This window comes from Triticum aestivum, chromosome 2B, assembly GCF_018294505.1.
Source record: "Triticum aestivum cultivar Chinese Spring chromosome 2B, IWGSC CS RefSeq v2.1, whole genome shotgun sequence".
Classification (NCBI taxonomy): domain Eukaryota; kingdom Viridiplantae; phylum Streptophyta; class Magnoliopsida; order Poales; family Poaceae; genus Triticum; species Triticum aestivum.
Window position 1 is genome coordinate 123,840,119 of NC_057798.1, and position 72,089 is coordinate 123,912,207.

General features: G+C 45.9%; 1 protein-coding gene and 1 pseudogene across 1 annotated transcript; one reads left to right on the forward strand and one right to left on the reverse strand.

Annotated features, from left to right (window-relative positions):
• Window positions 1-10,579: 10,579 nt before the first annotated feature.
• LOC123039099 (uncharacterized) lies at window positions 10,580-12,572 on the forward strand (annotated as a pseudogene).
• Window positions 12,573-20,706: 8,134 nt separating this feature from the next.
• Window positions 20,707-23,127, reverse strand: LOC123039100 (N6-mAMP deaminase). The gene is made up of 9 exons (XM_044462392.1): window positions 22,939-23,127; window positions 22,251-22,321; window positions 21,971-22,062; window positions 21,831-21,890; window positions 21,519-21,734; window positions 21,365-21,441; window positions 21,213-21,282; window positions 21,030-21,143; window positions 20,707-20,940 (listed from the first exon to the last, which is right to left on the reverse strand). Exons 1-9 carry the CDS (start codon window positions 23,049-23,051, stop codon window positions 20,707-20,709), a joined length of 1,047 nt encoding a protein of 348 aa, XP_044318327.1. The 5' UTR covers window positions 23,052-23,127.
• Window positions 23,128-72,089: the final 48,962 nt, after the last annotated feature.

Consider the following 72,089-nt stretch of genomic DNA (forward strand, 5'->3'; position numbering starts at 1 on the left):
TTAAGTAGTTGGTCACGGGATCATGCATTACGGAACGAGTAAAGTGACTTGCCGGTAACGAGATTGAACGAGGTATTTGGATACCGATGATCGAATCTCGGGCAAGTAACGTACTGATTGAAAAAGGGAATTGTACGCGGGATTGCTTGAATCCTCGACATCTTGGTTCATCCGATGAGATCATCGTGGAACATGTGGGAGCCAACATGGGTATCCAGATCCCGCTGTTGGTTATTAGCCGGAGAGCTGTCTCGGTCATGTCTGCATGATTCCCGAACCCGTAGGGTCTACACACTTAAGGTTCGATGACACTAGGGTTATAGGGAAGATTTGTATGTGATTACCGAATGTTTTTCGGAGTCCCGGATGAGATCCTGGACGTCACGAGGAGTTCCGGAATGGTCCGGAGGTGAAGATTTATATATGGGAAGTCATCATATGGTCATCGAAAGTGTTCGGGGGTTTACCGTATTGTACCGGGACCACCGGAGGGGTTCCGGGGGTCCACCGAGAGGGTCCACCTGCCACGGAGGGCCTTATGGGTTGTATGTGGAAGGGAACCAGCCCCTAAGTGGGCTGGGCGCCATTCCCCCTATGGCCCATGCGCCTAGGGTTGGGGGGGACCCTAAAGGGGGCGCCCTCCTTGGCTTTGGAGGGCAAGCCCCCCCTTGGCCGCCGCCCCCTCTAGATCTCATCTAGAGGGGTCAGCCCCCTTCCCCCTTCACCCTATAAATAGAGGGGAGGAGGGAGGGCAACCGCACCACATCCAATGCGCAGCCCTTCCCCTCTCCAACACCTCTCCTCCTCCGTTTGAGCTTGGTGAAGCCCTGCCGGAGAACTGCTGCTCCACCACCACCACGCCGTCGTGCTACTGCTGGAGTTGTCTTTCTCAATCTCTCCCTGTTCCTTGCTGGATCAAGGCGTGGGCGACGTCACCGGGCTGCACATGTGTTGAACGCGAAGGTGCCGTTGTTCGGCGCTTAGATCGGAATCCACCACGATCTTAATCGCTACGAGTACGACTCCTTCATCCGTGTTCTTGCAACGCTTCCGTTTCACGATCTTCAAGGGTATGAAGATGCACTCCCCTCTCGTTGCTAGTTTCTACATAGATTGATCTTGGTGATGTGTAGAATTATTTTAATTTCTGCAATGATCCCCAACAGACTCGCCCCACGCGTCGGTTTGCAAACCGATCCCCGGCTTCCACGTCTACCCGCAGGACGCCCGCCCCTCCGGGGAGTGCTCGCCCGAAGTGAGCGTGATCGCGCCTTCCACGCCCGCGCCCATCGACCTTAACTCCACCCCGGTGGCCGGTGGCTCGTCATCCGGCAGCGCGAGGAAACACGCGTGGCAGACGCCGGCCGGCGTGCTCCCGGATGCCCGCAACCTGTTCGACGAAATGTCGTCCGCCGCCGACGAGGACTACATGAAGAACCTCATCTTCGAGGGCGGTGTGCCGGCCGCTGGCTACGATCCCGACGAGACACAAAGCCAGAATGGCCGCGGGGCATTCGCGCCGGTCGCTGGCTATGACCCCGACCAGGCGGCCTTCATGCGTGATCAGGTCGGCATCGACCTGGATGGCTCCCCCCTCGACCACAAGTTCCCGGACGACTATGGGCTAGAGGAAGAGGACGAGTGCGACATCGACGTGGAGCCCTTGTTCGAGGACGAGCTCGCCAACCAAGCCGCCGGTCCTAAGCCGAAGCGCAAGAGCAAGCGGACGAAGGCGTACACGGAGGCCGAGGACAAGCTTCTTCGCTAGTGTTGGCGAGACATTGGACAAGACCACAAGACGGGCGCCGAGCAAAAGCATTCAACCTTTTGGATTCATGTCCATCGAGAGTTTCATGAGCGCAAGAAGTTTCCACCGTACCAATTTGTGAGCACGCGCGGGTGGGTCTCCATTTCCAAGCGGTGGAGGGTGATCCAACAAGAGTGCAACAAGTTTTGCGCCACTCTTGAGAGCGTTAAGGCCCGCCCCGTGAGCGGCATCGGCATGCAAGACATGGTGGAGATCATGAAGGTGGATCTCAACACCGTGTCGCCAAGGAAGAGGCCGTGGTTCGAGAAGATGCAGGCTGACATGCTCAAGTTCGAGTGATTTATGGCGGTGAGCGCCATCTTTTTTGTATGCCGGCAGGTGTGCCGACATGACCACGGGAGCCGCGACGGCGCGGTCGAACTCAAGTCCCACCCTTTTTTGTGTGTTGGCATGTGTGCCGGACGGGCTGGCGAATGCGCCATCATGAACTATGGTGATATTTTCTGAAGCCGACATTGTATGCCGACGCTGGCATGATGCCGGCATGAGACATGGCCGCTGGCATGATCGCCCGTGTGCCTTTTTAAAAAAAGTTGAACGCGGACATGAAATGGGTCGGCGCGTTGGGCGCACTGCCGATCCAAATGCAAACTGGACGGACGCCGGGCAGGTGGCCGATCAAAACGGACAAAAGTCGGACAAATGCGCCATCCGTTTGGTCGGCCTGTTGGAGTTGCTCTTAGGCTGGTCACAATGGGCAAGAACATAAGCTAGTAACTTCACACTTCCCTAGACTATGCTACTACCATCATAGTGGGTAGGAACATCTATGTAGTGTCATGCAACGATGTATTTATTAGGTTATAGACTCATTGTTTCTTGAAGTGTGTGATGTTCCGGTAACTTAGCTAGTTATCACAAGCACCTCTCTCTTCACTAAATACGTGCCACATAAACAAAGTTGTATTGGAGTGTGTGATGTTAAGTTCCTCCCCACTGTGACCAGCCTTAACAGTAGTGACTTTTGGTACTGGTCCAAAACTTAAGGTGCAAAAATTCACGTACTGTTCGGTGCTGCCTGACAACGAGGCACGGGCGCTTAATATGAGCTACTTTATTCCGAGACGCTTAGGAATTGCGCACCGTTTTGGCCGTATTCTCTGTCCTACACAAGTAGCCTGCCTGACCCGTCTAATCTCCGGGCCAGAGTGCTAATGGCAGTGAGCCTAGCTCGGCACGGCCATGAGCCCGTGCATGACCCGTTCAATCAGAAGCCGCTCTCTTTATTTCGCAAAAAAAAAGAAGAAGTCGCTTTCCTTTTATCCACCATGTCGTGATATGCACCGAGATGGAATTGTTTCGATCTGCCCCCGCCCGCCCGGTGGAAATAAAGAAATAGCACTTTTACACCGGAAGTGAAGTTTTTGAGCTCCTAAGGTGAGCTCGGTGAACTGTAAAAAAAAACTGTGAATATTTTTATAAAAAGATTGACAAAAGTTTTTACTTGCTCACAAAATTTCACCTTGAAATCCCATTCTTGGAATTCATGGCAAAAACAAAAAAATAATGATACTCCAAAAGTGTTATTTTTGAAAGCATTTTGAAGTACTGATTTTGTTCTTTTGCCACGACTTCCACAAATGTTTTTTCAAGATGAGATTTTATGGTCATGTAAAACTTTTGTCAATGTTTGCATTGTTTTCAATTTTTTTCTTTCGATTTTACTAGTTCAAATGAGCTCGGGAGCGGAAGATGACTTTTATTTTGCGCCTCCATTCTTCCGCTCTTCTTTGGACTGCAAAGGCAGAAATGCAGCAGGGTTTCTGACAATGTACCAACTCCCTCACCTTTTTACGCTCATGCTAATCTTCTTTATAATGATATTAAAATTAATGAAAAGGGGATGCCTGGTCGAGAAAAGAAACGTCTGAGCGACAAGCTCTACAAGTACCGCGTGTTATCTTTCGCTGATGTGGGAGAATGAAACAAATCGTTTTATCAAGCAGAGCGACGAGAGGTTCGTAAACACACGGAGCGAGCCCGACCGCAGATTTATGATTCGGGACCAAATGAATGGCTTAGGCTAGTCATAGTGGACAGCAACTTAGACTAGTAACATGCTAGTCTAAGTTACTACCATTATAGTAAGTAGTAACATAAGTGTAGTATCATGCAAGCTTTCATTTATTATGTTGTAGACTCATTTTGTATTGGGGTGCGTTATGTTACGGTACTCCCTCCGTCCAAGTGTATTGGGCATTTTAGCGATTTTAGAATTTCCAAATGAGTAAGACGCGAAGGAATTAAATCAGCCTCGTATCACTCCCGTGCCTCGTTCGCTTCACCCTCATCCACAAGTTTTCAATCTTATGGGCAATAACTTTGGTTGCATGCGTTTCATGGTGCATGTTGATTGGTAAGGCGAAGGAATTGCAATCAATTAGCTCAGCTTATAAGATATTTAATGCTAATTATATCTAATAATATGACCAATCCAATCACATCTAGATCATGGTGCAGCTCCTTAGGCGCCCAATACACCTGGACGGAGGGAGTAACATATTATGTTACTATAAATACCTCTCTCCTCATTAACTTCATGCCACATAAGCATACATGTCTTGGGGTGCGTTATGTTACTATCTAAGTTATTTTCACTATGGCTAGGCTGCTCATAGTGGGAGTAACACGGGTAGTAACATAGATGCCACATAAGCAAAAATGTTGATGTGGCAAGTAGTTAATGAGGAGAGAGGCAAATAGAGTAACCTAATATGTTACCATCACATAGCGCTTTCCAATACAGAATGAGTCTACAAGACAATAAATGAACATGTACATGCCATAGTGGGGAGTAACTTAGAGTAGTAACATGCATACGTTACTACTCTATGTTACTACCCTTATAGTGGGAAGTGTCATATGTGTAGTAACATACACATGTTCATTTATTGTCTTGTAGACTCATTTTGCATTGGAAAACGCTATGTGATGGTAACATATTAGGTTACTCTATTTGCCTCTCTCCTCATTAACTACTTGCCACATCAACATTTTTGCTTATGTGGCATCTATGTTACTACCTATGTTACTCCCACTATGACTAGCCTGACCAGCCTAATTACTTTGGGGTCTGTGATGTATCAGTCCACCTTTATTTCATGCATATAGTCTCACAAAGAGAAGATTGAGAGGGAATTTGACTTACAAGAGAGTTAATTCTCCGTAACTCCCAGCACACCAAACAAATCTTTACAAGGTCATATTTGGTAAAAAAGAATAAAAAGTAGATTATTTTTGGCTGAACTTTTAAAAGGTAAATTTTATTGCCGAAATGACATTTTTACTGGGGACGGGGGCAGATAAGTAAAAAACAATATTCGCTTCCAAAGTGATGCCACACATCCGCGGGCCAAAGCACTACAAAAACCCAGGCCGGCCACCACCCTTCTTCACTTCTGCTTGCCGACGAGGCCAAGCAGAAGCACCATCTTGACTAGCCCCATTGCCCCAATGGCAGCAGCAATTCCCAGCGCCACCCGGATCAGCCCGGACGACTGCTACTGCACTGAGCCCGGTTGTGGCTTCCAGGCCCCGCCACGGGCGCTCCTCGACCACCTCGTCGCCGTGCACTCCCTGCGCGCGGCCAGAATCACCTACGGCGACCAGTACCAGCTCGTCGTGCCGGCGTCGGAGCGCCGGGTCCTCCTGATCGCGGAGAAGGACGAGCGCGTGTTCCTCCTGGCCGTGGGCGACGCCGACGGCCTGGTAGAGAACTTCTGGGCGGCCGGTGCGGAGCAAGGCTGGGGCCCGTTCGTCAGCGGCGGCGACGAGAGCCGCGCGTTCAAGGCAGTCTCCGTGCTGTGCCTCAGGGCGTCCGCGGCCGCGGAGGCGGGGCCGCAGTACGTGACCGAGCTCTCCACCGCAGGTGAGACGATGTCGACGGAGTCAGCCGTGTGGAGCTCGTCGGGGCCGTGCGAGCCCCCCCTGAAGTCCATTATGCCGGCGACCCTGCACGGGGCGTCCAAGGACGTGCATCTCCGCGTACGCATCAGCGTCGCAAAAAAGTCTCGGTTCTGGAAAAAGTTTCGCCACTCTTGGAAGTTCGGGTTTTTCGGAAGACTTTGTTGTTGTGTCAAGGTACTCCCTCCGTTCTGAATTACTTGTCTTGGATTTGTCTAGATACAGAATATCTAGCACTAAAATGAGTCTAGATACATCCGTATCTAGACAAATTCAAGACAAGTAATTCGGAACGGAGGGAGTATATCGGACGCACGGGTAACTCGGTGACATATGTCCGTTGCAGGACTTGCATATGAACACATTTGGTTAACTAGCAAATATGCCCGTGCGTTGCAACGGGAGAAAGGCTATTAGATTATGCACGTGTGATAGATATAAAAAAATTATGAACCAAATGACAGGATGAGATAAGGAATTTTAGAATGTAATTTCATAAAGTATGTCTGGGTGATGTCATGACGAGATAAGGGACTTTTAAAAAGTCATTTTAAAAATAAAAAATGTGATGGTCTCATCACGACTTGATTTTCTAACGCGTCATAACGAAAAAAATATCGGTGATAAAACTGCATTGATGGACACTGCATGAGCTAGACCGATGAGTGAGTGCCTCACCTTGACCTAACGTAACGGTGTTTATAATAATTAGTAATGTGGTGTAAAAAAAATATAGCTGTGTATGAAGGCAAAATAGAAATTTAGTCATTTTATATAGCTTACAAAAGTTAACCCTTAGAAAGTTGTGTCAATTTTTGAGGGCTCAGCGCTGTACAAGACATGGAAAACTTTTTTTTATCCAAATCGAGGAACTGAATACAATCATGAAGCGACCCCTACAGATCTCCTGCGACGGTTCATTATGTTCATTATTTATGGATCTCTTTTAATTTTTGTGAACATATTCCAAACTTTAATGGACATTTTTTAAATTCCCTAATATGTTTTGAATACTGGATATTTTTAAAAAATCATGCACATTTTTTATTTCCTGAAAAGTTATTTGAAACCGTGATAGTTTTTTATAATACATGAACAATTTTTGAAATCATGATCATTTTATGATTTTCCGAATGTTTTTTTAATTCACACAGTTTATAATTTTTCAAGACTTTTTTTGAAATATTTTTTTCTGGAAATCACGAATAAATCTAAAGAAGAAAAAACTAAAACAGAAATAAGAACGTGAAAGGCAAAAAATGAAATAAAAACAGGGGCGTTGCAACCTGCAAATGGGCCGGCCCATTACTGTGTGCGGGATGAGTAGGCGCACTTGCGAGACGAAAAAGAAGAGATAAAAGGTGGGCAGGCTGGGGATCGAACCCTGGCGGCGCTGGCCACTGCGATCAGTGTATCTTTGTGTTATGTTAGTGGATCTCGGCTTATATAAACCAGAACCAACAGTGCGATGCGTGAACCGTTTTTTGCCACTTACAGGTGGCATTGGTGGGTAAATTTTGCCAACTTCAAGGGTATTTTTTGTGACGTATGGAAGAAACCTAATTCTCTTTATTATTAAGTAAAGATTAGCAGCCGACTACTAGTATGTTGCGTGCGTGGCATTATATATGCTTGGATGTATGGCTGTTAAATCAGTTAAATGCCTTATTAAGTAGTTAACTCGCCCTGGATGGGCTTATGGGAAATGCTGATTAGGGTTATGTAAGCTTCGTCTTGTGTGTTATTGCGTTGCGTTGTGAATGCATGGGCCATGAGTTTGATGTATCCTGCATAGTCCAGCCTCAGTGTTAATTAAGCTTACCATCTTTATGTAGCCGACTTAAGCTTACTCTTGGCTTCCAAGGATAAACCCTAGATAAGCTACAGGTGAATCTGAATACATAAGTCATGGATGACCTTAAAAAAAAGCCGGGAAAGCCTAAAGCGCACACATGAGCATATCTAGCTTAGAATTGATAGGGACATCTACTAATATCCTCTCTCTCAACATAAATAAAAACGTCCGCCAACGATAACATCAGCAATCTCCATCTCCAGTTCACCACAATGTAAAAGATCCAACGTTGGTCAGGCCCGACCATAATAGACATGTCAACCACGTGACTATTACTCAATTACCCAGAAAAGATCACACACCATTATATATATAAAGCAATGACCATACAAACCCGCATATAGAACTGGGCACACATATCACATGCACCCAAGGCAAAATACAATTGTGTGCGCTCCACCTGGTCTCCACGCCGGTCGCGCCCCCTTCGCCTCCGTCCGAGTCGGCCAGTGACATCTTCAATGTGGGCCTGCTCGTCATGCCGACTTTGTCGCCGCGCTCCCCCTCCATCATCTCCACCCTTCGCGCCTCGTCGTCGGTCCCGGACCCCCCGGCCCCCCTGGTTCAACCTCCCCAGTCCCCACGGGTGGCGGCGGGTGCGCCCCCGTCGGCGCGCCGGCTCCGTCCCTCCCACCCGCGGGCGTTGCGGCTGGCGACATCTTGGAGGTTGTCGCCCCGCTTCCCTCGCCGGTGGCCCCCGACGCTCTCCTCGCCCTGCCTACCTCCCCGACCGCGACGGTGGCCGTGGTCGTGACCACTCCGACCTCCGCTCACCCTCCGTCGACGGTGGCGTACGCCAGGCGGCCCCGCTCCACATCGACGCCGGTGACGGCGTCCCGCCACAGCGCCCGCCTCGACGCGACCCGTCCGGCGGACTCCCGGGCTCCGTCCATCGCTGAGCGCGCAGAGCTTCGGGCGGCGGTCCGGAACCTCGAGTCAGGTGTGGATCCTGTCCCCCCCAGTTCTTTCAGTTGTTCCTTTTCCGCGCTTGAGGCCGTCCCTCTTGGCCACCTCGCCAAGATGGCCACTGACTCGGCCATCGTTTTCAGAGGGGAAGTTGGCCCCCCCTTAGAACAGATCGCGGCCATTAGGGCTCGTGAGATCTTAGATGGCAAGCTGGCTGAGACTCGGGCGCGCTTGCTCCGGCCTACCGAGGATTCGACCGCGACCTCCGCAGGTCTGGGTCTTCCGGTGGCCGACGGAGTGATCCGTGGCCGCACCCGCTCTCGCACTGTTGCTCTCCGCGCGCAAAGCGCCTCCCGTGTCCTGGGGTCAAGCAGCCCCCTATGGGGGCTTAGACGCGGGCCCTTTTCTGGAACATCCGCGGCTTCGGCCATGATGGCCGCCGCCGCCAACTCATCGAATACATGCGAGACGAACACATCGACATCATTGCCATCCAGGAAACCATGCGCACTGAGTTCTCCCTCCAAGAGCTCGAGTGTCTTAGTTCTCACCTCTTCGCTTGGCATTGGCTCCCTTCTAGTGGGACCACAGGCCACTCTGGCGGCATCCTGTTAGGGGTAAAGGATGCCACCTTTGAGGTTGGTGGCATGGACCGGGGTGAATTCTTCGTTAGTATGGAGATCTTCGAGCGGGCTCTCAACTTCAAATGGCAGGTTGTGATTGTCTATGGTCCGGCGGACCACCGCCGCTCCCCGGCCTTCCTGGAAGAGCTTCATTTGAAGATCTCCAACTCCCTCCTCCCAGTTGTTGTGGGCGGAGACTTTAACCTCATCTAATCCCCGGATGAGAAGAATAATGACCGGATTAACCTCCTCCGAATGCAGCTATTCGGACGGGTGCCAGGTTCACTTGGACAAACCGTCGGGCTGACCCGACGCGATCCGTCTTGGATCCCGTCCTAGTTTCCCCAGAATGGGAATTATGTTGCCCCCTAGCCTCGCTTCGTGCGATTACCAGGATCGGGTCTGATCATGTCCTCCTCCTCCTCTCCACTGTCGACAAGCGCCCCCCCACCCCACCGCGTTTTCGGTTCGAGCTCTTCTGGCTCAACCAGGCCGGCTTCCGGGAGGCGGTCGCTGCTCGCGGGATCTCTGCCCGCTCTTCCCCTCATCGCGCCATGTTTGCAGTTGACTCGTGGCACTTATGTGCCAAGCTCGCCCACCAATTCATGAAGGGTTGGGGTGCCAACCTTGGCCGGGATCTCCGAGAGCGAAAAAGGCCCTCCTGCTGGCTATCCAAGCTCTGGATGCCTGTGCTGACACGTCCGGAATCTCCCCGGATGAGTGGATGTTGCGATATGACCTTGAAGACCGGCTCTCAACCATCTACACTGATGAAGAGGCCTACTGGCGTTTGCGTGGTACCCAACGGTGGGTACTTCAGGGTGATGCCAACACCGCCTATTTCCAGGCGGTGGCGAACGGCCGCCGGCGCCGAAACTCCATCCACTGCCTTTGGGATGGAGATTCGCCTCTCGTTCGCCCCTCGGCCATCCGTGCCCATGTAGATGGCTTCTATAAAGCCCTATTTACCCCACCCCTTAGGGTGGGGCTAGTCTCGCTCCCGACATTTGGTCGGGTGCTCAATTGGTCTCTGATGCGGCCAATGCTGCTTTAGTGGCCCCCTTCACCGGGGATGAGGTTCTCACGGCTATTAAAGGCATGAACCCCTCCTCGGGCCTGGGACCGGATGGCATGCCCGTAACGTTCTTTAAGACGTTCTGGCCGACCATCAAGCCGAAGGTCATGGCCCTGTTTGAGGAATTCTACTCGGGCACTATGGATCTTGGGCGTCTTAACTATGGCATCGTGACCCTCATCCCCAAGGTCCCGGGCGCCTCCGACATCCGCCAATTTCGGCCAATCACAGTGATTAATGTGATATTCCGGATCCTGGCCAAAGGGTACGCCAATAGGGTGACCCTTCTTGCGGACACGATTAGCCACCCGAACCAATCCGCCTTCATACAAGGCCGATTTATTCTGGATGGGGTTCTGGTTTTCCACGAAGTCCTCCATGAGGTCCGGATGAAACACCGTCGGGCGGTTTTCTTGAAGCTAGACTTCCACAAGGCCTACGACACGGTCCACTAGCCCTTCTTGCGAGAAGTGTTGCTTCGCAAGGGCTTCGATGACCGGTGGGTGACTAGGGTCATGCAACTTGTCTCCTGTGGCCGGACCGCTGTGAACATCAACGGAGACATCGGGCCCTACTTCCCTACCCCCTGTGGGGTTCGCCAGGGTGACCCTTTCTAGTCGTTCTTGTTCAACATGGTGGTTGATGCCCTTGCATCCATCCTTGATAAGGCCAAAGATGCTGGCCATATTCGCGGCATCGTCCCCCACCTAGTCGGAGGGGGAGGGGTCTCCCTCCTCCAATACGCGGACGATACCATAATTATGGTGGAGGGCTCCGTCCAAGACATTGCTAACCTGAAGTTCCTCCTCCTGTGCTTCCAACAGATGTCGGGCCTAACCATCAACTTCGATAAGAGCGAAGTGATGGTTCTCGGGTTCCCCCCGGTGGAAGCACATGCCATAGCGGACCGACTTAATTGTCGGTTGGGTTCTTTCCCCACGACATACCTGGGGATCCCCATTAGTGACTCGCGGCTCATCGTGGCGGACCTCCGCCCCACGGTGACCCGTATGCAACATCGCGTTGAACCCTGGAAAGGGCGTTGATTGTCGAAGGCTGCTCGCGTGATCCTTATCAACTCTTCGCTTGCTAGCCTTCTGTGGTTCCTCATGAGCTTCTATAGCCTCCATGAGACCCTCCATCAGGAGATCGCCAAGTAGCAATCCAGATTCTTCTGGGCTGGGGAGGGGGATAAGCAGAAGTACCCTATGGTTAGCTGGCCCGATATCTGCAAACCCAAGGACCAGGGAGGTCTTGGGATCCTGTCCTCCCGCCCCATGAACATAGCCCTCTTGACTCGCTGGCTCTGGCGCATTGCTAATGGCGATGGAGGTCTCTGGCTCACCATCATCCAGAACAAGTATCTTCGAGGATAGCCCCTTGCATTTTGTCAGTGCTCGGGCGGCTCCCAGTTTTGGCAGGCCATCACCCAGCTGCTTCCTGTGCTTCGTATTGGCACATCCATTGCGGTAGGTACCGGGTCCTCGATCCTGTTCTGGTTTGATCGATGGATTGGCGACTCCCCCTTGGCCGCGCGATTTCCGGAGCTCTTCGCAATTTCAGTTGACCCTCGTGTCTCTGTTGAGACGGCCCTTATTGACTTAGGGCGCCTCGCTTTCTGTTGTCCCTTTGGCCCCCCTGAAGTTGCTGCTTGGGATGCCCTAATGTAGGACATCACCCTCCTCCCTATGGACGGCATTTGCACCCCAGATGTCACCTCTTGGCGGCTTCAGCCCTCCGGCTGCTTCTCCACCAAATCCCTCTACGCGGTCATCGCCCCCTCGACGGCCCCCGAGCCCTTCAGTTTGATTTGGGATATCCTCTTGCCCCTGAAGATCAGGATCTTCCTGTGGCAATGGATTCGCGGCCGCCTCCCGTCCGGCGTGGAGGTCCTTAAGCATAATGGACCTGGGAACGGGATGTGCCCCTTGTGCGACACGGTGGAGGATGCTAACCACATCTTCTTCTCGTGCTCTACGGCTCAGTTCCTTTGGTCCTGCTTCCGCGAGACGGTTGGGGGCCAGTGGTGTAACACCAACTTCCCTGACTTGCTTGCGGAAATCCACGCCTCCCCCCTCGCTACCGCCATATCAGATGGCTCTCGGTTGGGGTCCTTGCCTGGACGCTCTGGACCGTTCGCAATAAGCTTGTCATTCAGAAGGTCCCTCTCCGACGTGCTACTGACGCCATTTTTAAAATGTGTGGATATTTGCAGCTCTGGCGGCCTCTTAGCCGCCTCCAGGATCGGGACGTCATGAACAACCTCATCGCCGACCTTCGTTCGATGGCCTTCCGCTTGGCGCCCCCGCTCCCCCCGCCACCCCTGGAGCCCGACTAGATGCTTTGCCGCACCCCGCGTGTGCGTGTTTTTTATATTTTTAAGGGCTTGTTGACCTGTGCCCTCAGCATTAACCTTTTTTGACTACTTGTTGTGCTAGACCTCTGTGTGTGTGTGTGTGTGTGTGTGTGTGTTGGTGAACCTTGTTGGATGTTTGGCTTGGACAGTTGCTTTATCTATAAAGCAGGGCGAAAGCCTTTTTCGGTAATACAATTGTGTAGAAGAACAACATCAAAGCCGAGGCTGACAATCAGGGACCCCAAGACGGCGCTTTCAAGAAGGGAAACGACAATGTAGTGTTGCCGCCACCCAATCCAAAGCATCAAGGTATTCACCTAGAGCCACCCGAAGGACAGAGAGAGGCCACGATGACGCCTTCAAGAAGAATACGACGTCCACGGGCGCCGGCGCCATTGGCCTGGCCACGAGCAGACAAGGGGATGGCCCCAACAATCAAACCCCGCCTCCGAAATGCGGTGCGACTGGTCGCAAGGAATCTACCTCACCACCAGCACCGAACGCCAAGAACCACAATCGCCGCCGACCAAAGAAGGGCAAAAGGCGGCACCTTTCGCCCCAAATCGCCCCATGGTAGGAAGGGGGCCTAGCCGGCCGGAGCACGAGCAGTGGGAGGTCGCAGGCAGCCGCCAGCCACACCGCAACCATCGTAGACCGGGGCCACTGCCACGACCGATCTAGTGCCTCCAGATTTCCGCGATGACAAGATCGAGAGGTACCCCTGCCTCTCTCCCCGGATCGCCCCTGCCTCCACCGGCCAACCACTGGCACACCCTGCATTGAGTTGTCGTCACCACCGACTAGGAGCAGCCGCCGGCCAACGCATCACGAACCTGCGCATAGGAGGGGAAGCCCACCCCCACTGATGCGCCGCCACCCCCACCAGTCGACGCCACGGCAGGGGACGGCCGCCCGCAGTGGAGTAGACGAGATGGGAGAGTACCGGCGGTGGTGGCTAGGGTGCCCTCCCCGTCGTACGCAGGGGCAACGAGGGAGGGGATAAGGCTTCTGGTGTATCAATTACTATCACTCAATTAATAAAAATGGTTGTGCATCACTATGATGCAAAGGCCGGGGTCTAACCTCCTTTCCGAAAAAACAAAACAAACCACACGCAGCAATATATTACCCCGCTTCGCGAATGCTATCAAATTACCATTCGGAGTAACAGGATATACAACTACCAGATATAACAATGGGTTCTATGAAATGTGTTCAGAGCATCTGTATACCAGATTAGCACTTCACCGATTGTTCGTCGTAATGCCGCTGTTGTGCATTCTGTATTGTGCAACCGTATAATCCAATGCACGCGATCGATCGATCGATCCTACGTGGGCTCCGTGTGATTCCGTTGACAAGAACCAAACCGAACGAATGTTCTGGTTCAGGGGAAAAGAAAGACTGAATCGCCGTCCCGTCCAGGTAACTGAACCACGGTGCGTCATTTGATCCGCCAGGGGCGCACACAGTACATGAGATTTCTTTATTCTATCCATCTCCTCCTCCTTATCTACTAAGGAAACACATACAAATACATCGGAGAGCAAGGCCGATGGGGACTACATCGCCGTCGCTGCTCGCTCAAACACCACCCTAACTTCACCTCGTCGCCCGCGAACACGAACTCCACCGCGCCCTGGGCTAGCCGAAAAAGCTCGGCCTTGTTAAGACCTGGCAAATTACACACCGAATTCAATGTTCAGAGTCGGTGTAAGCAAGTATATGTTGTTGGAATTACTGAGGAATAACCTCTGATCGATGGGTACTGTTTCTAGGAGAAATGCGCGCATACCGAAGGTAGATGCGACGAGGTAATACTCGTCTAAGAGGTGTTGAAATATGAGATGGGCCTAGAACCCATATAACAATTTCAGATTTGATCTCTAAGGGCCCATGTAGGTGGCATGACAAGGTGGTGGAAAGTTTAGTCCCACCATGCTAGTGCAAGGAAAGTTGGAGTGGTTTATAAGAGTGGCTCTTCTACATGCTATTGAAGCTTGAGAAGAGAAGAGGCCCTCGCGCGCTCCTCCTCCGCCGCCGTCCGCCGCCTCGCCTCGCGCTCACACCTATGCGTTTATTTTTGCCAGTTACTAACGGAGAGGTTCTGACAGCAGGGCCACGATCTGAGATGTCGGATCGTGGGCCGTCACAGACTCGGACGTGGGTCAAGCCCACGTCTCTCCACGCGGCTGCGTCTATATAAGTGTGTTGTGTCCCCTAACCCTAGCCGCCACGAACAGATCACATCTGCTCACGCGCATGCCCACCGTCGTTCCTTTGCTGCTGCTGCCGCCGGTGACTCCATCCCGTCCGCCGCGTACACGGTCGACGGAAGAGCAGGTCTCCGAAACCACGCCCTTCTGGTTCCTGTACAGGGTGAGGGGCGAATAGGTTTTTGGGCAGCGATTACGCGACTGCTCGCTTCCGATCGTCTACTTCCTCTACGTCCGCTTCGCCTTCATCATCACCATGTCCACCGATCCCGACCGTGCCGCCGCCGAGAAAGCTGAAGCCGACAAGAAGGCCGCCGAGGACGCCGCTGCTGCCACCAAAGCCGCGGCCTCTGCATGGCCTACTAGAGGGTATAACTCGTTTATCCCACTCCTGATTAATTTCATATTAGCAGTACTAGCAGTATGTGTAGATTTGTCTACTGTTTGCTTAGTACGTGCATGTTTAGATCAAAGTCAGTACGTCATCAACTTAGTCAATGCCATGCTAGTGATTTACTCGTGGATTAATTTAATCGAGAAATTGCCTATTTACTCAACAATCCAAAAACCTATTATGTGTAGGAATTTTTCGGCAAGTGCCTTTGCCGCAGCACTGAAACCGGATAAGTTTACCGGTACGTATTTTAAGCGTTGGCAGACAAAGACCACTTTATGCTCACGGCTATGAACGTGTTCTGGGTCACCGGTGTGTCCACGGGAACGATTGCTCCTGAACAGGAGAAGGCGTTCAGGGAGGCAACCACTGTGTTTCTTGGAGCAGTTCTTAGCGTGATCGGAGATAAACTGGTCGACGCATATTTACATGTGCATGTCGCCAAGGACTTGTGGGAGGCGCTCGAATCTAAGTTCGGCGCCGCCGATGCAGGGAGCGAGATGTATATTATAGAGCAGTTCCACGATTAAAAGATGGTTGAGAACCGTCCTGTACTAGAGCAGGCTCATGAGATAATATGCATTATTAAGGAGCTTGAGCTTCTGAAGTGCGAGTTACCGGGCAAGTTTGTCGCGGGCTGCATAATCGCTAAGCTCCCCAATTCCTGGAGGAATTTTGCCACCACTCTGAAACATCAGAGGCGTGAATTCTCTATGGAGGATGTCATTGACCATCTGAGTGTTGAGCAGAATTCGAGGGCAAAGGACTCGCACGGAAAAGGGGCCGAAGGGACTTCTGTTGCCAACATGATGAACCAGAGGAACTTCAACTCCCACAAGTTCAAGGGAAAGAACGGTGTCCAACAGAATACCGACTTCAAGAAGAGGGGTAAGAAGACCTTCAAGAAGAACACGAAGGACGAGGGCTGCTTTACTTGTGGTTCGACTGAACATTGGGCCAACAAGTGACCAAACAAGTTTAAGAAGTCAGGACAGGACTCCAAGTCTGTCAACATGATTGTGGGCAACAATGAGAATGGTGCATCTGGGCACGGTAATTTATTTACCGTTTTTTCAGTGTTTCAGCCTACCGATTGGTTGGTGGATACAGGTGCAGGTGTTCATGTGTGTGCTGACATTTCATTGTTCTCTTCTTACCAGGTCACAAGCCACGGGTCCGTATTGATGGGGAATAGCGCGAGTGCTTCTGTTCATGGTGTTGGCACGATCGATCTGAAGTTTACTTCGGGAAGGATCGTGCAGCTGAAGAACGTGCAGTATGTCCCCGCCATCAAGAAGAACCTCGTTAGTGGCTCCCTTCTATGTAGAGAAGGGTTTAAGTTGGTATTCGAGTATAATAAATTAGTTGTTACTAAGTATGGACTATTTGTTGGAAAAGATTATGAGAGCAGAGGGATGTTTCACCTTTCCCTCGCAGATTTCTGTAATAAAGTCGTGAACCATATTCATTCGAGTGTTAATGAATCTGAGGTTTGGCATTCATGTCTTTGTCACATAAGTTTCGGTGTTATGACGCGGCTAGCTAAGTTGGATTTAATCCCGAGTTTCACTTTAGCCAAAGGTTCTAAGTGCCTGTCATGTGTGCAAGCTAAGCAACCTCGCCAGCCTCACAAGGCTGCGAAGGAGAGACACTTGGCACCATTAGAACTCATACATTCTGATCTTTGTGAGATGAACGGTGTACGGACTAAAGGTGGAAAGAAATACTTCATGACATTGATAGATGATTCCACTAGGTATTGCTATGTATATCTGTTAAATACTAAAGATGAGGCTCTACACTACTTTAAAATCTATAAGGCAGAAGTTGAGAATCAACTTAAAAAGAAAATTAAACGATTCCGTTCAGATCGTGGTGGAAGTACTTCTCGAGTGAGTTTGATTCCTTCTGTGCGGAACACAGCATTATTCATGAGAGGACGCCTCCCTATTCACCCCAGTCAAACGGGGTTGCCGAGCGGAAAAACCGTACTCTAACGGATCTGGTTAACGCCATGTTAGATACGTCGGGTTTATCCAAGGCATGGTGGGGGGAGGCTATATTGACGGCATGTCATGTCCTGAATAAAGTTCCGATAAAGGATAATGAGATCACTCCCTATGAGAGATGGGCAAATAGAAGGACAACACTCTCGTACTTGCGTACTTGGGGCTGTTTGGCGAAAGTCAACGTGCCGATCCCCAAAAAGCGTAAGCTTGGACCCAAGACTGTGGACTGCGTTAATTTGGGCTACGCTAAGAACATCGTTGGCTCTAGATTTCTAGTAGTGAAATCTGAGTTACCTGACCAGAAGGTCGGTACAATCATAGAGTCTAAGGATGCTACATTCTTTGAGGATATTTTTTCTATGAGAGATATGCAAAGCACTTCTAGACAGGAATCTGAGGAGACTCCTGAGCCTGCCATTCCTATGGAATATTATGAACAAACACATGATGAAAATCCCGAGGAGGATGACGAGGAAACCCTTGGTAGGGGCAAGAGACAAAGGACTGCAAAGACCTTTGGTGATGATTTCTTCGTGTACCTCGTGGATGATACTCCCACTTCTATCTCAGAAGCGTATGCCTCTCCAGAAGCTGACTACTGGAAGGATGCGGTCCGTAGCGAGATGGATTCCATCATGGCTAACGGGACATGGGAGATCACTGAGCGTCCCTATGGTTGCAAACCATTGGGATGTAAGTGGTTGTTCAAGAAAAAGCTTAGGCCCGATGGTACGATTGAAAAGTACAAGGCCAGGCTTGTGGCCAAAGGCTATGACCAGAAAGAAGAGGAAGATTTCTTTGATACTTATTCACCTGTGGCTAGACTGACCACCATTCGAGTATTACTCTCGTTGGAGGCCTCACATGGTCTTCTCGTCCATCAAATGGATGTTAAGACGGCTTTTCTGAATGGAGAGCTAAATGAGGAAATCTACATGCAACAGCCAGATGGCTTTGTGATAGATGGTCAGGAAAGGAAGGTGTGTAAGTTACTGAAATCTTTATATGGCCTGAAGCAAGCACCTAAGCAATGGCATGATAAGTTCAATACAACTCTGACATCTGTTGGTTTCGTTGTTAATGAGGCTGACAAATGTGTATACTATCGCCATGGTGGGGGCTAAGGAGTTATACTGTGCTTGTATGTTGATGACATACTGATATTCGTAACAAACCTCAAAGTCATTGAGGAGGTCAAATCATTTCTGTCTCAGAACTTTGAGATGAAGGACCTTGGTGTGGCTGATGTTATCTTGAACGCTACTGAGAGATAATGAGGGTGGGATCACACTTCTGCAATTCCATTATGTTGAGAAGGTGTTGAGTCCTTTTGGATATTCGGACTGCACACCATCTCAAACACCATATGATCCTAGCGTGTTGATTCGAAAGTCCAAAGGCATGGCTAAAGATCAATTGAGATACTCTCAAATCATTGGTTCACTGATGTACCTAGCGAGCGCAACGAGGCCTGACATCGCGTTTGCTGTGAGCAAACTGAGCTGGTTTGTTTCCAAACCGGGTGATGTACATTGGCATGCTGTTGAAAGAGTTATGCGCTATCTGAAAGGTACTATGAACTATGGACTTCACTATACCGGAGACCCGTCGGTACTTGAAGGGTATAGTGATGCGAATTGGATCTCTGATGCTGATGAGATGAAGGCCACAACTGGGTATATGTTTACTCTTGGAGGTGGCGCTGTTTCCTGGAAGTCTTGCAAGCAAACGATCTTAACGAGATCGACAATGGAAGCAGAATTAACAGCATTAGACACTTCTGGTGTAGAAGCAGGATGGCTTCGAGATCTTTTGATGGACTTGCCACTGGTTGATAAACCGGTTCCGGCTATCCTTATGAACTGTGACAATCAGACTGTCATCACCAAGGTGAAGAGTTCAAAGGACAACATAAAGTCCAACAAACACATAAGAATGAGATTAAAAGCTGTCAGAAAATTAAGAAACTCCGGAGTGATAGCGCTGGACTATGTCCATACGGCTAAGAATCTGGCAGATCCCTTTACGAAAGGGCTATCACGTGTAGTGATAGATAGTGCATCGAGGGAGATGGGTATGAGACCCACATGAGTTGCCATGGTGGTAACCCAACCTATGTGATCGGAGATCCCGTGAAGTAGGACCTGGGAAACAAGCCAGTGGTGAACTGAGGAGAGTAACTTTACTAACCCACTCCGTTGGAGATGCAATACTCTCGGAAACCGTATGGAAGGATGACTATTGTCTTAATGTGTTCCAAGGCTTATATGTATAAGCAAGATGCTATCCTACAAAGCAATCTTTGGAGGAACACACCTATGTGAGCCCGACTGCTAGTCACAGTCTATGAGATTGGGGTGATCTCTAGTAAGCTCATGAATAGGCCAGGAGTGTGACTTATATGCTCCACCCGAGGGGTCAGCCTTCGGCAGCCCAGTACTAGTAAGACATGTGGTGAAACTTCTTTACGCCAAACTAACAATTCAAGGCATAGCCCATTGTTCAGTTGTGAAGGAGCGTAGCTACTTGCTCTAGGTGAAGCTCAACCTTAACAGGTCTTCACTGAAACGCTAGTATATCAAAATAGCGTTTGGAACAAAGGACAAAGTGGGCCCCTGAGATCTGGTGGGGGATTGTTAAAATGTGAGATGGGCCTAGAGCCCATATAACAATTTCAGATTTGATCTCTAAGGGCCCATGTAGGTGGCATGACAAGGTGGTGGGAAGTTTAGTCCCACCATGCTAGTGGAAGGAAAGTTGGAGTGGTTTATAAGGATGGCTCTTCTACATGCTATTGGAGCTTGAGAAGAGAAGAGGCCCTCGCGCGCTCCTCCTCCGCCGCCCGCCTCGACGCGACGCGACGCGACGCGACGCGACGCGACGCGACGCGACGCGACGCGACGCGGGAATGAGCCGAGCCGAGCTCACACCTATGCGCTTATTTTTGCCAGTCTCTCCACGAGGCTGCGTCTATATAAGTGTGTTGTGTCCCTTAACCCTAGCCGTCACGAACAGATCATATCTGCTCACGCACACGCCCACCGTCGTTCCTTTGCTGATGCTGCCGCCGGTGACTCCATCCGGTCCGCCGCGTACACGGTCGACGGGAGAGCAGGTCTCCGAAACCACGCCCTTCTGGTTCCTGTACGGGGTGAGGGGCGAATAGGTTTTTGGGCAGCGATTATGCGACTGCTCGCTTCCGATCGTCTACTTCCTCTACGTCCGCGTCGCCTTCATCATCACCATGTCCACCGACCCCGACCGTGCCGCCGCCGAGAAAGCTGAGGCCGACAAGAAGGCCGCCGAGGACGCCGTTGCTGCCACCAAAGCCACGGCCTCTGCATGGCCTACTGGAGGGTATAACTCGTTTATCCCGCTCCTGATTAATTTCATATTAGCAGTACTAGCAGTATGTGTAGATTTGTCTACTGTTTGCTTAGTACGTGCATGTTTAGATCAAAGTCAGTACGTCATCAACTTAGTCAATGCCATGCTAGTGATTTACTCGTGGATTAATTTAATCGAGAAATTGCCTATTTACTCAACAAGAGGCTCGTCGAAAAGAGGCCAAAATCGTCGGTGCATATCGACAGGGGGTGTTTCGCGTTGTAGAGGTCAGCTGCACAAATTCAGAAACTCGGAGCATTAAGATGCTTGCTGTTTTTTTTTTTGTCAAGGATTTTGGGTTCTGCGTTGTCAGGTACAGACCAAAGTGATGAAGCTCAAGAGAAGGGGTGCCTCCGGTCATAACATTGGAGGTTAAACATATCTCCACCTGCAGAATTTCGTCTTGGAAGTTAGGTAAGCATGGCTGAGATAGAATAGCTACAAATGATGAAAGGCGAGGAACAGAAATAAGGTCACCGGGATCACTGATGACTTGAGCTTCTTCCACTCTTCGTCGTCCAGGCAGCAGACATCACCCAGCCTTTGAGGGCAGAAGTCCAGCATTGCTTGGATCTCCTTCCTGTTTGGTACCTGTTGTTCACTAGTAATATTTACTAGGGCAGAAGTACCGTTTGCAAATCTTTACATACATTTTCATACCTCACCACAGTGAATTGTGGTGGGGATTCCCAGCTCTTTAGCATGTTCTAGAGCAGGCAGGTATGTCTCCCTTCACAAATTTTGAAAATATTAGCACATAAATAGTTAACATGTTTTCATTTAGTTCGAGCCAGATATAAAATATTTCTTACCATTCCCCTACAACTGGATTGCCAGAGAGATCAATGCCAATTACACCCTGGTCCTTCATTTCCATGGCTAAATTAACCTGATGAAAGGAAGTAAACTATTAAATATGTTCCAAGATTTGTTGAGAGTATAGGCTAAAGTGGAAGATCAACATACAGTATCCAATGCAGCAGAAGTTGTCTCATGACGGTCAATACTCAGAAGGAGCCTAACATATATCTTCTTTCTCTTTGCGTTGCCACCCAAATCACTCATTGGTGTACAACTTAATTTTTCATCGTTTAGAACAACATCAACGTCTTTGACAGACTTAAGACCTTTTACAACAGCATTCATGTAGGATCGCTTGGTTATCCCCTTGGCTTCATTATTCTAGGCGGTGAGAGCAAAAGAGACACAAAACTAGTCACATTGCGCACAGACTTGTAGAATTGTGAACTAATATGAAAAAGAATCCAAAAGTAGCACCTTAGGTGTCGTCCTTATTTCTAAATACACAACATTCTCAGCAGCAAAATCTCCCACACCCTGCTAGTTTTGTCTGAACAATTAACTGAAGAAATGTTGTGTAGAACAATGTGAAATAACGCAAATAACGATTAACATGCCTCCTTGGCGATTCTTGTTACTGTATCGTGGTCAGTTGTAAGTATATGAAACAAATCAAAGAGCCTAACACACTCTGGGAGAGATCTGTCACCTGTTGAAAATTTAAAACCAGAGTTAATAAGCAGACATGGAATTCAAGCCATACAAATAATACAATTGCAAACAGAGAAATATAAGTACACAATTTCAAAGATGTTCATATTTGGTTCATAGCATGTTTTGATATGAATTATGGGTAGGTAACAACATTAGAAAACGGCATGGAAATGGTCTACTTACTCTTCTTGATCACATCCTTAACATCTTCAAAGACAATGACTCCTTTGTCACCTAGTTCTTTTGCTAGTTCTCTATTCAAGAAATGGCAACAAAAGGATATCAATTTCTAAAAATATAAATATCAACTCCAATGGACAATCATGTTTTCCATCTTGATAAAATACTAGCATGCTAAGTTGGCATTGTTAGAAGACAAGAAAGTATAACACTGAGAAACGAATGGTACCGAAGAAAATCAGAGATGCTTCATATATGATACTAATAATGTATAAAGTGAAGAAAATGTTGCGCGTTTTGCTGCGTATTTGAGAAAAGAAGTACGTGTTGAAGACAATGCAGTTATTGCGCCCTGAAATCACCATGGTAGTAAAATTGGTAGGTGATTTAAGTAGCTAGGGAGCATCCATGAGACTATGACACTATCACAGAACAGTTTCGGTACGCACATGGCATCTACTTCCTCTGTCCCAAATTATAAGACGTTTTTGGTAGGCTAAATTTTCAAAAATCTTACGTGGTCAGTACAGTATCAGATGATGAATCGTTCAGCAAAACGATCTGGGAGAGCGGTAGCAGACGCTGTTGGCCCCCAGGATGCAGACGATCAAGCAGGCCTTAGCTACCGGATGGAAGGCACGAAGGACCGGGGGCCGGGGAGGAGGGGAGGGGGAGAGGGAGCGGTACTGACAGGAGGGTGGAGTTGCGGACGGAGCCGTTGAGGTGGGCGTGGAGCTCCACCTTGGGGAGGGCGACGCACCACTCCCTCATCTCCTTCCCCGCCTCCGAGGTCTGGGTCCCCATGGCCGCCGGCTTCGTCTTGCTCCGGCGTCTCCCCGGCGCTCGCCTTGTATGATTGGTTTTGTCTGGCTCTAGTCTTTGTGGGGACGGAACACGGAGGCAAAAGTGCGCAGCCGCCTGGCAAAATTGTAAAAACATCCGCCAATGATAACAGCAGCAATCTCCATACCACAATGTAAAAGATCCAACCTTGGTCGAGTGAATTGCAAAAGCCATCGACATTTTTTTTCCAAAGGTAAAGGGAGTTTATTGCAGAGTTATAGAGTTACAATCGAGAGGCCACACATCCTCGATACAAGGTGGAACCGAGCCAAGCCAAACAGTCGTGGCACGCTCGGTGCGGCTATACTTAGCCAACCGATCGGCAACTCTATTTTGAAGTCTACTAATCTTTTGAGGAAAAAACTCCCTAGTACCTAGAAGTGCTTTGATCTCCATGACGATCTATCCATAAGCCGAACAAAGAAGTGCATCATTTGTCAAGTTAGACAAAGCTTCAGAGGAGTCCGTTTGAACCACCACCGATAAGTTAGAATGTTGTGGTGCTAGGGCCAAACCCTGCATGATCGCATGTAATTCTGCTTCCAGTGGGTCGTTGCAGTAGAAGATGAAGCGGTAGGCTGCCATTAGGACCTCTCCTTTGTCGTCCCGAAGCACCATACCGACGGCCGCAGAGCCATCCTCCTGCAGGAACGAGCCATCAACTGACAGAGCCACCCTGCCAAGCTGCGGTGCCGGCCATGGAGTCGTAGAGGCCCTGCCACCTTGGTCTGGCAACGACACCGCTGCGGTTGACATTTTTCCTTTAATGATCTCCTCCGTAGTGTAACCCGCAGCAAGCTTTAAGGACTTGTAGTAACTGTCCAAAAATTGGACGGTGGCTGGGATAGGAGAAACCTCCTTTCCGTGGATCAAGTCATTACAGAGCTGCCAAATCCACCAAATAAACATAATCAACATATCTTGGACGTCGGTCGAGCACTTCGCCAGCAAAGAAGTCAGCCATTCTTTCCCATCATGGATAAGGAGATCATCCTCCAGAAGTGGCCAGCGGCGACACATATTAGTCCAGAGCGTTCGTGCGTGTGAACAAGTTATCAAGGCATGAAATGAGTCCTCCTCCTCCACCCCGCATATCTGACAGGTTGAGCGCATCGCCAAGTGTCTGTAGGCCTTGCAACTCTGTGTTGCCATAGTTCCCGTCACACATCTCCATGCATTGATCTTCATTTTTTGAGGAACCCCGGACTTCCAAATATAGTTCCACCCTGAACGGTTCCCCTCTGGGACAGTACTCCATGCACCATTAGCCTTGACAACATTATGATCATGTGTAGCCAACTTGTAGGCACTTCTCACCGTGAAACCACCACTTATTTCCGGATACCAGGCCAAGAAGTCATCTCTTTGGCGAGGCGAAGTTCTGATTTTCAGGATGTGATCAACATCCATCGGCCAAAAGAACTCCCTGAGACGAGCATGATTCCATGCACCATTGTCATCCAAAAAGTCAGAAACCCTGTTGAAGCGACAATTTCCCTTTGGAGTGATCGGACGGAAGGAGAAAGGCTGAGGCAGCCAAGGGTCTCGCCAAGTACGAATCTTCAAGCCATTACCGACTCGCCAAATGACGCCCTTCTTGACCAACTCAAGGCCATGCAGGATTCCTTTCCACACCTTAGACCCGGAGCCCGGGAACACCGTATCCAAAAGCTGACCAGAAGGATAATATTTTGCCTTCAACAGACGCACACATAGGCTATCCGGCCTCTCCAGGAGCCTCCAGGCCTGTTTAGCTAGCAGTGCCTGGTTAAATGCTCTCATATCCCTAAAACCCATGCCACTCATGTTTTTAGGCAATCGCAGTTTATCCCAACTCATCCAGGCCATCTTCTTCTTTCCGTTCTCTACCCCCCACCAATACTGGCGTATCATCCTTGTTAGATCATCACAGACCGAAGCCGGGAGTTTGAAAACACTCATAGCATATGCTGGAATGGCCTGTGCCACTGATTTAATAAGTATCTCCTTATTCCCCGATGACATGTACTGCTCACTCCAATCCACGAGGATTTTCCTCAAACGCTCCTGGAGAGTCTCAAATTTTCCTTTATACATCCTCCCCTCCGGAACCGGCAAACCCAAGTACTTGGGTTCAAACGCTTCCTGGGTGATATCCAGCGTGTTTTTTACCTCTTGAATCACGTTAGGTTGACATTGGTTTGAGAAAAGAATGGAACACTTCGACGGGTTTATGAGTTGTCCAGTCGCCGTCGCAAATGTGTTCAACACCCCTTTCACTAATAATGCCTGCTGATTAGTATCATGAAAAAATAGGAGTGAATCATTCGCAAATAAGAGGTGAGTAATCTCCGGAGCACCTCTACTTATCTTGACTCCACTCAGACCATCCTCCCTTGCAGCCTTTTCAACCAACGCAAAAAGAGCATCAGCTACAAATAAGAAGAGGAATGGAGACAGTGGATCACCTTGATGGAGTCCCCTCGACGGAGAGAAGGACTCCAGCAGTTTCCCATTAAATTTTACCGAGTATTTCACCGACGAAACACATGCCATAACACGAGCAATCCAGATGGGCGAGAAGCCCCATTTAGCCAAGGCCTTTTCCAAGAACAACCAATCCACCCTATCGTAGGCCTTAGAGAGATCAAGCTTGTAAGCACAAAGGCCCGATGCATTGTTCCTTACCGACTGAATATGGTGGATACATTCGAACGCAATTATAGAGTTATCAGAGATCAGCCTCCCCGGGATGAAGGCGCTCTGATTTTCGGAGATGAGGTCATTTAGAATGGGTCGCAGTCTATTGACCATGCATTTTGAGATGATCTTGTATATAACATTGCACAGGCTTATTGGCCTAAAGTCTTTCAGGTCCTTGGGATGAGGAACCTTAGGAATTAGCACAATAGCCGTGTCATTAACATCATCCGACATAACTCTAGACGCAAAGAACTCGCGAACCGCAGCAAAAATTTCAATTTTGAGTAATGCCCAATTCCGTTGAAAGAACCTAGCAGGTAGTCCATCACATCCTGGTGCTTTCAGAGGCCCAATCTGAAATAGAGCATTAGAGATCTTCTCATATGAGTAAGGCCTGCATAACGAAGCATTCATCTCCTCTGTAACTTTTGGAACAATACAGTCCAACACCACGTCCGGAGATAGGGTTGGATCTTTCATGAAGATCTCCTTGAAGTAGGAGTGAGCCATTCTCTCCATATCGGATGGGACACTGCACCACGTCCCATCTTGTTTCTGTAGGCATTGTATAAGGTTCCTACGGGCTCGCCAAACCGCTCTCTGATGCAAGTATTTGGTGTTGCGCTCACCTTCCTTCAGCCAGGTGATCCGTGATCGCTGGAGCCATAGCATCTCCTCCCTGATAATAGCTCGTCAAGCTGGTTCATTTTATCCCGGACTTCAGTACGGTCCGTTCCAGCCAGCTGCAGGTCTTCTAGTTGCGCATGGAGCCTCTCAATATCCTTCAACACATTGCTGAATTGCCTTTTACTCCATTCCTTCAAATCCTTCACAACCTCCCGCAAGGACCTGGCCACCGATCCCATACCGCCTATGGATTTGTGTTTGTTCCATGCTTGAGCAATCATGTTAGGCAGGCCAGTATCACGTTCCCACATGATTTCACAATGCAAGGGGGCAGGCCGACGCTGCTGGTCCTGCAAACCCTCCAAGTATATCAACAGAGGGCAATGATCCGAACATGAGGTGGCTAAATGAACCACCTTTGCAAACGGAAACGTATCCCGCCAAGCTTCATCAGCACAAGCATGGTCCAAACGGACCTGAACATTGCGGACTGAATCCTGTCCATTGTTATATGTGAATGGAATCCCCGAGAAACCTAGGTCTTCGAGCTCACACATCTCCAAACAATCTCTAAAGGCCACCATCCGCGCCTCCAAGCGTTCTGTCCTTGACAAATGTTCATGTTGCCATAGAGCCTCATTGAAGTCGCCACACACCATCCACGGCTCGCGCGAGTGAGCTCGAAGCCTGCAGAGGTGCTCCCACATGCGATAACGAGTTTCCACCCGAGGCTCTCCATAGACAAAGGTGCACCGCCAAGATGTGCCCGACCCACCATCCACCACACTGACATCAATAAAACGATTGCAGGAATCAATCACCGTAACCGAGAGGGACTCATCCCAGAAAAGTGCTAAGCCCCCACTCCTCCCGTCACTACTCACACCATGAAATCCTTTCAGACCGAGTCTCCAATGCAACTTCTCTATTTTCACAGTAGCTTGCCTAGTTTCGCACAGGAAGCCAAGCTTGGGGTTATTGGCTTTTGAGAGGGCCAAAACCTCACGAACTGTCCGGCGCCCCCCCCCCCCCCCCCCCGCGGCAGTTCCAAACTAGGGTATTCACTACGTCCGGTGGTCTTCCTCAAGGGAAGCTGCCGATCTCTGAGTGGTCGCATTATCCTTGGTAAGCTTGACACGTTTACTGCTAGAAGAGCTGCTCGTTGGCGAGGCATTCTCTCCTAGATCCTGACCGCTGCCATCCGTAATGGCCAGAAGCTCATCCTTACTTTTTGGTTTGTTCAAAGTCTCATCTCCAGCACTGTCCATGTTCAATCTCTTCCTTGCATCTCTATCAATTTCCATGACTGTACCCAGGTTCTTCACCGGGCTTGTGGCTGTGTCAAGAGTCTCGGGATCCATAGCCTTGAGGCCAGGGTCCAATGGAGCACTAGGGCTGCCGTTCTTCCTTTGCGGGCGGGATTTATCTACCTTGCTGGAGTTTTGCTCAGGCCTCGGCCGGCTGGGGCCGTCAGAGTACAACCAATCACCAAACTTGAGATTCTGCTTATCATGAACACCAGATCCGCACACCTTGTGCTCATGTCCTATCCGACCACAGAAACTGCAAAAACGTGCCAACTTCTCATACCGCACCAAATAAACTGTCTCTCCTGCGCTCGAACAACACTAACAAACTTTGTAAGAGGCTGCTTGATGTTGTGGTTTACCCTAACCCTAATGTAGTCCCCGCGGGTATTGCCGTTCAAACACATCTCCAATATTTTGCCAGCCCCTTTAAGGAGTCGCTCCACAATACCCTATTTGCAGTAGGGATCTGGGAGTTTATGAACCTGCAACCAGATGGGCATATGATCAAAAATCACATCATCCGCTTTGGTGAAACCATCGTATGAACACATCAGAACTGCCATGTTGCGGAAGAGCCAAGGGCCTTGCATCATCATCCGCTCCCAGTCGCCCAAGCAAGAAGCTTGGACAACGAATCTGTTGGGTCCGACCGGGCGAAATCTCACCCGTTGCGCCGGATTCCAGGCTGCCCTCATATCCTTGTAAAAGGTTGCCTGTGAGAAATTCTTATCGGTGTGAACCCTAGCTAGGGCTAGCCATCGAACGCTCTCCTTGATTTCGGGATCCTCCTCATCAATCTCAACATCATTGAACTCCTCATCGTTCAGATCTAGCTGATCGAAGAAATCTTCCAGGATGGGGGTTGCGGCCGCCGAGGCGCCTCCGCTGGTGGCAGAGTTGGCATCCAAAGGGGAGGCCATTATCACGCCCAATATGCGATACTATCCTAAAGAGACTCGAAGGTCCCACCAAGGATAGAACCGCATATTGAAACGCTTTTGCAAGGTGGATATCATTACATCAACATTACATAATAGATGGGGATACATACAAGAGGCATACAATGGCACACGAATACAACATCATCTTACATAAGGGCACCATCCGACTACGGATGAAACACAAACAGAAACTCAACGACATCCACCCTGCTAGCCCAGGCTGTGATGGAAATATGCCCTAGAGGCAATAATAAAGTTATTATTTATTTCCTTATATCATGATAAATGTTTATTATTCATGCTAGAATTGTATTAACCGGAAACATAATACATGTGTGAATACATAGACAAACATAGTGTCACTAGTATGCCTCTACTTGACTAGCTCATTTATCAAAGATGGTTATGTTTCCTAGCCATGGACAAAAGAGTTGTCATTTGATTAACGGGATCACATCATTAGGAGAATGATGTGATTGACTTGACCAATTCCGTTAGCTTAGCACTTGATCGTTTAGTATGTTGCTATTGCTTTCTTCATGACTTATACATGTTCATATGACTATGAGATTATGCAACTCCCGTTTATCGGAGGAACACTTTGTGTGCTACCAAATGTCACAACATAACTGGGTGATTATATAGGAGCTCTACAGGTGTCTCCAAAGGTACATGTTGGGTTGGCGTATTTCGAGATTAGGATTTGTCACTCCGATTGTCGGAGAGGTATCTCTGGGCCCTCTCGGTAATGCACATCACTTAAGCCTTGCAAGCATTGCAACTAATGAGTTAGTTGTGAGATGATGTATTACGTAACGAGTAAAGAGACTTGCCGGTAACGAGATTGAACTAGGAATTAAGATACCGACGATCGAATCTCGGGCAAGTAACATACCGATGACAAAGGGAACAACGTATGTTGTTATGCGGTTTGACCGATAAAGATCTTCGTAGACTATGTAGGAGCCAATATGAGCATCCAGGTTCCGCTATTGGTTATTGACCGGAAACGGTTCTCGGTCATGTCTACATTGTTCTCGAACCCATAGGGTCCGCACGCTTAAGGTTTCGATGACTGTTATATTATGAGTTTATGAGTTTTGATGTACCGAAGGAGTTCGGAGTCCCGGATGAGATCGGGGACATGACGAGGAGTCTCGAAATGGTCGAGACGTAAAGATCGATATATTGGACGACTATATTCGGACTTCGGAAAGGTTCTGAGTGATTCGGGTATTTTTTGGAGTACCGGAGAGTTACGGGAATTCGCCGGGAGAAGTATTGGGCCTTATTGGGCCATACGGGAAAGAGAGAGGGGCTGCCTGGGGCAGGCCGTGCGCCCCCCAAGGCCTAGTCCAAATTGGACTAGGGGGAGGGGCCGCACCCCCTCCTTTCTTCCCTTCTCTCTTCCCTTTCCTTCTCTCCTACTCCTACTACATGGAAGGGCTCCTAGTTCTACTAGGAAAAGGGGAATCCTACTCTCGGTGGGAGTAGGACTCCCCTAGGGCGCGCCATAGAGAGGGCCGGCCCTCCCCCTCCTCCACTCCTTTATATACGGGGGCAGGGGGCACCCCATAGACACACAAGTTGATCTTCGTGATCATTCCTTAGCCGTGTGCGGTGCCCCCCTCCACCATATTCCACCTCGGTCATATCGTTGCGGTGCTTAGGCGAAGCCCTGCGTCGGTAGAACATCATCATCGTCACCACGCCGTCGTGCTGACGGTACTCATCCCCGACACCCTGCTGGATCGGAGTATGAGGATCGTCATCGAGCTGAACGTGTGCTGAACTCGGAGGTACCGTACGTTCGGTGCTTGGATCGGTCGGATCGTGAAGACGTACGACTACATCAACTGCGTTGTCATAACGCTTCCGCTTTCGGTCTACGAGGGTACGTGGACACACTCTCCCCTCTCGTTGCTATGCATCACCATGATCTTGCGTGTGCGTAGGAATTTTTTTGAAATTACTACGTTCCCCAACAGTGGCATCCGAGCCTAGGTTTTATGCGTTGATGTTATATGCACGAGTAGAACACAAGTGAGTTGTGGGTGGTACAAGTCATACTGCTTACCAGCATGTCATACTTTGGTTCAGCGGTATTGTTGGATGAAGCGGCCCAGACCGACATTACGCGTACGCTTACGCGAGACTGGTTCTACCGACGTGCTTTGCACACAGGTGGCTGGCGGGTGTCTGTTTCTCCAACTTTAGTTGAACCGAGTGTGGCTACGCCCGGTCCTTGCGAATGTTAAAACAGCACCAACTTGACAAACTATCGTTGTGGTTTTGATGCGTAGGTAAGAACGGTCTTTGCTAAGCCCGTAGCAGCCACGTAAAACTTGCAACAACAAAGTAGAGGACGTCTAACTTATTTTTGCAGGGCATGTTGTGATGTGATATGGTCAAGACGTGATGCTATATTTTATTGTATGAGATGATCATATTTTGTAACCGAAGTTATCGGCAACTGGCAGGAGCCATATGGTTGTCGCTTTATTGTATGAAATGCAAAGCCCTGTAATTGCTTTACTTTATCACTAAGCGATAGCGATAGTCGTAGAAGCAATAGATGGCATAAACGACAACGATGCTACGATGGAGATCAAGGTGTCGCGCGGTGACGATGGTGATCATGGAGGTGCTTCGAAGATGGAGATCACAAGCACAAGATGATGATGGCCATATCATATCACTTATATTGATTGCATGTGATGTTTATCTTTTATGCATCTTATATTGCTTTGATTGACGGTAGCATTATAAGATGAACCCTCACTAAATTATCATAGTAAAAGTGTTCTCCCTAAGTATGCACCGTTGCGAAAGTTCTTCGTGCTGAGACACCACGTGATGATCGAGTGTGATAGGCTCTACGTTCAAATACAATGGGTGCAAAACAGTTGCACACGCGGAATACTCAAGTTAAACTTGACGAGCCTAGCATATAACAGATATGGCCTCGGAACACGGAGACCGAAAGGTAAAGCGTGAATCATATAGTAGATATGATCAACATATTGATGTTCACCATTGAAACTACTCCATCTCACGTGATGATCGGAGATGGTGTAGTTGATATGGATCACGTAATCACTTAGAGGATTAGAGGGATGTCTATCTAAGTGGGAGTTCTTAAGTAATATGATTAATTGAACTTAAATTTATCATGAACTTAGTCCTGGTAGTATTTTGCAAATTATGTTGTAGATTAGTAGCTTGCGTTGTTGCTTTCATATGTTTATTTTGATATGTTCCTAGAGAAAATTGTGTTGAAAGATGTTAGTAGCAATGATGCGGATTGGATCCGTGATCTGAGGTTTATCCTCATTGCTGCACAGAAGAATTATGTCCTTAATGCACCGCTAGGTGACAAACCTATTGCAGGAGCAGATGCAGACGTTATGAACGTTTGGCTAGCTCAAAATGATGACTACTTGATAGTTTAGTGCACCATGCTTAAACGGCTTAGAATCGGGACTTCAAAGACGTTTTGAACGTCATGGACCATATGAGATGTTCCAGGAGTTGAAGTTAATATTTCAAGCAAATACCCGAGTTGAGAGATATGAAGTCTCCAACAAGTTCTATAGCTAAAAGATGGAGGAGAATCGCTCAACTAGTGAGCAAGTGCTTAGATTGTCTGAGTACTACAATCGCTTGAATCAAGTGGGAGTTAATCTTCCAGATAAGATAGTGATTGGCAGAGTTCTCTAGTCATCATCACCAAGTTACTGGAACTTCGTGATGAACTATAATGCAAGAGATGACGAAAATGATTCCCGAGCTCTTCGTGATGCTGAAATCAACGAAGGTAGAAATCAAGAAAAGAGCATCAAGTGTTGATGATTGACAAGACCACTAGTTTCAAGAAAAGGGCAAAGGAAAAGAAAGGGAACTTCAAGTAGAATGGCAAGAAAGTTGTCACTCCCGTGAAGAAGCCCAAAGCTGGACCAAAGCCTGAAACTGAGTGATTATACTGCAAAGGAAATGGTCACTAGAAGCGGAAATGACCTGAATATTTGGTGGATAAGAAGGATGGCAAAGTGAACAAGGGTATATTTGATATACATGTTATTGATGTGTACTTTACTAGTGTTTATAGTAGCCCCTGAGTATTTGATACTTGTTTGGTTGCTAAATATTAGTAACTCGAAACAGGAGTTACAGAATAAACAGAGACTAGTTGAGGGTGAAGTGATGATGTGTGTTGGAAGTAGTTCCAAGATTGATATGATCATCATCACACTCTCCCTACACTTTCGAGATTAGTGTTGAACCTAAATAAATATTATTTGGCGTTTGCGTTGAGCATGAATATGATTTGATCATGTTTATTACAATACGATTATTCATTTAAAATCAGAGAATAATTTTTGTTCTGTTTACATGAATAAAACCTTCAAATGGTCATACACCCAATGAAAATAGTTTGTTGGATGTCGATCGTAGTGATACACATATTCATAATATTGATGCCAAAAGATGCAAAGTTAATAATGATAGTGAAACTTATTTGTGGCACTGCCGTTTGGGTCATATCGGTGTAAAGCACATGAAGAAACTCCATAAAGATGGATTTTCGGAATCACTTGGTTATGAATCATTTGATGCTTGCGAACCGTGCTTTTTGGGCAAGATGACTAAAACTCCGTTCTCCGGAACAATGGAACGAGCTAGTGACTTATTGTAAATAATACATACCGATGTATGCGGTCCAATGAGTGTTGATGCTCGTGGCGGGTATCGTATTTTCTGACCTTCACAAGATGAATTGAGTAGATATGAGTATATCTACTTAATGAAGCACAACTCTGAAACATTTGAAAAGTTCAAAGAATTTCAGAGTGAAGTGAAGAATCATCGTAACAAGAAAATAAAGTTTCTGCAATTTGATCGCCGAGACAAATATTTGAGTTCCGAGTTTGGTCTTCAATTAAAACAATGTGGAATAATTTCACAAACTCATGCCACCTGGAACACCACAGCTTAATGGTGTGTCCGAACGTCATAACAGTACTTTATTAGATATGGTGCGATCTATGATGTCTCTTATCGGTTTTACCACTATCGTTTTGGGGTTGTGAATTAGAGACAACTGCATTCACATTTAATAGGGCACCATCAAAATCCGTTTGAGACGACGCCTTATGAACTGTGGTTTAGCAAGAAACCAAAGTTGTCATTTCTTAAAATTTGGGACTGCGATGCTTATGTGAAAAGTTTCAACCTGATAAGCTCGAACCCAAATCGGAGAAGTGCGTCTTCATAGAATACCCAAAGGAAACTATTGGGTACACCTTCTATCACAGATCCGAAAGCAAGATATTCGTTGCTAAGAATGGATCCTTTCTAGAGAAGGAGTTTCTCTCGAAAGAAGTGAGTGGGAGAAAAGTAGAACTTGATAAGGTAATAGTACCTTCTCCTGAATTGGAAAATAGTTCATCACTGAAATCAGTTCCATTGATTCCTACACCAATTAGTGAGGAAGCTAATGATGATGATCATGAAACTTCAGATCAAGTTACTACAGAACCTCGTAGGTCTTCCAGAGTACGGTCCACACCAGAGTGGTACGGTGATCCTGTTCTGGAAGTCATGTTACTAGACCATGATGGACCTACGAACTATGAGGAAGCGATGATGAGCCCAGATTCCGCGAAATGGCTTGAGGCCATGAAATCTGAGATGAGATCCATGTATGAGAACAAAGTGTGGACTTTGGTGGATTTTCCCGATGATCAGCAAGCCATATTGTATAAATGGATCTTCAAGAGGAACACAGATGCTGATAGTAGTGTAACTATCTACAAAGCTCGACTTGTCGCAAAAAGGTTTTCGACAAGGTGTTGACTACAATGAGATTTTCTCAACTGTAGCGATGCTTAAGTCTGTCCGAATCATGTTAGCAATTGCCACATTTTATGAAATCTGGCAAAAGGATGTCAAAACTGCATTCCTTAATGGATTTATTAAAGAAGAGTTGTATATGATGCAACCAGAAGGTTTTGTCAATCCTAAAGGTGCTAACAAAGTGTGCAAGCTCCAGCGATCCATTTATGGACTGGTGCAAGCCCTCTCGGAGTTGGAATATACGCTTTGATGAGTTGATCAAAGCATATGGTTTTATACAGACTTTTTTAGAAGCCTGTATTTACAAGAAAGTGAGTGGGAGCTCTGTAGCATTTCTAATATTATATGTGGATGACATATTGTTGATTGGAAATGATATAGAAATTCTGGATAACATGAAAGGATTCTTGAATAAGAGTTTTTCAAAGAAAGACCTCGGTGAGGCTGCTTACAAATTGAGCATCAAGATCTATATAGATAAATCAAGACGCTTGATAAGATTTTTCAATGAGTACATACCTTGATAAATTTTTGAAATAGTTCAAGTTCTTGCCTGTGTTACAAGGTGTAAAGTTGAGTAAGACTCAAGACCCGACCATGGCAGAAAATAGAAAGAGAATGAAAAGTCATTCCCTATGCATCAGTCATAGGGTCTATAAAGTATGCTATGCTGTGAACCAGACATATTGTATACCTTGCTCTGAGTTTGGCAAAGGAATACAATTTTGATCTAATAGTAGATCACTGGACAGCAGTCAAGAATATCCTTAGTGAGGACTAAGGAGATGTTTCTCGATTATGGAGGTGATAAAAGAGTTCGTTGTAAAAGTTACATCGGTGCAAACTTTTACACTGATCCAGATTACTCTAAGTCTCAATCTGGATACATATTGAAAGTGGGAGCAATTAGCTAGAGTAGCTCCATGCAGAGCATTGTAGACATATAATATTTGCAAAATACATACGGCTTTGTATGTGATAGACCCGTTGACTAAATTTCTCTCACGAACAAAACATGATCATACCTTTGTACTCTTTGGGTGTTAATCACATAGCGATGTGAGCTAGATTATTAACTCTAGTAAACCCTTTGGGTGTTGGTCACATGACGATGTGAACTATGGGTGTTAATCACATACAGATGTGAATATTGGTGTTAAATCACATGGTGATGTGAACTAGATTATTGACTCTAGTGCAAGTGGGAGACTGAAGGAAATATGCCCTAAAGGCAATAATAAAGTTATTATTTATTTCCTTATATCATGATAAATGTTTATTATTCATGCTAGAATTGTATTAACCGGAAACATAATACATGTGTGAATACATAGACAAACATAGTGTCACTAGTATGCCTCTACTTGACTAGCTCGTTTATCAAAGATGGTTATGTTTCCTAGCCATGGACAAAAGAGTTGTCATTTGATTAACGGGATCACATCATTAGGAGAATAATGTGATTGACTTGACCCATTCCGTTAGCTTAGCACTTGATCGTTTAGTATGTTGCTATTGCTTTCTTCATGACTTATACATGTTCCTATGACTATGAGATTATGCAACTCCCGTTTACCGGAGGAACACTTTGTGTGCTACCAAACGTCACAACGTAACTGGGTGATTATAAAGGAGCTCTACAGGTGTCTCCAAAGGTACATGTTGGGTTGGCATATTTTGAGATTAGGATTTGTCACTCCGATTGTCGGAGAGGTATCTCTGGGCCCTCTCGGTAATGCACATCACTTAAGCCTTGCAAGCATTGCAACTAATGAGTTAGTTGTGAGATGATGTATTACGTAACGAGTAAAGAGACTTGCCGGTAACGAGATTGAACTAGGAATTAAGATACCGACGATCGAATCTCGGGCAAGTAACATACTGATGACAAAGGGAACAACGTATGTTGTTATGCGGTTTGACCGATAAAGATCTTCGTAGAATATGTAGGACCAATATGAGCATCCAGGTTCCGCTATTGGTTATTGACCATAAATGGTTCTCGGTCATGTCTACATTGTTCTCGAACCCGTAGGGTCCGCACGCTTAAGGTTTCGATGACAGTTATTGTAAGTGCATCTAGTGCCACCCCTAGTTGGTTTTGGAGTATTGACGACAAAGTTGGTTGAGGGACTAATGCGTTTGTGAGAATTGCAGGATAACGCAGGTAGTGTCCCTCATTGATTCGGTTTACCTACCAGAGATGACCCCTAAAAATGTATGAAGACATTGAAGACAATGGTGGTATAAGAAGATATTCATATTGAAGACTATGACATGAGAAGACATTGCGTGAAGACTATGGAGAAGACTGTGTGGTTTCGTTGTTTCCTTTTCTTCTTTGTTGAGTCATAGGAACCACCGTACTGTTAAGTGGGGTCCAAGTGAACTAAGTCAGAGTGACTGAAGTGATGCTCAACCCAAATCCTATGTCTTCGAGCGAAGACAATGAGAGAAAATCTTATCCAGAGCTGGATGATTCAGCTTTGCTTGTAGCCCAAGTAAAGTTGCCACATGTGTTTGAAATCTGACAGTTGTAACATGTGTCAGTTCCTTAGTGACCCAGGGTCATTTCGGACAAATCAGGTTGGGTTGCCTTATGGCTATAAATAGCCCACCCCCTACACCATAAATTGGTGGCTGCTCAGAGTTAGTACACAGCTTTTGTCGTTTTGAGAGCAACCCACCTCGAAGCCTTTGCGAGAGAAATCCTTGCGAGGACAAAGCCCAAACATCCAGAGCCAAAGAGTGTTAGGCATAACTGAAGTCTTTCTGTCTGTGTGACCTGAAGACTTATTACACTTGAGGACTGTGTATCCTCCAGCCGGTTAGGCGTCGCGTTCTGAGCATCCAAGAGTCATTGTGGATTGCCGGGTGAACGAAGTCTGTGAAGGTTTGGAAGTCTACCTTGAAGACTTACCAGAGTGATTGGGCGAGGACTAAGTGTCCTTAGCTCAAGGGGAATAAGGTGAAGACACGGTCTTCTGAGTTAAATCTCAGCCTCCCTAACCAGACGTACAGTTGTCATAGCAACTGGAACTGGTCCAACAAATCCTGTGTCTTCAACAGGCAACTGGTTCTATCTCTTCCCTCCTTTACTTTGAGTTTGTCTTCATGAAGTCATTGCTTATCTGTCTTATCTGATTGACTTCATTGCTTGACTACTATTGTTGATTGGCTTCATACTATCTTCCATCTTGATCCTACCAGCTAGCTGCTATTAGTCTTCGTATGTTAACGCTATTGCATACTTGACTACGACTTGCTTGTTGTAGTTTATCTTCCGCTGCATATCAATTAGGTCATTTCTATTGTTTGTCTTCGAAACTTCCACATTTTGAAGACTTAGATAAAAATCGCCTATTCACCCCCCTCTAGTCGATAACTAGCACTTTCAATTGGTATCAGAGCAAGGTACTCCCTTGTTCTGTCTGATTCGGTTTAACCACCTGGAGTTTAGCTATGTCGACTGCAGGGATAATCAAAGTCTCCGCTGCTTGCCCCGTGTTCGATGGAACAGAATATCCCTACTGGAAGAATAAGATGCGCATGCATCTTGAAGCCATTGATGTCGACCTCTAGTATGTCGTCAAGAATGTCGTTCCCAAAACTGGTGAATGTGTCACCCTACTGATGTCAAGAAGTTCATTCAACTGGACTCGACTGCAAAGAACATCATCTGTGGTCATCTGACAAAAGGACAGTATGGATGTGTGAGTGCTCTGGAAACATCAAAGCTAGTCTGGGACTGGCTATCCAAGGTCAATGAAGGCGTCTCAACACAAAGAGATCAAAGTATCAGTGTTCTTCGCAACCTCTTCAACCGCTTCAAGAGAAACGACAATGAAAATGTCCAGCTTACGTTTGATCGTCTGACTGACATCACAAATGAGCTTCAAGCTCTCGGCGCCACTGAGATCACCAAGCATGAAATTGTCAAGACACTGCTGAGATCACTTGACACCTCCTTTGACACCCTTGCCCTCATGATACAAGAACGTCCTGACTTCAAGACACTTGATCCGTCTGATATACTTGAGAGGCTCAATACACATGAGTTCCAGCTTTCTGAGAAAAGAGATATCTATGGCCCCAACTATGGCCGAACTCGTGCTTTGAAGGCAAAAGTTGTTTCCTCATCTGAAAAAGAAGAATCTGACTGCGGTTCTGATGATCCTGAAGACATTGGAAGGGAGCTTGCTATGCTTGTGAAGAAGTTCCAGAAATTCACCAAGAAGAAGGGCTTCAGAAAGTCTTCACGATCCAGTTCAAGAAATGATGAAGCTTCCACTCAAGACAACAAGAAGAGAACATGTCACAAGTGTAAGAAGCCTGGGCACTACATCTCTGAGTGTCCTCAGTGGGACAACGAGAAGAAGAAGAAGAAGAGCAAGGAATATGACTATGATGACAAGAAGAAGAAAAAATCATCAAAGTCTTCTTCCAAGTCCACATCAAAATCCTCATCTCATAAGAAGAGCTCATCCGGCAAGGCTCATGCTTTTGTTGGCAAGGAAAGGGATTCATAGGAGGAGTCTTCTTCTGAGGAGGCAGAGGTGGAATCTGAAGCTGAGTCCAACTCTGGCGTTGCAAGTCTGGCTCTGGCCACAGCCTACCTTGCAAAGTCCATCTTCAACACTGAAGACAATGACTCCCACACCAACGCTGATGATGACAAGGACGATCCTGCTCCCACCTACTGCTTCATGGCACGCGGTGCCAAGGTAAAATCGTGCGATGCTTACTTTCAAACATCAAGTGAAGATGACTCTGATTGTGAATCTAAACCCAGCTACAAAACACTTGCTAAAATTGCTACTGAATAACAAAGGGCTATGGAACATACTCAAAAACTGTTAGACAAAAGCGATGACCTGTTGGACGCGGAAATGACACGTTCACAGTCCTTAGTTGAAGACATAAAAAATCTTCATGCTAAGTATCAAGAACTTGAAAGTCTTCATGAGACGCTCTCAACCACTTATGAAAAGCTCTCCTATGATTATCTTCAAAGGAAGCAAGAGCTTGAGAATCTGAAAGCGACTCATGAAGATGTTTAAAAGGAGAATGAGTCATTTCGCGCTCAACAGATCAGTCCTGCTCAGGATGAATTTGAACCACCATGTCTAAAATGCATTGAGCGTGATAACGCTGCTTCTGTTGCTGAATGTCCCACTGCTGCTACTGTTGCTCTGTCTTCAACTTCTGATGTGGTAACTAACCCCTCATCTGAGGATACCACTACTATTGCTGATGAAAATGCTAGGTTGAAGACATTGCTTGAAACAAGGATGTATAAAAGTCTGAAAGGGCATCAGACACTTTGTGATGTCCTCAAAAAGCAGATTCTGAACCGAAACCCTAGAAAAGAGGGTGTTGGGTTCGAGAGGAAAATGAATGCCGATGGTTCCTACTGGAAGCCTGAGCAGTATCCCAAAACCACATGGGTTGCTGCAAAGGAACCTTCAGTGGACCCATCCACTTTATCTGGATTTACCTGTGCTGATCCTATTATCATTGATGAATCCTTTGATGCAAACTATAAACTGTTCAAAAATCAGAATGGTGAAGTGTTTGCCAGGTATATTGGTACTAACTGCAGGAATGGACCGCCAATGAAGAAGATCTGGGTTCTCAAAAGCTGTCTTGAGAATCTTCCAGTGAATGTCATCATGACACCACCAGGGAAGATGACAAACCCCAGACCAAAGGCATCATATGGTCCAACGGCTTCATACGAACACAGGACTCACTTGAGTCACCCTAACGCCAATGTGTTGTAGGGAAATCATACTCAGACTCATGAATATGGGCATGTGTCTTCAAACCGCTATGTTCATAGAACTAAGAACTTTTTGTTGGAAATATGCCCTAGAGGCAATAATAAATTAGTTATTATTATATTCCTTGTTCATGATAATCGTTTATTATCCATGCTATAATTGTATTGACAGGAAACTCAGATACATGTGTGGGTACGTAGACAACACCATGTCCCTAGTAAGCCTGTAGTTGACTAGCTCGTTGATCAATAGATGGTTACGGTTTCCTGACCATGGACATTGGATGTCGTTGATAACGGGATCACATCATTAGGAGAATGCTGTGATGGACAAGACCCAATCCTAAGCCTAGCACAGAGATCGTGTAGTTCGTATGCTAAAGCTTTTCTAATGTCAGGAATCTTTTCCTTAGACCATGAGATTGTGCAACTCCCGGATACCGTAGGAATGCTTTGGGTGTACCAAACGTCACAATGTAACTGGGTGGCTATAAAGGTGCACTAAAGGTATCTCCGAAAGTGTCTGTTGGGTTGGCACGAATCGAGACTGGGATTTGTCACTCTGTATGACGGAGAGGTATCTATGGGCCCACTCGGTAGGACATCATCATAATGTGCACAATGTGATCAAAGAGTTGATCGCGGGATGATGTGTTACGGAACGAGTAAAGAGACTTGCCGGTAACGAGATTGAACAAGGTATCGATATACCGACGATCGAATCTCGGGCAAGTACAATACCGTTAGACAAAGGGAATTGTATACGGGATCGATTGAGTCCTTGACATCGTGGTTCATCCTATGAGATCATCGTGGAACATGTGGGAGACAACATGGGTATCCAGATCCCGCTGTTGGTTATTGACCGTAGAACGTCTCGGTCATGTCTGCATGGTTCCCGAACCCGTAGGGTCTACACACTTAAGGTTCGATGATGCTAGGGTTATAAAGGAAGTTTGTATGTGGTTGCCGAATGTTGTTCGGAGTCCCGGATGAGATCCCGGACGTCACGAGGAGTTCCGGAATGGTCCGGAGGTAAAGATTTATATATGGGAAGTCCTATTTTGGCCACCAGAAAATGTTCGGGAATTTTCGGTATTGTACCGGGAAGGTTCTAGAAGGTTCCGGAGTGGGGCCCACCTGCATGGGGGGACTCACATGAACGTGGGTAGTGGGGGCAAGGCCCCACACCCCTGGTCAAGGCGCACCAAGATTCCCCCTTAGAAGGAATAAGATCATATCCCGAAGGGATAAGATCAAGATCCCTAAAAAGGGGGGATAACAATCGGTGGGGAAGGAAATGATGGGATTTCTTTCCTCCCACCTTTGCCAACGCCCCAATGGACTTGGAGGGCAAGGAACCAGCCCCCTCCACCCCTATATATAGTGGGGAGGCGCATGGGAGCTTTACAAAAGTTCTGGCGTAGCCCTCCCCCTCTCCGAAGTCCTCCTCCTCTCCCGCGGTGCTTGGCGAAGCCCTGCAGGATTGCCATGCTCCTCCACCACCACCACGCCGTCGTGCTGCTGCTGGATGGAGTCTTCCTCAACCTCTCCCTCTCTCCTTGCTGGATCAAGGCATGGGAGACGTCACCGGGCTGTACGTGTGTTGAACGCGGAGGTGCCGTCCGTTCGGCACTAGGATCTCCGGTGATTTGGATCACGACGAGTATGAATCCTTCAACCCCGTTCTCTTGAACGCTTCCGCTTAGCGATCTACAAGGGTATGTAGATGCACTCTCCTTCCCCTCGTTGCTAGTCTCTCCATAGATAGATCTTGGTGACACGTAGGAAAATTTTGAATTTTTGCTACGTTCCCCAATAGTGGCATCATGAGCTAGGTCTATGCGTAGTTTCTATGCACGAGTAGAACACAAGTTGTTGTGGGCGTTGATTTTGTTCAATATGCTTACCGTTACTAGTCCAATCTTGTTTCGACGGTATTGTGGGATGAAGCGGCCCGGACCGACCTTACACGTACACTTACGTGAGACAGGTTCCACCGACTGACATGCACTTGGTGCATAAGGTGGCTAGCGGGTGCCAGTCTCTCCCACTTTAGTCGGAACGGATTCGATGAAAAGGGTCCTTATGAAGGGTAAATAGCAATTGGCATATCACGTTGTGGTTTTGCGTATGTAAGAAATGTTCTTGCTAGAAACCCATAGCAGCCACGTAAAACATGCAAACAACAATTAGAGGACGTCTAACTTGTTTTTGCAGGGTATGCTATGTAATGTGATATGGCCATGAAGAATGTGATGAATGATATGTGATGTATGAGATTGATCATGTTCTTGTAATCGGAATCACGACTTGCATGTCGATGAGTATGACAACCGGCAGGAGCCATAGGAGTTGTCTTTATTTATTGTATGACCTGCGTGTCATTGAACAACGCCATGTAATTACTTTACTTTATTGCTAACCGGTAGCCATAGTAGTAGAAGTAATAAGTTGGCGAGACAACTTCATGGAAACACGATGATGGAGATCATGATGACGGAGATCATGGTGTCATGCCGGTGACGATGATGATCATGGAGCCCCGAAGATGGAGATCAAAAGGAGCAAAATGATATTGGCCATATCATGTCACTATTTGATTGCATGTGATGTTTATCATGTTTATGCATCTTATTTGCTTAGGACGACGGTAGTAAATAAGATGATCCCTCATTAAAATTTCAAGAAAGTGTCCCCCCTAACTGTGCACCGTTGCGAAAGTTTGTCGTTTCGAAGCACCACGTGATGATCGGGTGTGATAGATTCTTACGTTCACATACAACGGGTGTAAGCCAGATTTACACACGCGAAACACTTAGGTTAACTTGACGAGCCTAGCATGTACAGACATGGCCTCGGAACACAAGAGACCGAAAGGTCGAGCATGAGTCGTATAGTAGATACGATCAACATGAAGATGTTCACCGATGATGGCTAGTCCGTCTCACGTGATGATCGGACACGGCCTAGTTGACTCGGATCATGTAATCACTTAGATGACTAGAGGGATGTCTATCTGAGTGGGAGTTCATAAGATGAACTTAATTATCCTGAACATAGTCAAAAGATCTTTGCAAATTATGTCGTAAGCTTGCGCTTTACTTCCACTGTTTAGATATGTTCCTAGAGAAAATATAGTTGAAAGTTGATAGTAGCGATTATGCGATCAGTAGAAAGCTTATGTCCTTAATGCACCGCTCAGTGTGCAGAACCCCAAACGTCGTCTGTGGATGTTGCGAACATCGGACATACATGTTTTGATAACTACGTGATAGTTCAGTTAAATGGTTTAGAGTAGAGGCACCAAAGACGTTTTCGAAACGTCGCGGAACATATGAGATGTTTCGAGGGCTGAAATTGGGATTTCAGGCTTGTGCCCACGTCAAGAGGTATGTGACCTCCGACGATTTTCTTAGCCTGCAAACTAAGGGAGAAAGCTCAATCGATGAGCTTGTGCTCAGATTGTCTGAGTGCAACAATCACTTGAATCGAGTGGGAGTTGATCTTCCAGATGAGATAGTGATGTTTCTCCAAAGTCATTGCCACCAAGCTGCTAGAGCTTTGTGATGAACTATAACATATCAGGGATACATATGATGATCCTTGAGGTATTCGTGATGTTTGACACCGCGAAAGTAGAAATCAAGAAGGAGCATCAATTGTTGATGGTTGGTGAAACCACTAGTTTCAAGAAGGGCAAGGGAAAGAAGGGATACTTCATGAAACGGCAAATCAGCTGCTGCTCTAGTGAAGAAACCCAAGGTTGAACCCAAACCCGAGACTAAGTGCTTCTGTAATAAGGGGAACAGCCACTGGAGCAGCATTACCCTAGATACTTGGTAGATGAGAAGGCTGGCAAGGTCGATAGAAGTATATTGGATATACATTATGTTAAGGTGTACTTTACTAGTACTCCTAGTAGCACCAGGGTATTAAGATACCGGTTCGGTTGCCAAGTGTTAGTAACTCGAAATAAAAGAGCTACGGAATAAACGGAGACTAGCTAAAGGAGAGCTGACAATATGTGTTGGAAGTGTTTCCAATTTTGATGTGATCAAACATCGCACGCTCCCTCTACCATCAAGATTAGTATTAAACCTGAATAATTGTCATTTGGTGTTTGCGTTGAGCATAGACATGATTGGATTATGTCTATCGCAATACGATTATTCATTTAAGGAGAATAATGGTTACTCTGTTTATTTGAATAATACCTTCAATGGTATTGCACCTAATAGGAATGGTTTATTGAATCTCGATCGTAGTGATACACATTTTCATGCCAAAAGATATAAGATAGTAATGATAGTACCACTTACTTGTGGCACTGCCATGTAAGTCATATTGGTGTAAAACGCATGAAGAAGCTCCATGTTGATGGATCTTTGGACTCACTCGTTTTTGAAAAGTTTGAGACATGCGAACCATGTCTATTGGTGTATACGCATGAAGAAACTCCATGCAGATGGATCGTTTGGACTCACTTGATTTTGAATCACTTGAGATATGCAAATCATACCACATGGGCAAGATGACTGAAAAGCCTCGTTTTCAGTAAGATGGAACAAGATAGCAACTTGTTGGAAGTAATACATTTTGATGTGTGCAGTCCAATAAGTGCTAAGGCACGCAGTGGATATCATTATGTTCTTACTTCACAGATGATTTGAGTAGATACTAAGTATATTTACTTGATGAAACACATGTCTGAATTATTGAATGGTTCAAGTAATTTCAGAGTGAAGTTGAAGATCATCGTGACAAGAGGATAAAATGTCTATGATATGATCATAGAGACGAGTATCTGAGTAATGAGCTTTGGCACGCAATTAAGACATTGTGGAAATTGTTTCACAATTAATACCGCCTGGAACACCATAGTGTGATGGTGTGTCCGAACTTCATAGTTGCACCCTATTGGATATGGTGCGTACCATGATGTCTCTTATCGAATTACCACTATCGTTCATGGGTTAGGCATTAGAGACAACCGCATTCACTTTAAAATAGGGCACCACGTAATTCCGTTGAGACGACACTGTTTGAACTATGGTTTGGAGAAACCTAAGTTGTCGTTTCTTAAAAGTTTGGGGCTGCGATGCTTATGTGAAAAAGTTTCAGGTTGATAAGCTCGAACCCAAAGCGGATAAAATGCATCTTCATAGGACACCCAAAACAGTTTGGTATACCTCCTAACTCAGATCCGAAAGCAATAGGGATTGTTTCTTGAATTGGGTCCTTTCTCGAGGAAAGGTTTGTCTCAAAAATTGAGTGGGAGGATGGTGGAGACTTGATGAGGTTATTGAACCGTCACTTCAACAAGTATGTAGCAGGGCACATGAAGTTGTTCCTGTGGCGCCTACACCAATTGAAGTAGAAGCTTATGATAGTGATCATGAAGTTTTTGGATCAAGTCACTACCGTACCTCGTAGGGTGACAAGGATGCGTACCACTTTAGAGTGGTACGGTAATCCTGTCTTGAAGGTCATGTTGCTAGACAACAATGAACCTACGAGCTATGGAGAAGCAATGGTGGGCCCAAATTCCGACAAATGGTTAGAAGCCATGAAATCCGAGATAGGATCCATGTATCAGAACAAAGCATGGACTTTGGTGGACTTGCCCGATGATCGGCAAGCCATTGAGATAAATGGATCTTTAAGAAGAAGACGGACGTGGACGGTAATGTCACCATCTATGAAGCTCGACTTGTGGCGAAGAGTTTTTCACAAGTTCAAGGAGTTGACTACGATGAGATTTTCTCATCCGTAGCGATGCTTAAGTCCGCCGGAATCATGTTAGCATTAGCTGCATTTATGAAATCTGGCAGATGGATGTCAAGACGAGTTTCCTTACCAGTTTTCGTAAGGAAAGGTTGTATGTGATACAATCAGAAAAGTTTTGTCGATCCTAAGGATGCTAAAAGGTATGCTGGCTCCAGCGATCCTTCTAAGGACTGGAGTAAGCATCTCGGAGTTGGAATGTGCGCTTTGATGAGATGATCAAAGATTTTGGGTTTATACAAAGTTCATGAGAAACTTGTATTTCCAAAGAAGTGAGTGGGAGCACTATAGAATTTCTGATGAGTATATGTTGTTGACGCATTGTTGATCAGAAATGATGTAGAATTTCTAGAAAGCATATAGGGTTATTTGAAAGGTGTTTTTCAATAGAAAACCTGGATTAAGCTACTTGAACATTGAGCATCAAGATCTATGAGGGTAGATCAAAAAATGCTAAATGGTACTTTCAAATGAGCACATACCTTGACGTGATCTTAAAGGTGTTCAAGATGGATCAGTCAAAGAAGGAGTTCTTGCCTGAGATGCGAGGTACGAAGTTAAGACTTAAAGCTCGACCACGGCAGAATAGAGAGAAAGGACGAAGGTCGTCCCCTATGCTTTAGACATAGGCTCTACAGTATGCTATGCTGTGTACCGCACCTGATGTGTGCCTTGCAACATATCTGGCAAGAGGGTGCAAAGGTGATCAAGGAGTGGATCACCAGATAGCGGTCAAAATTATCCTTAGAGGAATAAGGATATTTTTCTCGATTATGGAGGTGATAAAGAATTCGACATAAAGGGTTACGTCGATGCAAGCTTTAACACCTATTCGAATGACTTTGAGTAGCAAACCGGATACGTATAGTGGAGCAACCATTTGGAATAGCTCCAAGTGGAGCGTGGAAGCATCATTTACAATATGACCTAGAGATTTGCGAAGTACATACGAATCTGATTGTTGCAGACCCGTTGACTAAAACCTCTCTCACAAGCAAAATATGATCAAACCCCAGAACTCATTGAGTCTTAATCACATGGTGATGTGAACTAGTTTAGTGACACTAGTAAACTCTTTGGATGTTGGTCACATGGCGATGTGACCTGTGAGTGTTAATCACATGACGATGTGAACTAGATTATTGACTCTAGTGCAAGTGGGAGACTGTTGGAAATATGCCCTAGAGGCAATAATAAATTAGTTATTATTATCTTTCCTTGTTCATGATAATCGTTTATTATCCATGCTATAATTGTATTGACAGGAAACTCAGATACATGTGTGGGTACATAGACAACACCATGTCCCTAGTAAGCCTGTAGTTGACTAGCTCGTTGATCAATAGATGGTTACGGTTTCCTGACCATGGACATTGGATGTCGTTGATAACGGGATCACATCATTAGGAGAATGATGTGATGGACAAGACCCAATCCTAAGCCTAGAACAGAGATCGTGTAGTTCGTATGCTAAAGCTTTTCTAATGTCAAGTATCTTTTCCTTAGACCATGAGATTGTGAAACTCCCGGATACTGTAGGAATGCTTTGGGTGTACCAAACGTCACAACGTAACTGGGTGGCTATAAATGTGCACTAAAGGTATCTCCAAAAGTGTCTGTTGGGTTGGCATGAATCAAGACTGGGATTTGTCACTCCGTGTGACGGAGAGGTATCTCTGGGCCCACTCGGTAGGACATCATCATAATGTGCACAATGTGATCACAGAGTTGATCGCGGGATGATGTGTTACGGAACGAGTAAAGAGACTTGCCGGTAACGAGATTGAACAAGGTATCGGTATACCGACGATCGAATCTCGGGCAAGTACAATACCGTTAGACAAAGGGAATTGTATACGTGATCGGTTGAGTCCTTGACATCGTGGTTCATCCGATGAGATCATCATGGAACATGTGGGACCTAACATGGGTATCCAGATCCCGCTGTTGGTTATTGACCGTAGAACGTCTCGGTCATGTCTGCATGGTTCCCGAACCCGTAGGGTCTACACACTTAAGGTTCGATGACGCTAGGGTTATAAAGGAAGTTTGTATGTGGTTGCCGAATGTTGTTCGGAGTCCCGGATGAGATCCCGGACGTCACGAGGAGTTCCGGAATGGTCCGTAGGTAAAGATTTATATATGGGAAGTCCTATTTTGGCCACCAGAAAATGTTCGGGAATTTTCGGTATTGTATCGGGAAGGTTCTAGAAGGTTCCGGAGTGGGGCCCACCTGCATGGGGGGACCCACATGAACGTGGGTAGTGGGGGCAAGGCCCCACACCCCTGGTCAAGGCGCACCAAGATTCCCCCTTAGAAGGAATAAGATCATATCCCGAAGGGATAAGATCAAGATCCCTAAAAAGGGGGGATAACAATCGGTGGGGAAGGAAATGATGGGATTTCTTTCCTCCCACCTTTGCCAATGCCCCAATGGACTTGGAGGGCAAGGAACCAGCCCCCTCCACCCCTATATATAGTGGGGAGGCGCATGGGAGCTTTACAAAAGTTCTGGCACAGCCCTCCCCCTCTCCCAAGTCCTCCTCCTCTCCCGCGGTGCTTGGCGAAGCCCTGCAGGATTGCCATGCTCCTCCACCACCACCACGCCGTCGTGCTGCTGCTGGATGGAGTCTTCCTCAACCTCTCCCTCTCTCCTTGCTGGATCAAGGCATGGGAGGCGTCGCCGGGCTGTACGTGTGTTGAACGCGGAGGTGCCGTCCGTTCGGCACTAGGATCTCCGGTGATTTGGATCACGACGAGTACGACTCCTTCAACCCCGTTCTCTTGAACGCTTCCGCTTAGCGATCTACAAGGGTATGTAGATGCACTATCATTCCCCTCGTTGCTAGTCTCTCCATAGATAGATCTTGGTGACATGTAGGAAAATTTTGAATTTTTGCTACGTTCCCCAACACTTTTCTGCTTATTCACATGAGTATCATTCATCTCCTGCAAGGCTATTTGCTAGGGCTTCAAAGCCGAAATTATCAGATGCTGCACTTAGACTCATTGCTTCTAAGCCACCCCTGAAAATGTGGGTGGTGAAGAAGAATTAACTCTCTTTTGCAGAATGTGGTCTCCAGCCAGCAATCAAAGGCATCCAATATTAGTGCTGGGGACCTAAAACACAAAGGGACGCATGATAAAATGACTTACTATGTATTCCACATATGAATCGCTTACCTGTCATACTGTGTGCTAACTTTCATCTATGCTGTGATAATCCAAGTGTGCATCAACTGCTTATGCTTCACAACATACATTGTGAAGCCTATCCTCCTAACTGCACTGTAGGGCATGTCACTAAAAGCTTCAGAATGGATTATTGACAGCGGATGCACTAATCATATGACTGGTGATCGAAGTCTTCTCATGGACTCAACCTTACGTCCATCCGACAAGAGTCAAATCACATTTGCTGACACTGCTAAAGGCAAGGTATTGGGTCTAGGTAGAGTTGCAATCTCAAAGGATCAACACATGGATAAAGTGATGCTTGTTGAATCCCTTGGATTCAACTTAATGTATGTCTCAATGCTTTGTGACTTAAACATGATTGTGATATTTGGAAAATACCGTTGCCTTGTACTAATGGAATCTGACAAGTCTCTAGTCTTTGAAGGGTATAGGAAAGGTGATCTATACATGGTAGATTTCTCAGCAGGTCCACAGCTTGCCGTATGTCTTCTTGCAAAAGCTTCAGAATGCTGGCTCTGGCATCGAAGGCTGGGGCATGCTGGCATGAGGAACTTGCACACTCTCGTCAAGAAGAAGCATGTCATAGGCATCGAAGGTGTCAAGTTCAAGAAAGATCATTTGTGTGGTGCTTGCGAAGCTGGGAAGATGACGAGGGCCAAGCACCCCTCGAAGACAATCATGACGACATCTCAACCTTTTGAGCTGTTGCACATGGACTTATTTGGCCCTACTCACTACTCCACCCTCACAACAACGGCGTGTCTCTATGGCTTCGTCATTGTTGATGACTACTCAAGATACACATGGGTGCACATAATTCTCTACAAGACTGAAGTACAAGATGTCTTCAGACGATTCGCCAATCGAGCAATGAACAACTATGGAGTCAAGATCAAGCATATCAGAAGTGATAACGGCACTGAATTCAAGAACACCGGCCTTGATCTTTATCTGGATACAATGGGAATCACTCATGAATTTTCTGCTCCTTACACACCTCAGCAAAATGGCATTGTTGAGAGCAAAAACAGAACCCTCATTGAGATGGCTCGAACAATGCTCGACGAGTACAAGACACCAAGAAAGTTCTGGCCTGAAGCTATTGATACAGCTTGTCACATCATCAACCGTGTCTACATCCATAAGCTTCTGGGCAAAACATCCTATGAGCTCCTTACTGGCAAGAAGCCAAATGTCAACTACTTCAGAGTCTTTGGTGCTAGGTGCTGGATCAAGGATCCCCATCACAAGTCAAATTTGAACCCAAAGCTCACGAAGGCTTCATGTTTATCTATGGAAAGGATTCGCACTCCTACAGAGTCTTCAACCTCTTCCACTACAAAATCGTTGAAACAGTGGATGTGCGATTTGATGAAACCAATGGTTCACAACGAGAGCTCCTGCCAAGCACTCTAGATGAAGCTCCTTCCAGTGAATCTATTAAGCTGATGGGAACTGGTGAAATCATGCCCTCTGAAGCACAGCCTGAAGAGGAACTTATCATTTCTGCACCAAACCAACCTGAAGACAATGCTCAGACCGAAGACAATCCTCCCAATGATGACAATGATCAACATGAGCAAGGTCTTCATCCAGTTCATCCTCGTGTTGCAAATGAAGTACAAATCGAGAAGATAATTGACAGCATCAATGCGCCTGGTCCACTTACTCGCTCAAGAGCAACACAGTTAGCAAACTTCTGTGGGCACTTTTCATTTGTGTCAATATCAGAACCCAAGAAAGTTGCTGAAGCTTTTATGGAACCTGAATGGATTCAAGCCATGCAAGAAGAACTTCAACAGTTCAAGCTGAATAATGTTTGGGAACTTGTCAAGCGACCTAACCCTTGCAAGCATAACATTATTGGAACAAAATGGATATATCGAAACAAGCAATATGAGCATTGTCAAGTCGTCAGAAACAAAGCACATCTTGTGGCTCAAGGATATACTCAAGTTGAAGGAATTGACTTCGATGAAACATTTGCTCCTGTTGCTAGGCTTGAAGCTATTCGCATACTGCTAGCCTATGCTAATCATCACAACATCTTGCTATATCAAATGGATGTGAAGAGTGCATTTCTCAATGGCAAGATTGAAGAAGAAGTATATGTCGCTCAACCACCTGGCTTTGAAGATCCAAAACATCCTAATATGGTGTACAAGCTAAACAAAGCACTGTATGGCCTCAAACAAGCTCCTCTCGCATGGTATGATACGATCAAAGACTTCCTGAAGAGCAAAGGCTTCAAACCAGGATCCCTCGGTCCCACACTCTTCACGAAGACATATGATGGCGAACTGTTTGTGTGCCAAATATATGTGGATGACATTATCTTCGGCTGCACCAACCAGAAGTACAGTGATGAGTTTGGATACATGATGCAAGAGCAATATCAGATGTCCATGATGGGAGAACTGAAGTTCTTCCTTGGTCTTCAAATTCGTCAGCAAAGCAATGGCATCTTCATATCTCAAGAAAAATACCTCAAAGATTGTTTGAAGAAGTTTGGAATGGAAGACTGCAAAGGTTATACGACGCCAATGCCAGCCAAACACCACCTTGGTCCCGACGACAATGGTAAAGAGTTCGATCAAAAGGTATACTGCTCCATGATTGGTTCTTTACTTTATCTATGTGCATCTAGGCTAGATATTATGCTTAGTGTTTGCACGTGTGCTCGATTCCAAGCGGCACCAAAGGAATCGCATCACTTAGCTGTGAAGCGAATTCTTCGATATTTGGCTTACACCCCAACACTCGGATTATTGTATCCCAAGGGCTCAAAGTTTGATTTGGTTGGATTCTCGGATGCTGATTATGCTGGTGACAAGGTGGATCGCAAGTCTACATCAGGCACATGTCATTTTCTTGGTCGATCACTTGTCTGTTGGTCTTCAAAGAAGTAGAATTGTGTATCACTCTCAACTGCTGAATTTGAATACATTGCTGCTGGATCCTGTTGTGCTCAGCTTCTATGGATGAAGCAAACTCTCAAGGACTATGGCATCAACCTGAAACAAGTACCTCTCTTCTGCGACAACGAGAGTGCCATCAAGATAGCCAACAATCCAGTCCAACACTCGAAGACAAAGCAAATTGAAATTCGTCATCACTTTCTCAGAGATCATGTCATGAAGAAAGATACCGATATCATTCACGTCAACACTGAAGAGCAACTTGCAGATATCTTCACAAAGCCCTTGGATGAGAAAAGGTTTTGCAGGTTACGGTGTGAGCTAAATATCTTGGAATCCTCTAATGTCCTGTGATCAGGCATACATCCTAACACTTATGCATGTTGATGACTTAGATGTGCAACACACAAAGTAATGTATATCTTCAATCAATGAAGATTACACTCTGAGTGTGAATACATTAACATGGAATTTGACTTCGGAGCGCCACAATAATTGTGCGCCGTGTCTGGGTCTAATACTTCCTATACGGTGGGTAACGCCACCACCAAATTTCTCTGTTTGAAGTGTTTCACTCATGGCGTTACCTTTGCAAAGACTTCGCATTTGGTTTGTCTTCAGTTTCAACTTATCTTCATGTTTTTCTGCGCTATGATGATTTGATTGCATATATATATATATATATATATATATATATATATATATATATATATACTAGTGTTCTGTCCTCTACAGCATTCACTTATAGCTATGTCTTCAAGCTGAATCTTTTGAACTAAGTGAATGTGATCGGACCCCAACCTCTCTATGCTTTCTATCTCAAACTCTATCTATCCAAATCATATGCATTCTATTGAAACTGTCGAATGTCTTCTCTGCATCCTAGTCAGCAGAAGACACAGAGACAAACATCAAGTCCTATTTAAATGATTCATCTTTATTGTCGATATCCAGAGAAGCCGGAACAACTCTCCGACATGACTGGCGGGCGTGGGAACGTGGGACAACTCTGAGTATGTTGCATGCTTGCCACGTGTCCCACGGATGTGAACAGACAGGGGCACCTGCGTAATTGTGTTGTGTTGCACACCTACTTATAAATACGTGTCCCCTGAGGTCAAGAAAACCTTCTTCCACCTCTCCACCTCGTCAAAACCCTAGCGCCACCGCTAGCTCTCGATGACGCCGGCGACGAAGCGCTTAGCTGCCGCGACTTCTCAGAAGCCGTCCTCACGCCGTCCTCACGCCGGCCGCGGACATCGTCCTCTCCGCCGTCGCCGTAGATGTCCTCTATCGCCAAGTTAGGGCATGGTGGGATGAACTTCTCGGTCTCCTATTCATCCAATCTAGCAGTTCTTTGTGCGGTAATTATAACTCTATTTTTACCACCTTCTTTGATCTTCATAGATTCATCCTATTTACCGAAAGTGGTTTCTACCTACTCAATGTTAGATCTATTCTGTCTGCATCTCATAATGCCTAGTCTATTCACTTAGATTTCCTATCTAGTTTGATTCCTCACTTGTACTTATTCACGGATTGGTACAAATCTGGAACCAACTCACCTCATATAAGTGAATGTCTTCGCATCATGAGGTCAATGGCTTCAAACTGATTTATCTTCAAAATCTTCTGAGAATGCATATGACCTCTTCCCCTTCCCTTGCATCTCTAATGTTGTCACAGGTACATGTCCGTGGGAGAATCCCTTGGTTCTCATAGTCTGCATTCGTTTGCAGAATACTTACAACATCATATCAATTCTCCTGAAGCCAGTTCCTGCTTGACCAGCAAGCGAAAGTCTCTGAAGCCTTTGAACATATTGAAGCCATTCAGTTTGAAGTTCATGGCTGCAGAAAAATTAGCAAGGAAGGGTGGCAGACAGCATCGTGGGAAAACTTCAAAGGATCTGCCTGATGATCTTGTAGAAATATATATAACAGATCCTGAAGAAGATTACAATCAGCGCAAGACTCGAATCCAATGGATTCGACGCTATTGGGCTGAACAGTGGTACAAGTACAAGTTTGTGACCCAGGAGTACACAAAGAAAAATGCTATCAAGAGTCCTTGGGGTGATATTCTCTATCGAGGCCTTCCCCCCAAGAACAAAGCTGAAGCCATTGCGCAAGAATTCTATCCTTGCATGGTCCGTGGACCACAGCCTGAAGAAGCCGACCCATCATCATTGCTCTAGTGTCGTGACGACAATCTCTTCAAGCGCAACTTCCAGTTTGCTAAGGCTTCGGCAAAGGAAAACAAGAAGTCATGGGGATTAGACTTCAATCCTGGTCCCTCTGCTCCCTGTGATGATGGCACACGTGAAGCTGAAGAAAACAGAATTGGCCCCTTTGCAAACCTTGATGGCCTCATCTCCTACATCTTGGTACAAGGTGCCAAAGTGGATCATTCTGACAATGAGGCTGATTCTGATGAAGCCCCAGCTCCTCCTCCAAGGCCGCAGAAGCCAAAGAAGATTAAGGCTTCATCATCAGTTGCACCTCCAAAAGCTTCTCGTGTGAAGCCACTGGCCACTGCACCTCCTGAAGCCAGTGTGCAGTCTGAAGATCAATCCCGCATATCCAAGAAGACGGAGAAGAAAAAGCAACTTGTCAGGCATACTGATCAAGCCTTGACTCCTGCCGCCATTCTGCGCGAAGAACCCATTGATCTGTCAAGTGATGAAGATCTTGCTGATGATGCCCTTGAGCAACTGATAAAGAGCAAGGAAGAAGCAGAAATCTTCAACAACTTGCCTCTCTGACGTGGCCATCATCCATAGCTTCATTGATGAGTGGTTCGACACCCCCAATCTAAGCTTTGAAGATTTGCAGCTTCCCATTGGCCTCAGCGTCTCTTTCAATGGCGCCATTGCTTTTGAGTCGGCTCTTGCTCAGCGCATCGTTGAGCTGAAGAACAAAATTGACTATGAGAAGGCTTAATTCAAGAAGCATGTGGCGAAGCTTAGTGTTCAAGATGTCAGAAACTTCAAGGTCATGTTGCATGAGCTTAAAGAAGCTTTTCTGAAGAAGCACCAAGAAGTTCAAGGCTCTCGTGAGCGCATGAAGAGTTTGGCTGATAAGTGTGTGCTTGCCTACAATGAGGCTGAGAAGTGCAAGTCACTTGGCCGTCCTGGCATAGACCCTAGGATGGCAGCAAAGAAAAAGAAGAAGCTTCCTGTTGACCAGCCTGCTCCTTCAAGCCAAGAAGCCCCATGCATTATCTTCCCAAGCAGCATGACTGGCTCGAAGCCAAAGGTCACCACAACCGCTTCAGAACAGAAGAAGACGAGGGCTGCCGAGGCTGAAGCCAGAAAGAGGAAAAATACTGAAGCCTCTGATGCCGCTCCCTCCAAGAAGAAGCGCAAGACCAAGAAGAGTCGGGCTGCTCCCATAGAGCCCCTTGTCGTTGAGCCCATAATAGTGGTTCGTCCTGCATCTGCACCCCAAGAACTTCGCATGACTGTTCATGAGCCTGCTTCCACAGAGGCTCCTGAAGCTGAAGATATACCAGCAGCTGAACCCACCGCTGCTGAAGACATTGGTCATGATGACAATGTTGAAGATGATGAAGTTTCTTCCTCAGATCGAATATAATGTGGTATCATCGCCTGTTCGTATGAACAGCGAAATCATCAGCATTGGTCGTCCTCTGGCGCCAATTGCTCAGGATGCAACGTGGGCTGATCACCCACAGCAACAAGACTCCCCAAGTACTCCCCAACAACAACAAACCACACCATCCGTACAAGTTGAAGAGGATGAGCACCTTCCCACTCCATCTCCAAAAGCGTCGCCTGTACTGCAAAGGCTTCGCAAAGGACCAAGGCCTCAAACCCCTCTTCCGAGTGTTCCAGAAGGAGATGTGCACCGTCAACCTGTTGCACGTCAAGTGTTCTCTGAAGCCACTCCAACTGTGAATGTCTCTGTGTCTGAAGCACAAGCTGCTGAAGACAATCCGGCTGCATCAGCCGATGAGGAACATCAAGAAGAACGTGTCCAAACTCCCCCCATGCCTGAAGAAACTGTTCATGAAGTGAACGTGTCTGTGCCTGACCCTCCAGCTCCTCAAGTGGAGGTTGAAAATCCTGAAGCTGCCACTACCAACGCAAGTGAAGCCGATGACGTTGTCATGGCTGAAGCTAATGTGGAGCTTGAACCAACCAGTGTGCCTGAAGCTAATGAGGCCACTGCACCTGAAGCTAATGAGGCAACTGCTCCTGAAGCACCCGTTGTGCAGCCTGAAGCCTTAGTTGCTGCCACTGCTCCTATTCCGCCACCAAGGCCCTATACAATCGAGCAAGCATACAACCATGGCGAGCTAATCACAGTAAGATGGCCCGTTCTGGTCCCTCCGCCTATTGTCTCTGGTCCTCAATTTGACTATCACATTGAGCATAGGCCTCAGGTCCAGAAGCCCAAGCCAAGACTGCCAAGGTTTCCTGGTACTGCCACATCTTTCGGGTCTTTCAATACAAATGGCTTCAAGAGCCACAACACATTCTTTGACAGCTCAAAGAACCCCTACACGAAGCCAAGAATATCATCAGATCGGTTCTGGAGTCATCAGCAGCGAAGCTATTACTCCTGTGTTCTGTATGATCAAGGGTGCATCTTCCCTCATATGCGCCTCGACACTGAAGCCATTGCTGGACTGCCATGCTTAGAAGAAGCACTTGATTGCTTTCGTGATGCTGGTCTGCTCAACTTTGTGACAGACAAAGAACACTGGAATGAAGAGCTATTGCTTCAATTCTATGCTACTCTACACATTCGCGGTTATAACAGAGATACGAAGACATGGGTTCTCGAGTGGATGACAGGAAATGTTCATCATGAAGCCAAAGCTCTTGACATCATTGAGCTTACAGGCCTATCCACTCCCCGAGAGCTCTATGAACCTGGTTGTCAAAACTACCGCAATGCACTGGAGAGCATCTTCCATAAGCCTGAACCCAATATGAGCCAGATGCTGAGCATGATGAAGTCTTTGCCATGTGACGTTGAATATCCAAAGGAGTTCTTTGTTGATAACCTTGAGTATCTGCCGCGCACCATATATCATATCATCAGGCGAACTCTATGGCCGATCAAAGGACATTCATCAGCTGCAAAACTTGAAGGAGCCATGAAGACATTGGTCTTTTACATCCTCAATGGCATCAGCTTCAATGCACATGATTTCTTCATCAGGCAACTTGCTGCTTCTGGATCTGATCTGTTTGGTTTGAAGTTTTATTCTCCATGGGTCATGCACCTCATCAAGCGACACTCATCTATCAACTATCAACCATCTTCTCGCAATCATGTGATCTTCCTACCAGAGGTTGATATGTCAGTTAAAGCCATATATTCTGACCCTGCCAAGAAGCCTCTTTGTCTTCAGAATGCCGAGCACCAAAGCTTCACTCAACCCATTGAGGGTGTTCAAGCTGCAACACGAATCTATCCATTGGCTGGAAATACTCGTCTGCCTCAACGAGCACCTACTAAAGCCACTGAAAGCACCATTGCCCAAAGGCCTCGGAAGCGTTCTCGCGTTCTCAATGACCGAGAACTTCTTGTGGCCCTACATCAGAAGCAAGATAAGCATCATTTTTGGCTGAAGCGTCAGATGCAAAGCCTCTTGGTGGATGTCAATCACATTCGTAACCTTGGCACCAAGAATGCCTTTGTTGCTCATGAAACTTGCCGGCGATCATGGAAGAGCTTGACCCTGCTTAGTGCTGAAGCAGATCTTCAAGACGATGGCTTCACTAAAAGATTCAAGTTTGACTCCACTCCTCCACGGAATGCTGTCCTACGAAGAACTCCATCTCTTGAAGACTCTGATTATTCTTCCTCCGCTGCAATTGTCAATGCCAATGTCATCGATGTTGAAGACGATGCAACTTCACCGCCCCCTACTTCTGCTCGCATCGACACTGCACCAAGTTCATCTACACTGCCAAACGACAACGACAACCCTGCTGCTTCAACTACTCCTCGTGAGGACGAGTAGATGCTCTATGTCTTCAAACCTTTTTGGTCATTACTGACAAAAGGGGGAGAAGCATATGAGTTGATAGTCTTCAAGCGGGTTCATATGGGCGGTTGCATTACATTTTGCCTCGTGCTTACAACTCTTGCTTTTTAAAACATTTGGTTCTTTGAGTTGTAACACCTAAACTTGATGGTCGTCTGCTACTTATTTGCTTTACTGTGATGCGATGATAAATTCCGCATGTGCGATGATAACTTCCGCACTTAGATCATCCTGCAGACGTCCATTTTTCATTATGCATGTCATCCTATTTGCTATATCATTTCATGCATGATGAATTATCTTCATAAGTTGAAGTGGATCTCCACAAGTACAACCTGCCATGTGCATTTGCATTTCAAAGCAAAATTACTTATATGCACATCTTCAGGGGGAGCCCTTGCTACTTATGAAGACAATTCCTATCCTTCACAATTTCACATACTTTATCCCCGTTCAAAACTTCAACCAGTTTGTCATCAATCACCAAAAAGGGGGAGATTGTAAGTGCATCTAGTGCCACCCCTAGTTGGTTTTGGAGTATTGACGACAAAGTTGGTTGAGGGACTAATGCGTTTGTGAGAATTGCAGGATAACGCAGGTAGTGCCCCTCATTGATTCGGTTTACCTACCGGAGATGACCCCTAAAAATGTATGAAGACATTGAAGACAATGGTGGTATGAGAAGATATTCATATTGAAGACTATGACAGGAGAAGACATTGCGTGAAGACTATGGAGCGCGAAGACTGTGTGGTTTCGTTGTTTCCTTTTCTTCTTTGTTGAGTCATAGGAACCATCGTACTATTAAGTGGGGTCCAAGTGAACTAAGTCAGAGTGACTGAAGTGATGCTCAACCCAAATCCTATGTCTTCGAGCGAAGACAATGAGAGCAAATCTTATCCAGAGCTGGATGAGTCAGCTTTGCTTGTAGCCCAAGTAAAGTTGTCGCGTGTGTTTGAAATCTGACAGTTGGAACACGTGTTAGTTCCTTAGTTACCCAGGGTCATTTCGAACAAATCAGGTCGGGTTGCTTTATGGCTATAAATAGCCCACCCCCTACACCATAAATTGGTGGCTTCTCAGAGTTAGTACATGGCTTTTGTTGTTTTGAGAGCAACCCACCTCGAAGCCTTTGAGAGAGAAATCCTTGCGAGGACAAAGCCCAAACACCCAGAGCCAAAGAGTGTTAGGCATCACTGAAGTCTTTCTGTCTGTGTGACCTGAAGACTTATTACACTTGAGGACTGTGTATCCTCCAGCCGGTTAGGCATCGCGTTCTGAGCATCCAAGAGTCATTGTGGATTGCCGGGTGAACGAAGTTTGTGAAGGTTTGGAAGTCTACCTTGAAGACTTACCAGAGTGATTGGGCGAGGACTAAGTGTCCTTAGCTCAAGGGGAATAAGGTGAAGACACGGTCTTCTGAGTTAAATCTCAGCCTCCCTAACCAGACGTACAGTTGTCACAACAACTGGAACTGGTCCAACAAATCCTGTGTCTTCAACAAGCAACTGGTTCTATCTCTTCCCTCCTTTACTTTGAGTTTGTCTTCGTGAAGTCATTGCTTATCTGTCTTATCTGATTGACTTCATTGCTTGACTACTATTGTTGATTGGATTCATACTATCTTCCATCCTGATCCTACTACCTAGCTGCTATTAGTCTTCGTACGTTAACGCTATTGCATACTTGACTATGGCTTGCTTGTTGTAGTTTATCATCCGCTGCATATAAATTAGGTCATTTCTATTGTTTGTCTTCGAAACTTCCACGTTTTGAAGACTTAGATAAAAATCGCCTATTCACCCCCCCTCTAGTCGATAACTAGCACTTTCAAGTGGATCTCCACAAGTACATCCTGCCATGTGCATTTGCATTCGAAAAGCAAAATTACTTATATGCACATCTTCAGGGGGAGCCCTAGCTACTTATGAAGACAATTCCTATCCTTTACAATTTCACATACTTTATCCCCGTTGAAAACTTCAACCAGTTTGTCATCAATCACCAAAAAGGCAAAGATTGTAAGTGCATCTAGTGCCACCCCTAGTTGGTTTTGGAGTATTGACGACAAAGTTGGTTGAGGGACTAATGCGTTTGTGAGAATTGCAGGATAACGCAGGTAGTGTCCCTCATTGATTCGGTTTACCTACCAGAGATGACCCCTAAAAATGTATGAAGACATTGAAGACAATGGTGGTATAAGAAGATATTCATATTGAAGACTATGACATGAGAAGACATTGCGTGAAGACTATGGAGCGCGAAGACTGTGTGGTTTCGTTGTTTCCTTTTCTTCTTTGTTGAGTCATAGGAACCACCGTACTGTTAAGTGGGGTCCAAGTGAACTAAGTCAGAGTGACTGAAGTGATGCTCAACCCAAATCCTATGTCTTCGAGCGAAGACAATGAGAGCAAATCTTATCCAGAGCTGGATGAGTCAGCTTTGCTTGTAGCCCAAGTAAAGTTGCCGCGTGTGTTTGAAATCTGACCGTTGGAACACGTGTCAGTTCCTTAGTGACCCAGGGTCATTTCGGACAAATCAGGTCGGGTTGCCTTATGGCTATAAATATCCCACCCCTACACCATAAATTGGTGGCTGCTCAGAGTTAGTACACGGCTTTTGTCGTTTTGAGAGCAACCCACCTCGAAGCCTTTGAGAGAGAAATCCTTGCGAGGACAAAGCCCAAACATCTAGAGCCAAAGAGTGTTAGGCATCACTGAAGTCTTTCTGTCTGTGTGACCAGAAGACTTATTACACTTGAGGACTGTGTATCCTCCAGCCGGTTAGGCATCATGTTCTGAGCATCCAAGAGTCATTGTGGATTGCCGGGTGAACGAAGTCTGTGAAGGTTTGGAAGTCTACCTTGAAGACTTACCAGAGTGATTGGGCGAGGACTAAGTGTCCTTATCTCAAGGGGGATAAGGTGAAGACACGGTCTTCTGAGTTAAATCTCAGCCTCCCTAACTAGACGCACAGTTGTCACAGCAACTGGAACTGGTCCAACAAATCCCGTGTCTTCAACAAGCAACTGGTTCTATCTCTTCCCTCCTTTACTTTGAGTCTATCTTCGTGAAGGCATTGCTTATCTGTCTTATCTGATTGACTTCACTGCTTGACTACTATTGTTAATTGGCTTCATACTATCTTCCATCCTGATCCTACTACCTAGCTGCTATTAGTCTTCGTACGTTAACGCTATTGCATACTTGACTATGGCTTGCTTGTTGTAGTTTATCTTCTGTTGCATATCAATTAGGTTATTTCTATTGTTTGTCTTCAAAACTTCCACGTTTTGAAGACTTAGATAAAAATCGCCTATTCACCCCCCCCTCTAGTCGATAACTAGCACTTTCAATTGATATCAGAGCAAGGTACTCCCTTGTTCTGTGTGATTCGGTTTAACCACCTGGAGTTTAGCTATGTCGACTGCAGGGATAATCAAAGTCTCCGCTGCTTGCCCGTGTTCGATGGAACAGAATATCCCTACTGGAAGAATAAGATGCGCATGCATCTTGAAGCCATTGATGTCGACCTCTGGTATGTCGTCAAGAATGGCATTCCCAAAACTGGTGAAGGTGTCACCCCTACTGATGTCAAGAAGTTCATTCAACTGGACTCGACTGCAAAGAACATCATCTGTGGTATCTGACAAAAGGACAGTATGGTTGTGTGAGTGCTCTCGAAACGTCAAAGCTAGTCTGGGACTGGCTATCCAAGGTCAATGAAGGCGTCTCAACACAAAGAGATCAAAGGATCAGTGTTCTTCGCAACCTCTTCAACCGCTTCAAGAGAAACGACAATGAAAATGTCCAGCTTACGTTTGATCGTCGGACTGACATCACAAATGAGCTTCAAGCTCTCGGCGCCACTGAGATCACCAAGCATGAAATTGTCAAGACACTGCTGAGATCACTTGACACCTCCTTTGACACCCTTGCCCTCATGATACAAGAACGTCCTGACTTCAAGACACTCGATCCGTCTGATATACTTGAGAGGCTCAATACACATGAGTTCCAGCTTTCTGAGAAAAGAGATATCTATGGCCCCAACTATGGACGAACTCGTGCTTTGATGGCAAAAGTTGTTTCCTCATCTGAAGAAGAAGAATCTGACTGCAGTTCTGATGATCCTGAAGACATTGGAAGGGAGCTTGCTATGCTTGTGAAGAAGTTCCAGAAATTCACCAAGAAGAAGGGCTTCAGAAAGTCTTCACGATCCAGTTCAAGAAATGATGAAGCTTCCACTCAAGACAACAAGAAGAGAACATGTCACAAGTGTAAGAAGCCTGGGCACTACATCTCTGAGTGTCCTCAGTGGGACAACGAGAAGAAGAAGAATAAGAGCAAGGAATATGACTCTGATGACAAGAAGAAGAAGAAATCATCAAAGTCTTCTTCTAAGTCCACATCAAAATCCTCATCTCATAAGAAGAGCTCATCCGGCAAGGCTCGTGCTTTTGTTGGCAAGGAAAGGGATTCAGGGGAGGAGTCTTCTTCTGAGGAGGCAGAGGTGGAATCTGAAGTTGAGTCCGACTCTGGCGTTGCAAGTCTGGCTCTGGCCACAGCCTACCTTGCAAAGTCCATCTTCAACACTGAAGACAATGACTCCCACACCAACGCTGATGATGACAAGGACAATCCTGCTCCCACCTACTGCTTCATGGCACGCGGTGCCAACGTAAAATCGCGTGATGCTTACTTTCAAACATCAAGTGAAGATGACTCTGATTGTGAATCTAAACCCAGCTACAAAACACTTGCTAAAATTGCTACTGAACAACAAAGGGCTATGGAACATACTCAAAAACTGTTAGACAAAAGCGATGACCTATTGGACGCGGAAATGACACGTTCACAGTCCTTAGTTGAAGACATAAAAAATCTTCATGCTAAGTATCAAGAACTTGAAAGTCTTCATGAGACGCTCTCAACCACTTATGAAAAGCTCTCCTATGATTATCTTCAAAGGAAGCAAGAGCTTGAGAATCTGAAAGCGACTCATGAAGATCTTCAAAAGGAGAATGAGTCATTTCGCGCTCGACAGATCAGTCCCGCTCAGGATGAATTTGAACCACCATGTCTAAAATGCATTAAGCGTGATAACGCTGCTTCTGTTGCTGAATGTTCCACTGCTGCTACTGTTGCTCTGTCTTCAACTTCTGATGTGGTAACTAACCCCTCATCTGAGGATACCACTACTATTGCTGATGAAAATGCTAGGTTGAAGACATTGCTTGAAACAGGGATGTATAAAAGTCTGAAAGGGCATCAGACACTTTGTGATGTCCTCAAAAAGCAGATTCTAAACCGAAACCCTAGAAAAGAGGGTGTTGGGTTCGAGAGGAAAATGAATGCTGATGGTTCCTACTGGAAGCCTGAGAAGTATCCCAAAACCACATGGGTTGCTGCAAAGGAACCTTCAGTGGACCCATCCACTTTATCTGGATTTACCTGTGCTGATCCTATTATCATTGATGAATCCTTTGATGCAAACTATAAACTGTTCAAAAATTAGAATGGTGAATTGTTTGCCAGGTATATTGGTACTAACTGCAGGAATGGACCGCCAATGAAGAAGATCTGGGTTCTCAAAAGTTGTCTTGAGAATCTTCCAATGAATGTCATCATGACACCACCAGGGAAGAAGACAAACCCCAGACCAAACGCATCATATGGTCCAACGGCTTCATACGAACACAGGACTCACTTGAGTCACCCTAACGCCAATGCTTTGCAGGGAAATCATACTCAGACTCATGAATATGAGCATGTGTCTTCAAACCGCTATGTTCATAGAACTAAGAACTTTTTGTTGGAAATATGCCCTAGAGCCAATAATAAATTAGTTATTATTATATTTCCTTGTTCATGATAATCGTTTATTATCCATGCTATAATTGTATTGACAGGAAACTCAGATACATGTGTGGGTACATAGACAACACCATGTCCCTAGTAAGCCTAATTGTTGATTGGCTTCATACTATCTTCCATCCTGATCCTACTACCTAGCTGCTATTAGTCTTCGTACGTTAACGCTATTGCATACTTGACTATGGCTTGCTTGTTGTAGTTTATCTTCCGCTGCATATCAATTAGGTCATTTCTATTGTTTGTCTTCGAAACTTCCACGTTTTGAAGACTTAGATAAAAATAGCCTATTCACCCCCCTCTAGTCGATCACCCTTCCTCTATTGCACCCCATAGACACACAAGTTGATCTTCGTGATCGAACCTTAGCCGTGTGCGGTGCCCCCCTCCATCATATTCCACCTCGGTCATATTGTTGCGGTGCTTAGGCGAAGCCCTGCGTCGGTAGAACATCATCATTGTCACCACGCCATCATGCTGACGGAACTCATCCCCGACACCCTGCTGGATCGGAGTCCGGGGATCGTCATCGAGCTGAACGTGTGCTGAACTCGGAGGTGCCGTATGTTCGGTGCTTGGATCGGTTGGATCATGAAGAAGTACGACTACATCAACCGCGTTGTCATAACGCTTCCGCTTTCGGTCTACGAGGGTACATGGACACACTCTCCTCTCTCGTTGCTATGTATCACCATGATCTTGCGTGTGCGTAGGAATTTTTTTGAAACTACTATGTTCCCCAACAGTGGCGTCCGAGCCTAGGTTTTATGCATTGATGTTATATGCATGAGTAGAACACAAGTGAGTTGTGGGCAATACAAGTCATACTGCTTACCAGCATGTCATACTTTGGTTCAGCGGTATTGTTGGATGAAGCGGCCCAGACCGACATTACACGTACGCTTACGCGAGACTGGTTCTACCGATGTGCTTTGCACATAGGTGGCTGGTGGGTGTCTGTTTCTCCAACTTTAGTTGAACCGAGTGTGGCTACGCCCGGTCCTTGCGAAGGTTAAAACAGCACCAACTTGACAAACTATCATCGTGGTTTTGATGCGTAGGTAAGAACGGTTCTTGCTAAGCCCGTAGCAGCCACGTAAAACTTGCAACAACAAAGTAGAGGACGTCTAACTTGTTTTTGCAGGGCATGTTGTGATGTGATATGGTCAAGACGTGATGCTATATTTTATTGTATGAGATGATCATGTTTTGTAACCGAAGTTATCGGCAACTGGCAGGAGCCATATGGTTGTCGCTTTATTGTATGAAATGCAAACGCCCTGTAATTGCTTTACTTTATCATTAAGCGGTAGCGATAGTCGTAGAAGCAATAGATGGCGTAAATGACAACGATGCTACGATGGAGATCAAGGTGTCGCGCCGGTGACGATGGTGATCATGGAGGTGCTTCGAAGATGGAGATCACAAGCACAAGATGATGATGGCCATATCATATCACTTATATTGATTGCATGTGATGTTTATCTTTTATGCATCTTATATTGCTTTGATTGATGGTAGCATTATAAGATGATCCCTCACTAAATTATCATAGTAAAAGTGTTCTCCCTGAGTATGCACCGTTGCAAAAGTTCTTCGTGCTGAGACACCACGTGATGATCGGGTGTGATAGGCTCTACGTTCAAATACAACGGGTGCAAAACAGTTGCACACGCGGAATACTCAGGTTAAACTTGACGAGTCTAGCATATAACAGATATGGCCTCGGAACATGGAGACCGAAAGGTCAAGCATGAATCATATAGTAGATATGATCAACATATTGATGTTCACCGTTGAAACTACTCCATCTCACGTGATGATCGGACATGGTGTAGTTGATATGGATCACGTAATCACTTAGAGGATTAGAGGGATGTCTATCTAAGTGGGAGTTCTTAAGTAATATGATTAATCGAACTTAAATTTATCATGAACTTAGTCCTGGTAGTATTTTGCAAATTATGTTGTAGATCAATAGCTTGCGTTGTTGCTTTCATATGTTTATTTTGATATGTTCCTAGAGAAAATTGTGTTGAAAGATGTTAGTAGCAATGATGCGGATTGGATCTGTGATCTGAGGTTTATCCTCATTGCTGCACAGAAGAATTATGTCCTTAATGCACCGCTAGGTGACAAACCTATTGCAGGAGCAGATGCAAACGTTATGAATGTTTGGCTAGCTCAAAATGATGACTACTTGATAGTTTAGTGCACCATGCTTAAACGGCTTAGAATCGGGACTTCAAAGACGTTTTGAACGTCATGGACCATATGAGATGTTCCAGGAGTTGAAGTTAATATTTCAAGCAAATACCCGAGTTGAGAGATATGAAGTCTCCAACAAGTTCTATAGCTAAAAGATGGAGGAGAATCGCTCAACTAGTGAGCAAGTGCTTAGATTGTCTGAGTACTACAATCGCTTGAATCAAGTGGGAGTTAATCTTCCAGATAAGATAGTGATTGGCAGAGTTCTCTAGTCATCATCACCAAGTTACTGGAACTTCGTGATGAACTATAATGCAAGAGATGACGAAAATGATTCCCGAGCTCTTCGTGATGCTGAAATCAACGAAGGTAGAAATCAAGAAAAGAGCATCAAGTGTTGATGATTGACAAGACCACTAGTTTCAAGAAAAGGGCAAAGGAAAAGAAAGGGAACTTCAAGTAGAATGGCAAGAAAGTTGTCACTCCCGTGAAGAAGCCCAAAGCTGGACCAAAGCCTGAAACTGAGTGATTATACTGCAAAGGAAATGGTCACTAGAAGCGGAAATGACCTGAATATTTGGTGGATAAGAAGGATGGCAAAGTGAACAAGGGTATATTTGATATACATGTTATTGATGTGTACTTTACTAGTGTTTATAGTAGCCCCTGAGTATTTGATACTTGTTTGGTTGCTAAATATTAGTAACTCGAAACAGGAGTTACAGAATAAACAGAGACTAGTTGAGGGTGAAGTGACGATGTGTGTTGGAAGTAGTTCCAAGATTGATATGATCATCATCACACTCTCCCTACACTTTCGAGATTAGTGTTGAACCTAAATAAATATTATTTGGCGTTTGCGTTGAGCATGAATATGATTTGATCATGTTTATTACAATACGATTATTCATTTAAAATCAGAGAATAATTTTTGTTCTGTTTACATGAATAAAACCTTCAAATGGTCATACACCCAATGAAAATAGTTTGTTGGATGTCGATCGTAGTGATACACATATTCATAATATTGATGCCAAAAGATGCAAAGTTAATAATGATAGTGAAACTTATTTGTGGCACTGCCGTTTGGGTCATATCGGTGTAAAGCGCATGAAGAAACTCCATAAAGATGGATTTTCGGAATCACTTGGTTATGAATCATTTGATGCTTGCGAACCGTGCTTTTTGGGCAAGATGACTAAAACTCCGTTCTCTGGAACAATGGAATGAGCTAGTGACTTATTGGAAATAATACATACCGATGTATGCGGTCCAATGAGTGTTGGTGCTCGTGGCGGGTATCGTTATTTTCTGACCTTCACAAGATGAATTGAGTAGATATGAGTATATCTACTTAATGAAGCACAAGTCTGAAACATTCGAAAAGTTCAAAGAATTTCAGAGTGAAGTGAAGAATCATCGTAACAAGAAAATAAAGTTTCTGCAATTTGATCGCCGAGACAAATATTTGAGTTACGAGTTTGGTCTTCAATTAAAACAATGTGGAATAGTTTCACAAACTCATGCCACCTGGAACACCACAGCTTAATGGTGTGTCCAAACGTCATAACAGTACTTTATTAGATATGGTGCGATCTATGATGTCTGTTATCGGTTTTACCACTATCGTTTTGGGGTTGTGCATTAGAGACAGCTGCATTCATGTTTAATAGGGCACCATCAAAATCCGTTTGAGACGACGCCTTGTGAGCTGTGGTTTAGCAAGAAACCAAGTTGTCATTTCTTAAAATTTGGGACTGTGATGCTTATGTGAAAAGTTTCAACCTGATAAGCTCGAACCCAAATCAGAGAAGTGCGTCTTCATAGAATACCCAAAGGAAACTATTGGGTACACCTTCTATCACAGATCCGAAAGCAAGATATTCGTTGCTAAGAATGGATCCTTTCTAGAGAAGGAGTTTCTCTCGAAAGAAGTGAGTGGGAGAAAAGTAGAACTTGATAAGGTAATAGTACCTTCTCCTGAATTGGAAAATAGTTCATCACTGAAATCAGTTCCATTGATTCCTACACCAATTAGTGAGGAAGCTAATGATGATGATCATGAAACTTCAGATCAAGTTACTACAAAACCTCGTAGGTCTTCCAGAGTACGGTCCGCACCAGAGTGGTATGGTGATCCTGTTCTGGAAGTCATGTTACTAGACATGATGGACCTACGAACTATGAGGAAGCGATGATGAGCCCAGATTCCGCGAAATGGCTTGAGGCCATGAAATCTGAGATGAGATCCATGTATGAGAACAAAGTGTGGACTTTGGTGGATTTTCCCGATGATTAGCAAGCCATATTGTATAAATGGATCTTCAAGAGGAACACAGATGCTGATAGTAGTGTAACTATCTACAAAGCTCGACTTGTCGCAAAAAGGTTTTCGACAAGGTGTTGACTACAATGAGATTTTCTCAACTGTACCGATGCTTAAGTCTGTCCGAATCATGTTAGCAATTGCCACATTTTATGAAATCTGGCAAAAGGATGTCAAAACTGCATTCCTTAATGGATTTATTAAAGAAGAGTTGTATATGATGCAACCAGAAGGTTTTGTCAATCCTAAAGGTGCTAACAAAGTGTGCAAGCTCCAGCGATCCATTTATGGACTGGTGCAAGCCCTCTCGGAGTTGGAATATACGCTTTGATGAGTTGATCAAAGCATATGGTTTTATACAGACTTTTTTAGAAGCCTGTATTTACAAGAAAGTGAGTGGGAGCTCTGTAGCATTTCTAATATTATATGTGGATGACATATTGTTGATTGGAAATGATATAGAAATTCTGGATAACATGAAAGGATTCTTGAATAAGAGTTTTTCAAAGAAAGACCTCGGTGAGGCTGCTTACAAATTGAGCATCAAGATCTATATAGATAAATCAAGACGCTTGATAAGATTTTTCAATGAGTACATACCTTGATAAATTTTTGAAATAGTTCAAAATGGAACAGTCAAAGAAGGAGTTCTTGCCTGTGTTACAAGGTGTAAAGTTGAGTAAGACTCAAGACCCGACCATGGCAGAAAATAGAAAGAGAATGAAAAGTCATTCCCTATGCATCAGTCATAGGTTCTATAAAGTATGCTATGCTGTGAACCAGACATATTGTATACCTTGCTCTGAGTTTGGCAAAGGAATACAATTTTGATCTAATAGTAGATCACTGGACAGCAGTCAAGAATATCCTTAGTGAGGACTAAGGAGATGTTTCTCGATTATGGAGGTGATAAAAGAGTTCGTTGTAAAAGTTACATCGGTGCAAACTTTTACACTGATCCAGATTACTCTAAGTCTCAATCTGGATACATATTGAAAGTGGGAGCAATTAGCTAGAGTAGCTCCATGCAGAGCATTGAAGACATAGAATATTTGCAAAATACATACGGCTTTGTATGTGATAGACCCGTTGACTAAATTTCTCTCACGAACAAAACATGATCATACCTTTGTACTCTTTGGGTGTTAATCACATAGCGATGTGAGCTAGATTATTAACTCTAGTAAACCCTTTGGGTGTTGGTCACATGACGATGTGAACTATGGGTGTTAATCACATACAGATGTGAATATTGGTGTTAAATCACATGGTGATGTGAACTAGATTATTGACTCTAGTGCAAGTGGGAGACTGAAGGAAATATGCCCTAGAGGCAATAATAAATTTATTATTTATTTCCTTATATCATGATAAATGTTTATTATTCATGCTAGAATTGTATTAACCGGAAACATAATACATGTGTGAATACATAGACAAACATAGTGTCACTAGTATGCCTCTACTTGACTAGCTCGTTTATCAAAGATGGTTATGTTTCCTAGCCATGGACAAAAGAGTTGTCATTTGATTAACGGGATCACATCATTAGGAGAATGATGTGATTGACTTGACCCATTCCGTTAGCTTAGCACTTGATCGTTTAGTATGTTGCTATTGCTTTCTTCATGACTTATACTTGTTCCTATGACTATGAGATTATGCAACTCCCGTTTACCGGAGGAACACTTTGTGTGCTACCAAACGTCACAACGTAACTGGCTGATTATAAAGGAGCTCTACAGGTGTCTCCAAAGGTACATGTTGGGTTGGCGTATTTCGAGATTAGGATTTGTCACTCCGATTGTCGGAGAGGTATCTCTGGGCCCTCTCGGTAATGCACATCACTTAAGCCTTGCAAGCATTGCAACTAATGAGTTAGTTGTGAGATGATGTATTACGTAACGAGTAAAGAGACTTGCTGGTAACGAGATTGAACTAGGTATTAATATACCGACGATCGAATCTCGGGCAAGTAAAATACCGATGACAAAGGGAACAACGTATGTTGTTATGCGGTTTGACCGATAAAGATCTCCGTAGAATATATAGGAGCCAATATGAGCATCCAGGTTCCGCTATTGGTTATTGACCGGAAACGGTTCTCGGTCATGTCTACATTGTTCTCGAACCCGTAGGGTCCGCACGCTTAAGGTTTCGATGACAGTTATATTATGAGTTTATGAGTTTTGATGTACCGAAGGAGTTCGGAGTCCCGGATGAGATCAGGGACATGACGAGGAGTCTCGAAATGATCAAGACGTAAAGATCGATATATTGGACGACTATATTCGGACTTCGGAAAGGTTCTGAGTGATTCGAGTATTTTTCGGAGTATCGGAGAGTTACGGGAATTCGCCGGGAGAAGTATTGGGCCTTATTGGGCCATACGGGAAAGAGAGAGGGGCTGCTTGGGGCAGGCCGCGCGCCCCCCCAAGGCCTAGTCCGAATTGGACTAGGGGGAGGGGCCGCACCCCCTCCTTCCTTCCCTTCTCTCTTCCCTTTCCTTCTCTCCTACTCCTACTACATGGAAGGGCTCCTAGTTCTACTAGGAAAAGGGGAATCCTACTCCCGGTAGGAGTAGGACTCCCCTAGGGCGCGCCATAGAGAGGGCCGGCCCTCCCCCTCCTCCACTCCTTTATATACGGGGGCAGGGGCACTGAGGGAGTCCTGGACTAGGGGTTGTCCGGATAGCCGAACTATCATCATCGGCCGGACTCCAAGACTATGAAGATACAAGATTAAAGACTTCGTCCCGTGTCCGGATGGGACTCTCCTTGGCGTGGAATGCAAGCTTGGCGATATGGATATGTGGATCTCCTACCATTGTAACCGACTCTGTGTAACCCTAGCCCTCTCCGGTGTCTATATAAACCGGATGGTTTTAGTCCATAGGACGAACAACAATCATACCATAGGCTAGCTTCTAGGGTTTAGCCTCCTTGATCTCGTGGTAGATCTACTCTTGTAATACCCACATCATCAATATCAATCAAGCAGGACGTAGGGTTTTACCTCCATCAAGAGGGCCCGAACCTGGGTAAAACATCGTGTCCCTTGTCTCCTGTTACCATCTGCCTAGACGCACAGTTCGGGACCCCTACCCGAGATCCGCCGGTTTTGACACCGACATTGGTGCTTTCATTGAGAGTTCCTCTGTGTCGTCACCGATAGGCTCGATGGCTTCTTCGATCATCAACAACGACGCAGTCCAGGGTGAGACTTTTCTCCCCGGACAGATCTTCGTATTCGGCGGCTTAGCACTGCGGGCCAATTCGCTTGGCCATCTGGAGCAGATCAAAAGCTACGCCCCTGGCCGTCAGGTCAGATTTGGAAGTTTGAACTTCACGGCTGACATCCGCGGAGACTTGATCTTTGATGGATTCGAGCCACAGCCGAGCGTGCCGCACTGTCACGATGGGCATAATTTAGCTCTGCAGCCGGACAGTGCCCTGGAGGCTGCACAC

What these genes read in the sequence shown, in the direction of transcription:
- LOC123039100 (XM_044462392.1), bottom strand. Translation starts at nt 23,051, where the DNA reads ATGGGGACCCAGACCTCGGAGGCGGGGAAGGAGATGAGGGAGTGGTGC. An exon ending in TAACAAGAATCGCCAAGGAG is followed by an intron (nt 21,891 to 21,970) that starts GCATGTTAATCG and finishes CAAAACTAGCAG; the next exon opens with GGTGTGGGAGATTTTGCTGC. An exon ending in AATCCAGTTGTAGGGGAATG is followed by an intron (nt 21,283 to 21,364) that starts GTAAGAAATATT and finishes AAATTTGTGAAG; the next exon opens with GGAGACATACCTGCCTGCTC.